Source organism: Crotalus tigris, unplaced genomic scaffold (genome assembly GCF_016545835.1).
Source record: "Crotalus tigris isolate CLP2741 ecotype Arizona unplaced genomic scaffold, ASM1654583v1 scf7180000017567.3851432, whole genome shotgun sequence".
NCBI lineage: Eukaryota > Metazoa > Chordata > Lepidosauria > Squamata > Viperidae > Crotalus > Crotalus tigris.
In genome coordinates, this window is record NW_024096477.1 from 1564923 (window position 1) to 1637011 (window position 72089).

The following is a 72089-nucleotide window of genomic DNA, read 5'->3' on the forward strand; positions in this document are numbered from 1 at the left end:
TTCTCTCCAAGACATTCAACTATTGTTGTGCCAAAATACCAACAGGGCGATAAGACTCTTTAACATTTCAAAATTAGCTAGTGGTTGTTGGTTAGTGTTACACTGGGAGAAAATATTCAGTTTCTATGGGGCTTATTATGGAGCTATTGAATTAATACAGGTAGCAAAACTAAGTGTTGCTTTATACTGCTCCCTTTTTCCTATATGATGACCCACTTCTTAATTTTATTGTCAAGAGAAGTTCCCACTGAAATGTTATTACGCATTTTGAAAGCTTGCTTCACCCTCCCTCTCTTCAATAGGCATCCCTCTTTCTCATATCATTTCATTCCTCGTAATCCTAAGCTACACCTGAACCTTGGGGTGACAGTAGAAAGAATTGAACACAATGACACAAGAATGCCTGACTCTGACTATTTTGCTGTCTGCTTGATGTCTTGTACTAAGACAAGCAACATCATGGCTTGAACTTGGAAATAAACACATAGGCTGGTTTCTTGGGAAGAGGAATAAAACTAGGGTTCCAATGACTTTGTTAATAATTAGTGAAGAAAGACAATATGAAATAGCTCAAAGGTCGATCTTTTACTGTACAGTTAGTCCTCAACTTATGACCACAATTGAGCCCCTAATTTTTGTTGTTAAGTGAAACATTTGTTAGGTGAATTTTGCCCTGATTTATGACTTTTCGTGCCACAGTTGTTAAGTGAATCACTGCAGTTATTAAATTAGTAACACGATTGTTAAATGAATCTGACTTCCCCATTGACTTTGCTTGTAAGAAGGTCGAAAAAGAGGATCACATGACTCCAGGACACTGCAAGCATCAGAAATGTGAGTCAGTTGCCAAGCATCTGAATTTTGATTATGTCACCATGGGGATGCTGCAATGGTTGTAAGTGTGAAAAAACTGTCATAAGCCACTTTTTTTCAGTGCTGTTGCAACTTTGAACGGTCTCTAAATGAACTGTTGTTAAGTCGAGGACTACCTGTATTATGGCAAAAGAGGAAAAAGATTGAAGCTCAGATGCAAACACAGACTTTCAAGAACATATTCATCTTAGATACTTAAATCAGAGAACAGGTAAATACTCCACCATCTCAGGTAGTGGCAGCTGGTTTTTCTGGTTGAGTCTCTTGGCAGAATCTGCTGACCCAACAGATCTTTGTCCTCAGCTGAGAAGTTTTGCTGTTTCATCATCAGTTAACAGCTGCAGTTTCTCCAATGCGGTGTCAGAGTCAGATGTCAAGGGATGAAGCGCTCATTTCAAAGAAGCCGGGCTCTCTTCAGTTGGGGAGAATTTGAGAACGAAGGAGGCTCATTTATGTGGCAGCACAGACTAAAGATATTATGATTGGAGAAGGTATCCAGGCAATAGATGGACTGTCACCTCCCAATCTTCTTGAAGCATTTTGTGTGAAAACTGCCGTGAGGTCTAATTTTCATGAATCAATATCCCTGTCTATCAAGAAAAGAGAAGCACAACCTTGTGAGTGATGTTTCCTGCCACATGACAGCAATTAATGATTCACATTTAATAGTACATTTTTAAAATTTGTTCCTTAATTATGTTTCATTTCATACGTCTCATGGGTACACCTCAGAACCTCCTTTAACAAGATATATGAGCCATGATTTCCATTTCCTTATATATCCTCACCAATCTTGTTTAATGGGTGTAGCTGGCATGGACAAGATGAGGGATGTATAAAATTATTAATGGACTGGAGAAACTGGACAGAAAGCATATATAGATAGTGGTTGACTTACCACCACAGTTAAGCCCAAAATTTCTATTGCTAAGTGAAACATTTGTTAAATGAGTTTTGCCCCATTTTATGACCTTTTGGGCCATAGTTGTTAAGTGAATCACTGCAGCTATTAATTTAGTAACATGATTGTTAAGTGAATCTGGCTTCCCCAATTGACCTTGCTTGTTAGAAATTCACAAAAGATGATCACATGACCCTGGGACATTGCAATTGTCATAAATATGAGTCAGTTGTCAAGTTGTCTGAAGTTTGATTACATAACCAGGAAATGCTGCAATGGTTGTATGTATGAAAAAGAGTCATAAGTCATTTTTTACAGTGCCATTGTAACTTTGAATGGTCACTAAACAAACTGTTGTAAGTCAAGGACTATCTGCATTTTGTTTTTCTTTCACAATTTTAAAAGAGCCTAAATAGGCCGCATTTTGTCGAAAATCCCAAAGGGAAAAAGTGGAAATCATATTTATGTTTTAAAATAATCATTTTTCCTATTCAGTGAAAGGCAATTTGAATGAGTTACAAAAAAGAACATTTGGAGCAAGTAGCTTGAAACCATACAAGGTGGAGACAAAACAGATTCCAGTCTTGCCTGATCAGTACTGATCAGACTATTTGGTTTATGAATAAACAACATAATAATTCCTTTGGGCTGCTCAATAGCTTGTTTACTCAAAATTCCAGAGGAACTGAGGTGTTTAGTTTCATGAAAATATATATATTTAGGGTTTTCCTTCTTGATTATATCTCTAAAAATGAGCAGATCAGAATGCCTGCTCTCAAAACCTCACCTTTAAAAATTAAAAACAGTTCCACCAAAACATTTGCTCACTTGGATGGGATTTTAGCAGGAATCACAGGTACTTTTTTTGTTTTTGAAAAAAACAAAGAGACAAAAGTGGTCAGCATAGATACAGTAAAGCAAGCAATGGGTTTTTTATCAATGACCAATGGTCAGTCTAACAGAAACCCCCTGGAAACAGAAACTGTTTTCCTTTCCTGTCCCAGTACAGCTCTTTGAAGAGTTAATCTGAAAGTCATCTGATATTGCTGAGTTATGGTTGAGTAAAATTTAATTAAAGTCTCCTACAGCCTGTGGAAGGGTGTGCCTCGGTTTCAGTCAGGGCTGGAGCATTATTAAATACTTTGTACCTCAAAGAAAACACCCACTTTTGAAATCAGTGATACCAGTGACATAAGATTTGTACAGCAGGCTGCATTCCTCCAAGGAGGGGGAGAAACGCTCCCTGCCAGCCTGGTGATTAATGCTATTTCAAAACACCCACCAACCAATTACGATGGCTAGCAAGCTCAATTAATAGGGATGTGTAACTGCATCACTGTTATTTGGGTTTAGTATGCCAACCAGGTACAAATGTAGTACTTTTGTCCTGGGAAACAAAGATTAAACATCTCAGATAATAACAAGGAGCCCAGTTTTTTTTTAATGGGATGTGTGTGTTGTCTCATAAATACCAACTTCATTACCGTGGAACTCTTTAATTCACCCTTTCCTTTGCCCATTTTTTTTCCCTTTGAAAAAGCACCATTTGATCTCCAACCAAATGCTCTTTGACAAAACTGCCTGCCTTTTGAGACCAAATGCACTGCCTACGTGGAAAGAGAAAGCAAACTGCCAACATTGTTTTCCCTTGAAGAAAACAAGTGGCTTGTGGGTTTCCAAACATTTCACGCTCCTTGGATGTAGGCTCCTCTACCTTATTCAGAGTGGACATGTTTCTCTGTCATTTGATTACCGAGTGCTTTCTGAGTCACGGCTGAACATGTGCCCTGAGTCAGTTGAAAAGCATTTTATGTTATCAACTGCGATGCTGGAAAAGTGTCCTCTGGGTTTGGAATGAAGCTATTCACTTATGCAAGTCACCACTCACTGATGCATGGATGAAGAGAGAGATGGAGGGTGAACAACTCTGCACATCACACTCAGTCTTAATCAGTGCAGCACCCAGGCTACATAACTGTGCTACAGTCTCCTTTCCATCTTATTTCCTGTCCTGGCAACCCAATTTACATCTGGCTCAGTGAAAGCATTGCTCCTTATAAGTGCATATTGACACAATCAATAGATCCATTCACAGAATTGCCTTTCATCCATCTGGGCATTCCTGACTTGGCATGTAACAGCTAGAAATGTCTGGTTAAGGGACTGTTAATTCATGGGCTTACGACAAGACTTCCCTGCTATGATGTATGGTGTGGCTGCAGTCTTTTGTACAGTGATCCATTAATCTGCTGCACTGCTTGGTGATGCATTGCAGTGGCTGCTGACTGTTGCAATGTATCACGTCTAAGTATAACAGGACTGTTATAAGGGTCTTAAATCTTTATCTGGGTACTGTTTCACTCAAGGGACTGTGAAATGCAAGCAATTATGCCTGCCTGGTAACTTAGGAGCTACTGTGGCTTAGTGGGTATGGTGTAAAATCTGCATCTGGATCTCTCCTTTTCTCTCATGTCTAGGACTTAATTATTTGCTATAGAAAAGGGAAATCTCTTCATTCAAAGTATGGACAATTATCATATAACTTCATATGCTTATATGGAAAGAGAAAGAGATGGGGAGAGGGGGAGGGAGGGGGAGAGGAGAGAAGAGGAGAGGAGAGGAGAGGAAAACCATGGGTGATGAACTGGGAGACTTTGGGCCAGTCACTCACTAATACATGATTAAATAAAAAGTATTTAACATCTATCCTGCCTTTCCTCCATGATCTCAAGGTAGATTGCACGAGAATCCTGTAACAATATCCCTATGAAATACAGTAGCTGGGATGACAGTGGCTCAAATTTTCCCAGTGGGTTTACATTAAGGACAGACTTGAACCTATGTCTCCCTAATCCTAGTTCAATACCTTAAGCACAACATTGTGATCTTAACCACAAGACCTTTTTCACACATACTTCTTACCAACGTCATGAGAAATGTGAAAAATGTCAACCACTGCTGCCACATCTCACTGAAATTCAGCTGTCCCACCTCCAGGCACTGTGCTGATGAAAAGAGTTTGCAATGCTTAATTGCAAAGTACCCAAATGATGTCCAAATGTGTGGGAGCTCATTGGGATATATGTTGGAGTAAATATACTTGCACATGCTTGTGTTTGAACTATAACTTCTGTTCTTCTGTTTTTAGAGACTCTCTGTATTGGAAAGTAATTAGAAAAGAGAGCATTTTAAGCTTACTTGGAAATATTCCAGAGGAAAGCATAAGATAGTAATTTGTGAGTTAAGTCTGCAGCACAATATTTTGTTTCCATAATGAAGCTGCTGGGTACTTGGGATCAAGCAAGTACCTCTTAATTTCACCACTATACCACATCTGTAACAGAAGTATTCTATTAGTCTAATTGACAGGGAAACTGGATTTATTTATTTATTTGTTTGTTTGTTTGTTTTGCCACCCATTTTGTAATAAAACAACTCTGGGAGGATTACTACTAAGATCATATCAGTTTTTGTGTATTTGACAATCTTACCAAACTTAACAATGTGGTATGCAATAGAAACTTTCATATTTTTCTTAATGGGGGTCTGTGTGGAACAGTTAACACAAGGAAAGTAGCTGATTCAAGAATATATTAACATGAAATTAGCATGCATCCCCCAGTGATATTTTCTATTCTGTTCTGAATCACCCTCTTGCTGTTCTTTGGTATTTTAGTTCATTACTACCCATGCCACACTAAAACTGAAGTGCCACAGTTCTTCAAACAGCAGAGCAGATGCAATCAAACTTTCCCTTTGAAAATGCAAGACTAAGTTGGCAGTTTCTGATATCAGAAAGATCCCCGAGGAGGTGTGGTGAGAACAAATCCAGTCCTTAGCTCATTATATTTTAAACCAGCCTTTAAATAAATCAAACTTTCTAAACATCTTTTTGTTTAAAAGAAAAGGAAGAGAAATTCTAAAACACTATATGTCCTATATGTTCATTTTAAAAACTTTTGTCTGATCAAGGATTTCAAATCCTAATGCTGTTCTTTCAGTCGGGGCTGAAGCAACACGTTTAATAAAGGCTGTGATTATTTTCTTAGGAGAAAATGCTGCAGAGTGTTTTTGAGTTAGTCATACAAGATAAAAAGCAATAATCAGTAACCCAGATTACTGAAGTTATTTCTAGTTTTGGTTCAAACACCTGCTAATTCTATCAGTTAACAGCACTTTTCACCCTTCAATGAGCATTCCTCTGGATGAGTGATTTTTTTTATATAGTGGATCAAACTCATTTATCCTATCCAAAAGGAACACTGTCAATCTCAAAGTAAATCAAAAGCAAAAAAAATTACTCCACCTCATTTCAGTTACCTTCTAGCAATGTTAAACATATGCTGTCCACTTTTGATCTAGTAGATTCTGTTTATTATACAAAAGGAGGTGCACTTGGACTAATTGAAATTATCCGCAAGATCCATAATAAATCCATCAGTTGTTAAGTTACTCTATACATGGGGTTTTTTGCTGCAAATATAAGCTGCCTTTTTATTTTGAGCTGGAATGCTTGTTGACCAGTATGAACCACTATTAATTTGATTGATACAAGAACAAACATTGATTTCTGTGACTTGCCAACACTTTCATTCTTATACATTCCATTGCATTGGTTTCTCCCTTGTTAGGCTGTAGGCAGATTAGACTTGGCAGAGAATCAGACCAATTAACCTAATATTTGCGCTGTCAGTTTACAGCTACAATAGCTCTTAGTGGTTGCTTGAAATGATTGTAGGAACTGTGTTTGGATAAAAGATGGTGTTGTAAAACTGGATAAGTCTCAGAATACACATATACATATATACACGCAAGATAGAAAGACCTGCACATGGATTATTAGAGAACAAACAAAAGTATACGATATCATCAAGAGAGTAAAAGAATTGAAATGGAAATGGGCTGGTCACATAGCAACAAGAACTGATGACAGGTGGGCCAAGACAGTCATAGAATGGATCATCCCTCTTGATAAAAAGTGTCCACGAAAGAGACCTAAAAGGTCAACAACATCAGCAAGTACTCCAGGCCCAACTGGCCAAAGAAAGCTCAGGACCGTATGGGTTGGAAACATGCGGAAGAGGCTTCATCCTGCAGTGGTTAGGCAATGGCTAAAATTATGATAATACACAGAGTCACTCAATTTTTTAAAGCATGGTTCTCAAACTGCCGCACAGGAGAAAACAGCAGCTGATCAGCTGTATGTCCAGCAACAATGAGATGGGAAGGATTGTCAAGGCTTTTTTCAGTGCAGCTTCAGGACTGGCTTCATCAGATGCATACCTTTTTGCCTCTGTTGACCTGAGTCAGTACAGAAATGGGAAGTTTCTTGGTTCTCTTATGACACATTTGGATTGGTCCTTATGGAAGGAGAAATAGAAATAAGATGGGAAGAGATACTCCAATGAGATCAAATCAAAGAACCATAACTGGTCAGCAAAATCATATTTTTTTCATCCCATCCTTTCAAATTTTTGACAGAAGCAATAAATCTACCCACTCCTTGGTGAGCATTGCTTCATTCAAGTCAAACATCTGAGACTGAAAAGATGGAGAAGTCAGAATAAAGCTAGCGAAAAGTGGTCCTATTGGGAGTAGGCTGTTGCTCCCAGTAAGTCAGCAATCACAAATCAATCTGGGCAGTCTCAGTTGTCTTTGGGTAAAACCCTTTGCCTCAGTTTATTCAAATGCCGGTATAATATCTATGGATACACCTAGCATTTCAGCTTCCGTTCCGTAGAACATTGTTTTAGTGGTTTGAGAATTTTTCTAAAAGTCTGAGATGATTGGTGAAGATGCTGATGCTGTGGAAATACCCTAGCACTATCTGGCTTAATTTCACTTCTTCAGAATCCTTTGCCATTTAAATTCATTTTACTTCATTAAGCATTCTGAAATTCTTGGAAGTTTGCACATTCTTTTATGGTTGCTCAGCTATGGAATTTGTGTTTGTTTTCCCTATCCCTATGGACCAACACATGGCTACTTTCTGGATTTTCTAACATTTTTGTGAGGATTTAAAAAAATACTTGACAAGGAACACTTGGTGCATTTTTTTCTGTTCATGTAGATAGAGCAATGCTCTATTGAGCAATTGTTTATCCTGTGTTTTAGCAAGAAATACGTTCACAAGTGCTGTCTTCCTTGAGGTGGCAATCCTTATTACCCCTTTAGATTTTAGGGAATTCTCCTTTAAAGAATATTTCTTCATTTAACTTTCACATTGGAAATTAGAAGTAAGAAGTGAAGGACTCTGTTAAGTCTCACTGATGTGCTAGTTTTCTATATACATGAATAGATTTCAAGGGGAAATTGTATTATGTCAGTGATTTTCTGCACTCAAGGGATTTACCAATTATAAAGAAATAACATCAACAGGTCTCTGATGCCCCAAGAGTCTCAAATATAGATAAACTTTGATTAAACTGCATGAGTAGAGCACATTTGCTTCTAAGACTTTCAATCTATAGTATGTTTAATTTTGATCTCTTAATTTATTTAATGAAATGCTGAAGAATATATATTATTTTCCTTGTGCCAGGCAATTATCCCTCATAGTATTTATTCTTGGTGCTAAGTGTTCATGTCATCTACTAGGCATTCATGTTATCTAACAAAAAATAATTTGAAAAAGCAAATGGTACCACCATATGAAGTATAATTCATATTGTATGTGGTAACTGATTTGTGCCCATTGATTGCGTCATTATGAGTTTAGAACAAAGGAAATGCTGTCAGATGATTGCAATGAAGGATAGGGATATTCTCAAAGGCCTTAGATGTCACTCTGTTCATACTACTAGTCTCTAGTGGCTCAAATCAAACAGGAGAAAGAAAAATACAAAAAAAAAAATCAAGCATAAAATTTAACGTTCATAACAAACAATCAACTGCTTAGCAGATCCCAAAGCTGCTGTCTTATACTTCAAAAGCTCACCAGAAGATAATTATATTACTTATTTTCCAGAAAGTTGATAAAGAATCAGTCTAACTATAGGATCAGTTCTACTATAGGATTGATGATTGATTGAAAAGGTCTGCTCCTGTTGGCAGGAGACTTCAGGACACTTTCATGGATTGACTGCACAGTACTGTATAGGCCAGGGGTAGGCAACCTTGACTCTTTTATGACTTGTGGACTTCAACTCCCAGGAATTCTGGGAGTTGAAGTCCACGAGTCATAAAAGAGCCAAGATTGCCTACCTCTAGTATAGGCAAACCTGGAGCAGATAGTTCCATAGATAACAAGGATCCAAACCATAAAGAGTGTTCATCATTTCCACTTTGAGTTGTACTCAGAAATTTAGAGGCAACCAGAAGGAAATGAACAGATGCATTCTGCATCAATTGAAGCTTTTAAATAGTCTTCAGTGACAGCCCCCAAAAGAGTGCATTGCAGCAATCCATATGAGAGATATTGAGGGTATAAGATGTCAAGCTATTTTGCTTCATATTTCACACACCAGCTGAAGCTAGGAAAAGATTTTTCTGGCCATAGTCTGCACAAGCTGCTCTAGAAGAAGCCTCAGATTCATGAGAACCCCCAGATTATGGACCTATTGCTCCAGATGGGTTATACCCCATCAAGATTCCCTCCAAAAAGAGATGATTTCCCTGTTTTTAGAGTACAGGAAAGGGAAGTAATATTTTACAATAATAAGCTCACAGTTACTTATATTGAAAGGAACAGAAGAGGGGTTCAGTTAGTGGTAGACCATGCCATCTGGTGGTACTGGGTTGATTCTCAAAACTTCACATTCAGTTCATTGGTTTACATATATGTACACATAAATGCACATACCCATTTTCCTTCCGTACCTAAATCTGGACTGACATTTCAGTGCTGCAATTTCTTTCTTCAAAAATAAAATATTTCCTCTCAACATGGCTTTCCAGTGCTATTTTACCCCTTTGGCAAAGTTTGCTGTCAAAACGTATTTGCAATTTTTGCTGAGCTGAGCTCAAGTACAGTAATTTAAGCTGAAAGAGGCTGGGACAAATGGAACATTAGTAGAATGTGCAAATGGCAATTCGCACATGCAATGTCTAGTCCTTTGCAGGAAAACAGCCCTCTGAGTCTTCCTGTTCTTTTCCTCATTTGCTATCACTTACTCAGTCTAATTAAACACCTCTTAGAGAATCTTCAATTTTAAAAAAAGGTTTATTCAGTGGTAGGATTCAGCCAGTTCGCACCAGTTCACTAGAACTGGTAGCTAATTTTTTTGTTGCCCAGGCCCAGAATGGACTTCCGGAAGCAGCATCCAAACAGAGAACCGGTTATTCACATATTTGAATCCCTCCTCTGGGTTTACTACTCTGATATTGTATATCATACTTTTGTAACCATGATGATGAGACATGTTGACTTGTTGAAAGGCTTATTTTATATTGTCCTCTAATGCATCAATACAGTACAATACAATACAATACAATACAATACAATACAATAATGTACAATACAATATTCTTCATTGGCCAAGTGTAATTGGACACACAAATTTGTCTCTGGTGCATAAGTGTTCGGTTTACATAAAAAGAACAAACAACAAAATAATGTAATCATAATATACCTTCATTATTGATTTTTTAAAGTCAGTTGAGCATCATTATGCTCAACTGCCTTAAAACAAGAATCTGAACATAGAATTTAAGGATGAACAAGTCAGCCAACCATAAACATTTGAGAGGGTAGAAATTTATGATTCTTGTAATGAACACTACAGTACATATTGACCCATCCATCAAAATTGAAAGATTTATAGTTATCAAGAAGATGATTTGAATTACCATGTGATTTGATTCTTGATATTTTAGCATGTAGCGCTTGCCTTCACAAGATATTGTCAGTTAGCGATCACAACAGTTATAAGTTCAACAAACTTGGAAAGCAAATATTGGAAAAGGCTTGAATTGGATGAGTACAACCATTTTGGGATAACATTCTGCCCACGTCTTAAGAGTAAATAAAACAAGGGCAAAGAAGATGCCCTCACCACAGCTTCAAGGAAGACAAGGCAGAAGATAAATACCTGCATCTCATATCCAATTCCCATAATGGTGGTGTCCCTGTAATTTAAATCCACTCTCCCATCAAAATGTCTGGGTTATTGGCATTTTTCTTTTATTGTCATCTTAGTTAAAGAACAGTTCTGTGTTGGATTGTCCCATTCTGTATATCCAAGATAGGTAAGCAAGACCTAGATGAGGGCAATGATATGTTTCCTGTACTGATACCACATAGTGGAAAGAAAGAATTGGATAAACAATTGAAATTATGATGGTAGAGAATGATAAATTGGTGGAGCCCACCTCTTGGTCTCCCTTTTTATTCTCACCACCATCACATCTGGGCATGTTCAGGTGTGGACATCTGACATCTAAATCTATGACGATTTTTTTCCCCCTGAATAAATATATGCCTTGACTGGAGCCCTGGGTACAGGTCTATTAGGCTTAATAAGGTAAAGTTTCACATTTAACTGTCTTTAAAAAGAGTATGTACACATAGTCAATGAAGCATTATCTTGCAATTCGCTGTAAAAATTCTGTGCATGAAAAAAGATAAAGCCAAATGCTATAATTCGAGAAATTAATCAAGGAATCAAGATACAAACCAACATCTGAAAATATTGGAATAAATAGTTTGCACCCTTCCTTCTTAGATTTAGAGTTGCCTGGAGATGAGTAAATATTGCTGCCTTCATTAACCCTGGATTGTTTGATCAACTAAGTATTTAAGTTACTTTATTTATGGATATGCATATCACCAAATGTCACACACTTCACATAGAACCATTAAATAATGGCTACAGCTCTTTGCAAGAACTGTGTATCAGCAGCTCATTCTGCTCTGGAAAAATCAAGCTTCAGAAAACAGTTCCTGTGCATTATTCACTTCCCAATGTCTCAGAATTACAATTGTTACTGCTGCCTTTACTTTGCTTCTGAACAGTTATAGTGGAACTTGATGTAGGCCTTTGTGCATCGTGTTGATGCATGATAAATACTCATGAAGGAACTGCAAATCCTTCAAAGCTTTTGTCCCTCCTTAAATAGCAACAGATCCACTTATATGTGTGTATATGTACATACATAGGCATATGAAACTATAAAAATAATTCAACTGAATAATTCAACTGCAGGGATGTGCAATGCATGGCAGCTTCTTTGAACTCAATCTATAGTCTTTCTTCTAAGCATCAATTCAATGTAAAAATTAGCATTCATCTGTATCTAATAAATGGGGATGCCATGAAAGATCTCACATAGTTTATTAATTGCCATGTTGACAATTTTATTGTATTTATTTATATCCTGCCTTTTATTATCTTACACATAAGGCAGGGAACCTATCCAACATGCCTTCCTCCTCCTGATTTTCCCACAACAGCAACCCTGCGAGATATGTTGGGCTGAGAGTGAGTAGCTGGCCCAAAATCACTCATCTGGCTTTCATGGCTAAGGGGAGACTTGAACTCAGCATCTCTTACTTTTTAGCCTGATGCCATAACCACTAGACCAAACTGGCTTTCAATGAGACAACCATAGAGTTGTCTCAATATTTAAATAGCCTGCCATATTCTGTGGGACATATTCTAACCTATTTATACTGGATGAGTGACAGGTCTCTTTATTTCTTTTGTCACAGGAAGATCTTTTCCTTATGAAATGAAAAAGGGCAAAGATTTCTCTGTTCCAAAAGAACGATCAACTTAACAAAATCCATCTCGATGTGGAATTCAAGGGACCTCTGGTATTCTGGGAAATTTTCTGGTTGACATAGTTAACATTACCGATGGTGAGATGCAAAGGCCTGTTGTTCCCATCATAACATCTTCTAGATTGTACAACTGGGCTTGCACACTAGAATGGTTGTCAGAAACTATATGAAATTAAACTTATTGTGCCTGTGGTTAGCATCAAATAAGAGCATATTTCCTGCCCACATTTTGAGACAAAGAACAGCAGAATGCTTTCAGTTTTCTACTAGCATTACTTCTTCAGGTAGCAACCAAGTAGAGTTGTAACTAACCAATCTGCAGAGCAGCAGAGGGTAATGGATCATAAAACTCTTGGAGACCTCTGGCAAGAATTATTTTGAGAATAATCATGCTGAATTGATCTAAATATTATAAATAATACAACTTTGGAATGGGGTTCTGTTTTGTTTCCACTGATGCAAAGGACAGGTATGAATAATTCCCCCCCAAGATAATCAAATCAGCCTTTTTGTTCCCCTTGCTCATCTTGTCATCTTGCATTAGGCTGACCTACTTGGTGGGTTTTGCCTTTTTCCTCTGTTAAACTGGAGGAAGAAGAGCAACTATTATTCTAATATATTAATAACAGAATGGGAAATGAGATGAGAACTAAGGTAATAACCATAGTACACATAAAAGCAGAGGTTGCATAGAAATATATGATTTAAAAAACCCAAAACAAACATTGGAGCAAGTTGTTTGAGAATATTGTATACTGCTTGACTATTCTGTTGAAAAGAACCATAGAAAGGGAATAATTCTAGAGACAATATGATGAAACCAGCTGCCAAAGAAAGCAGTGCTTTTTGTTTAACATTGCCCTCTCTTGAACTGGTGTCAGAGATGAGAAAATATGTTCACCATGTCATTCTAGGGAGAGGCATTTAGGCAATATTTGAAAAAAAATATCAAGGTTAGGGAAATTTAGCCTCTCCCTATATATTATATAATACTTTGTCCTCTTTTAAAACCCCTGGAAAGTCCAGGGTGCTATTTGCAATTTGGAAAAAAAGTACTACAGTTTGAAAAAAAAATATCTCTGTTTTGGTGCTTCCTTAGAGATTTATTTATTTAGCGTATGGCATATAAACTCTGGGAAATCTACAAATGCTAGACACAATGCAGTGCTGACAGCCTAGATCAGGGGTAGGCAACCTTGGCTCTTTTATGACTCGTGGACTTCAACTCCCAGAATTCCTGAGCCAGCCATGCTGGTTCAGGAATTCTGGGAGTTGAAGTCCATGAGTCATAAAAGAGCCAAGGTTGCCTACCCCTGGCCTAGATTGTTAGTTCGGTCTGTTTGGCACTTGTACACCTATGCTTGGTGCACATTGGAGTTGTGTGTGTGTGTGAACTAGCCTTACATCACTACAATGGCTCTTGGGTTGCTGGCTGTTCCATATTTCTCTGCCGATCTCACCTCACCTTACTATCAATACTTAGAGATTGTTTTTCCTTGATGCATTCTTCTGCCAAAAAAATTAACCTTTATTTTTCGGTAAGATGAACTAGCTGGAAAAAGAAGACCAGAAAGCTGGGTTATGAATGGACTTCTTGGGGTCAATCTGATTCAGATACTATAATAGCTTTTTGTGTATCTGGCTTACTTACATTTTCTTCATCTGTGAAGTAGGATAGCCTTATTGGCATTTCTCTCAAACTTCTCATTTATCAGATAGTTGGATTCAGCTTGCACAGGAGCTTACATCAGCTCTTTAAAATTATTACAACTATTATGACTTAGATTTAATATAGCCACCCACTGCAGTGTATTCTGGGCATTTTACAAAATAAAATTAATAATTAAAACAGTTAAGAACATAACATTAAACAAGATAGCCTGGACTAAAAGCAACATTAATCCCAAGCAAGGCAGCCCTGCCAACACATTAATCCCAGGACTGGGCCTAAAGCCAGGTTCTAAAGCAGTATTTCTCAACTTTGACAATTTTAAGGCATGTGGACTTCAACTCCCAGAATTCCACAGCCAGCATTGCTGGCTGTGGAATTCTGGGAGTTGAAGTCCACATGCCTTAAAATTGTCAAGGTTGAGAAACACTGTTCTAAAGGCTTGTTGGGATCCCAGGAAAGAGGGTGCCATCCATATTTCTGGTGTGTGTGTGTGTGTGTGTGTGTGATATTCCAGAGGTTGGGTGCAGCAATAGAGAAGGCAGGCTTTCTAGGTCCCTCAAGGTGACAACATGTCATAGAAGGGACCTTCAGCATACCCACCCTGACTGAATGAATAAACCTGCTAATTTTCTCAGCTCTGCTTGATAGTTTTTAATAATCCTGAGTTCTGTTCAAATACCAGGGAGTCAGAGCAGAGCCAAGAAAGCGTGATCCTAGAAGTTCATTTACTAAAACCCAACCAAGGCCTCAAATGAATCTCCACAAGCTGGTTACACTTGCCAATTCCAACAACTGGACACAGCAAGAAGATAATAAACAGTGCACTTGTTTGGTTTCACTGAAATGAAACCCACCTTTTTTTAAAAGTGCTTTTTCCAATTGATTTTTGAATAATAAATGAATCACTAATTCTGTAAATGTTTCCACTTGATCAAACAACTCACAGTAATGCATAATTACCTTCTACTTTTAATTGCACTAAGATCATGGTTAAATTAGGACCTTTGTAACACTTTCCTTCAATGTCCCCCATGTTCTAACATGTAGACTTGCAACCAGAATGATTACCATGCTAACTGGGCATTCTGGAATTGAAATCCATTAGAGGTGCAGAAGGAAGCTGCTATAAATCAATAATACTAAAATGCTATTAAATGTTTAGGACACACACAACATTATGGATATCATGTAGCAGTTTCTGCAGCACATGGAGTTTATTTGGGGCCAGATTATCCTACTTACACAGATTGATTCGGATGTGGGGGCTCAGCATGTTGAATATAAAATCTCTCAATCCATAGTGAAGATTATGGCTATTTTTTTTTTATGCAAAGCAGTTGACTCCCCCATGTTGCCACAGTAGCAAAGGGGTCCTTGTTAAAAGTGACATAGTACTGGCAAAGCCTTAATTGCCAAATGCTTTAATCTGGAGGATTGCCAAAAGAAGAATGATTGGCAGCTGGGAGAGCCTGCTGTAATAAAGCAATAATCGCACATCTATTTAGCATCCAGCAACAGCTGCATCTCCAGTGATCAGCCACTTTGTCAAAAGCTTCTGTAAATGAAGATGACCTTCTTCAGAGTTTAATGTGACATTATAAATGCAGTATATGTGATAGTCAAGTGGCCTGTTCCAGCCAGAGTGGGAGGCAGTAATAAACAGCAGTTACTTTGGCAGCAACAGTAAATTAGGGCTTGGCCTACTGAAATCCATTGTTTTTGCATTTGATTTGCCATATGCATGAAATACTAAACTCCCAAACATGTAAGCATCAAAGGAGCAAATCTGGAAATTTTAGCAGTAGGGAATTCAGCCTTTCAACATGATAATGCAAATCATCAAAAGCTTCTCATTGACTTAATTTATACAACTCTGGCTACTCATATGTACATTCAAACAGCTAAGGAGTTGGCTGTTTAGCCTTAAATGTGACATTTAACTCCCGTCAGGCATCCCTCGCACATGTTGGGGCTCCTTTGCTCTTTATCATTAGTTTCCATTATCTCTGTGATACCAGAGATAGTAAGGAGCTTCCAGGTGGCTCTATCAAGAGGCATTATAAAGTTATAAATCTCTTCCCTTCTTAACAAACATTTCCTTGTAAGACCAACAACAATAACCAGGATGAAAGAAATGGTGGGGAAAGACAAAGGTCATCTACGGAAGAAAACATCATTTCTAACATTCTGTAAATGAAGTGAAGAGGCAGCACAATAAAACCTTTTTCAGAAATACCTTACAAACTACAATAACTCCATCAGGATTTAAATACAGCAACCATTATTGGTTCCCTCCTCTACCGTCCCCATCTTGTTTCATCTGCTTTGCCAATTTTCTGGGTGCTTGCAATGAGTGTGGCATTTTGGGTGAATGTACAATGAGATCCTTGGTTTTCAACATGTTGCCCCATCACAACTTCTTCTTTCAGCTGCTTTGCTACCATTTTCAAGTGGCCTTAAATATTTTATGATTCCCTACCCTAAAGGCCAATGTTTCATTAGTTCCTTTGTATCTCATGTTTCTGTCCTTTTTTCCCCCAGACCTTTCATGCAGTCCCTACTGTTCCTTTCTCTAGTTGCCTCTTCTCTGTACTTTACTATTCCTATGTTCAGGGGACATTTTTCAGTTCTTAGTTTACCCAACAAGACCTTTCCTCTCTACATCTGTGTGGTATCTGAATATTTTCCTCTGTGTGGATTGTAAAAATTCTAGTAGCTTCTTTGGTTAGAATCTTTCAGTTAGGTACATTCCATACCAGCAATCAAAAGAGGGAAGTGTGATTTCAATATGAAAACATGATATCTGAGAAAAATGTTCAGGTCCTCATAATTTCTCAGCAGTAATCAGTCTTCCTTCTCTTCTCCTAATCTCAATATTGTTGGTTGTCATCAATAGTTCCATTACTATCACAGTTATAACATTTCCATTGTTATAGTTTCTTGCTTAAATTATGCCCTCTTCTTGTTGTTTTGCATTTCTTCTAGTATTTTGCACAATATTCCTAGAACCTATCATATTCTCATTTGTGAAGTGATTTCATTTTGATTGCTGTTCTTCAAAACTAGTTAAATAGCAGGTTTGCAACATGAATTCAAAATTCTCCAGCAGAGAAACAGATTTGCAAACATAAATGGGCATGCCACCTGAATCATTTTAAAAACTGTAGCAGATAAGTATTCCAGTCTGATGTATAATGTAGTAAAATTGAAGATACAAAACATTGTACAATACAAAGTCTGCTTTAGGAGGTGTTTACCATAGCTACTACTGAATTCTAAAAATAATTCATTGAATAATTCAGCCCTAAATATTAAACTGACTAGGAATAAATAATACTGTTATCAACCTAACAGTACAATTGAAGCTAACAGTGACAACTGCATAGAGCACCACAACCTCACCTCTTGCCAATCATAGCCTGGCTGCAGAGATTCCTGAAATACTTTTAAGGAGCAGAGCATTCTATAACCAATAATGTCAAAAGCAATCATCTCAGATGTACCTGAAGGTGTTCATGGAGACTATAAAATGGTAGTACGATTACAAGCAAATGGATTCAAAGTATGAGGTATGTACTTCAAGTCCCACCTGTTTCTTCTTTCACTTTCCTTGCTTCTTCCTAGTTCCATATATTGGCTTTTCTCTAACAACAGATTAACTCATAGTTTCCACAACTATAGTTTACTGAATAAGCCATCATGGCTTTACAGTATACATCCATAAAGCACAATTTACAAATTACCCTGGTTGGATTCAAACAACATACTAAATTATCAGAAAGCCTACCATTTGGTTAAAGTTTAGAGAGGTTATCACTGGTAGATCCTATTATGATATGGAAGATGGTGGTAAGATTATGGGGTGATGGGCAGGAAAATACAAAATGAAAGACATCACAGACAGCAAGTGGGCTCTCCTGGGGAAAGGGTTGTTTTCAATGTGCTGCCCATTGCAACTTTTAGTTGAGTGACTTCACTCCCATGCTGGGTGCCTGGATTTTTGGAAGTCTTTACTCCTATAGTAATTTCCAAGTCGATAGGGTTTTTTGTAATGTCACCCATCCTTTGAAAGGGGAGATCTGGATGGGGTCTTTGCAGGAAGTCTTCAAAGCAGAACTTTTCAGAAGAACATTTTCAAGATGGATATTTAGTCATTGGATTCCTATTTATCACAGTTTTAATTTCATTATCAATATTTGATTTTATTGGTTATTTGATGAGATCGATTTGCTGAATTGTTAAGTGTTCTGATTTTAACTGGGCTGACCTGAATCCTTGGGAAATGTAGTTATATTAGAAGTATAATAAATAAGAAAATAAATAAATGTATGAATCCAAGCATATCTCTCAGCATAGTTTGGCTCAATAGAATTCTGCTGCTAAGGCATCACAAATAAATGGTGCATTCAGCTGCTGAGTTTTAGAAAACAGGCCAGGAAACTTTTCCATTTTGATTATCAATTAACTCTGATTGCACTGTCAGACTTCTTGCTGACGATACCTGGAGTTCACATCAGGGAACTCAACTGGCAGTTTTTGATGGAGGTGGCAGCTGCAGGTTTCCATTTTCATCAGTTTCCCTCTTCTGAGTGTTTTCCTGTCACATTCCTCTATGACCTTTGTCACCTTAATTACAAGTTTCTGAGACAGTAGTCCAAGGCTTTTGGTAAGGCTGATCTTGTCTATGCTCAGCTAATCTACCGCTTTGTGGTGATCATTTTCAGTCTCTCATTACTGCACTGGGTTGCTCCAAAGAATGGGGCTCATCTGCAAAGCATTGTCTAGTTTTGGGAGATACATTAGCTCATTCTCGAGCAGCCAGTGCCCACTTCTAATTTTACCGCTTATTTTCTCCTACTTTGTGATCATTTCCAACATATTAAAAAAATGAAAAATAGGTCAGTTACAGAAGTTATCTTATGTTTAGGAACATGTTATGGTACCTCTTATCTTTCCTTCCTTCTGTCCTCCATTTTCTATTCAGGCCTGGACAGATATAAAACCATTATTATGCATAATTTTAAAACCCTAATCATCTCAAGCCAAAGTGCCTTTTCTTCCAAATATTCCATGCCTATCGATGGGATATTTATAAATGCCTCATTTTCCTTTGGAACCAATTGTTTTCAGTACGGGTGGTCACCGCAATGGAATTTCAGTGCCATTGGCTGTCTTTTGTGATGAGACTAGTACTTCTGCATCTGTTTGCCATCTTCGGTTTAAAAAGCTCTTGGTTCTGTCAAAAAGATAAGGCTTTTGACATTCTATTCATTACAGCATAGCAGATGGCTATTTTCAGCTATCACAGAACAAAAATAGGCAGATAGCTGACTCTGAAGGAGGTTGATCTGATTGATTGGTTGTCTGTCTGTCTTACTCTCACTGGCCATTACTGGATTTCTTCTGTTTAGCATGAAGTTTTCCTGGAAAACTCTTGAGTTGAAGTCAAAACTCAATCCAAAATCTCATTATTGTAATTATTATTATAGTTGGTGCATAGTCAAACAGATGTTTAGGCTGGGTTTGATATTTTGGCCTACCCATTGTGTCCTTCTCAAAAGACAGCGATGGTTCCTATACACAGAAGAGTAATTTCTCTGCTTCATAGATATATAAACTCCTGGATAAGGAAGAGACATAACGGGTCCCCAAGAACCTGCAGAACTCTGAATGCTATCAATTCTAAATTTCACTGTCAGGGGTTTGATCCTGACCAGTTCAAAGTTGACTCAGCCTTCCACCCTTCCAAGGTCAGTAAAATGAGAACCCAGATTGTTGGGGTCAATAGGCTGACTCTGAAACTGTTTAGAGAGGCCTGTAAAGTACTATGGGTATATAAGTCTAAATGCTAGTGCTAAGTGCTGTTGCTATATAGTAAAGCAATATACTGTCAAACTACCTAGTAGGGCTGTCCCTCTCATCTTTCCTATTACCTATTTTCTTATGTTCTTATGACTATAACTTTGTTGCTTATATCTTATGATTTATATTGATTGTTTTATTTAGTATCCTAGTATGATTTATGTTGATTGCTTATTTAGTATCCTATAATTATCACTGAGTATTGTATCTTATGATGATTGTATTTTATGATTATCATCATGATTTATCACTTGTTGCTTGTATGTACACTGAGAGCTTATGCACCAGAGACAAATTCCTTGTGTGTCCACTCACACTTGGCCAATAAAGAATTGTATTGTATTGTATTGTATTGTATTGTATTGTATTGTATTGTATTGTATTGTATTGTACTCCATTCCATTCCATTCCACTCCATTCCATTCCATTCGAAGTTTAGTTGACATTTGCAAATGAGCATGTGTTGGTTGGTAGGAGGAGCATCTTGCATTATTCCATTCCTGACTATATATATCTGCTTCAATGTAATCATTTAGTTCACAACACTGGCATCATAACATAAATAGTAGTTGTGGCATTGGGGTAAATTGACCTTCCATTTTAGCTACTACAATAGTCACCTAGCCACCCTACTTTAGAGTTACTCTCCCATAAAGCTACATTTCCCAGACCAAGGAAGTAGTTTTTATTTTTGGATTGGAAGCAAATGTTCCACCGTGGATATACATATTTCTTAGAGTAAATGCTGCTTTCAGCTCTTGGAGGAAGAGCAAGTTGAAAATGCAGTAAATGAATATATTAGATCATCTGTTCAGTTTCTTTGATTCCTTGCAAATAATTCTCGTTGTATTAATTGCTCTGGAGAGGAAATAATAAGTGTCAGGATCTTGTCACCCACCCATCCTTCAGCAGCTATCAAAACTATATGTATTTGTTCTCTTCCTAAAGCACCATATGGAACAGACATATGCTGAGGCAATACCTTGCTCATTTCAGCTGAACACATTGACTTCCTTTTCTGACAGCATCTGGATACCCACCCAGTTTTTTTGAATTTAAAGTATTTGGTTTGGGCGTATGCATCACTAGTGAATAATTATTGCATGACTCATTTTTAACCAGGATGCAGTCTGAAAACAGCCACTTTCTTTTATACAATTAAGTTTTTTTGGGGGGGGGGAAGAGACACATACTTTTTTTCTTAGGTAATAAGCCCAAGAGCTCTAAAAAAACAAAACTGATTTCCCCTCCCCCCCCAATCTCTCCCAATCTACTGGCTTTTCAAAAAACCATTTCCTATTTGTTGACATCAGAGGATTTTACTTTTGTCCCTCTGTTTGAGAATAGTGCAGACTATTTGAACTGATCCCAAGCTGATAGCTCAGTTATGTGCCGTCATGTTAGTCAACAAAGAAACACACCAAAGCAATATTTCAAAGGCCCATTCAGTTTTTCTACAGTTTAAGACATACGTCCAATGAATTACTGCCAAGGATTGCCTATCACTTCCCTGTCCTTTGCAATCTTATTGTGAGATTAATGCTTTTGAAGAACCATTGTTTGGAAACACAAAAGAATTCTAATTGTATTCATGCTGCTTCCTGGTTTCATCATATCAAGCTGCTGTAATGTTAAATTCATTTCAGATGGTGAGGTTTGTGCAAAGGGAATGTTGACCTCACCAATTTTGGGCCCGTCTTTGAAACATCAGCCATCTTAAAGCCAGGCATGTTTCAGTAAGAATATATTTCATCAAGAATCTTGTATAAAGTAATTGTGAGATTAAAAGGGCACACAGATTGTCCTTGACTTACAGTCACAATTGAGTCCAAAATTTCCATTGCTAAGCAAGGCAGTTATTAAATGAGTTTTACCCTATTTTATGACCTGTTTTGCCACAACTGTTAAGCAAATCAGCGCAGCTGTAAAGTGAATCACATGGTCATTAAGAGAATCTAGGCTACCCTCCTTGACTTTGCCTGTTGGAAGCCAGATGAAAAGGTTACAAATGGTGATCACATGACCCTGAGACAGTGTAACTGTCATAAATACAGGCCAGTTGCCAAGTGTCTGAATTTTGATCATGTGACCATGGGGATGTGCAACGGTCATAAGTGTGAAAACCATTCATAGTCACTTTTTCAGTGCCATTGTAAATTCAAACAGTCACTAAATGAATGGTTGTAAGTCAAGGACTACCCGTAGTTAGTATAGTAATTGATTAAGCATTATGTTTACAAAAAGGGGAAGAGAACTTGGGGAAAATAATGTGAAAGAGTATTTTTAACCTTGTATAAAAATAATTATAGGTTGGAAGCTTATAGATCCAGATTTCCAACTCTCTGCAGATTCACAGAAATCCTAAAAGAGGAGGCACACAGTGTGCTGAATTCCAAGATTATTGTCACTGGAAATCTATTGGCATCCATGTTCCAGATATGGGCTCTGTTGCGTCCTTGGCGGGAAAACAGACACGAGAAGCAGCTGGAGTTCTCAGTTTCTTTTATTCAGCGTTCAGCTTACAGGAAGATGGCTTCAGCCTCGCCCAAACGCCTCGCAGCCTCTTATATAGGCAACTCCCGGGGAAATGGGTTACTTTTCCCGGGCCAGCACCCGCGCATGCGCACGGCGCTGGCGACAGCCTGTCTGGTCCCGGGCAGCTTTGCACCTGCCCGGGACTGCCTCAAGACGCCTAGCCGTTTGCAAAGGCTCGGGACATAACAACCCCTTTCCCCCGGGCTACAACCTACTAACTACCACATACAACATTTATTTTATATGACATTTTGCTCCCCAGTGCTCCCACTGTTTACTGGCCTTTGCCTTGCCATCAATGTTATGTAGTCTTCTAGGTACTTGGGAGATTTCTTTGCTCTCTGTGACCTTCTTAGCTCTGGGTTACTGGCATAAGTCCCCTGACTGGAGGGAGGCGTGCGCCTGTTCTCTCTATTGTGTCCTGGTGTCTTCCAAGGACTGTGCCCCGATGCCTGGCCTGCTTGCTTGCCCACCGGGCTCGTCAGGCCAGGGCTTCTGTTGCTTTGTGACCTGTTGACCTGCCTGCGGTAACCCTCAGTCCAGCGATCAGCATCGCCTCCTGCAAGCCTGCTCGCTAGTAACGCCCCTGAAGTGATAGCCGCTGCTGGGCGTCTCTGTAGAACCTCCTAGGTCAGTCCAAGACCTGTCAGGAGGCTGTCCATTCCCTGAACCCCATTCTGTGTTCGGGCTCGTGTGGGTTTCTGTACTTTCCCAAAACTCAGGTGTTCCATGATTTGTGCTAGGGTTGTTGTAGTCGGGACTTGGTTCCTCGACTAGCTCTGTGTATGTTTGACCCCCTGTAGGATTTGGGGTAAGGTCAGGCCAACCTTGGGAATTGTGTGCCAGCTCTCTTGCGGGGAATTATTTGTTGGGATGCCCCCGGGTATCCTCCGTTGCTGGAGTGCTGTGTGATGTGTGTGGAAAGTGAGTATGCCCCCGGGGTGACTCCCTGGCTGGAGTAGGCGTGGATGCCTGTTGTGTGTGTAAGCTCCATGACTTCCTTTTCGGAGCAATTGCAGAATCTTGGGACGGGCCGTCTGTGGCTCCCTCAGTGGAGATGGGCAGTAACTCTTGCCCTTCCCTGTGCTCCACAGGGTCCCCCTCCCCCCCTGGAAAAGACCCAGGAGTTTCAGCAGAAAAGTCCCGCCTAGAGCGGAGTTGGTCGATGTGCCGACGCAGGACACGACCGTTGTCCAGGGCAACCTCGTAGGAGAGAGGACCTGTGATCCTGGACACAGAAGTGGGGACCCATGTATGACCAGGCCCGTAATTGCGAGCCCAAACCGGGGCACCCACAAGTAGGTGTCTAGGTGCCCTAGGATGTGAGGTAGATGAAGGCAGTCTGTCCGGATGCAACCGGTCAAGTCTAGTAGTAAGTTGGCGCCCCCACCGAAGTTCAGCTGGACTTCTCCCTGTAGAAGTGGACGGTGTGGTGGTGCGATAAGAAAGGAAGAAAAGTCAGCCAACCCTGTGATGATCAGATCCCCGTAGGTGAAGGTCGTCTTCAAGGCCGCTTCCTTTGCGCATGCGCACCCTGCGTTCAGCCATTACTAGGTTGGGGAAGGGTGACAAGGGCGCAGATTGTTCCCTATATGGCATGACGAATCATGGTTGCCTGTGAAGAAAGCTTGGAATTCGTTGAGGAATGTGAAGTGAGGGCGTTGCGGTCAGACACAATGAAATCTGGACAGCCCTGTGTGCAAGCAAAAAATCCCCCTCAGTACCTGAATAGTCCTTTGCGTGGTGGTGGTCACCCGAGACAGGCACAACCTCAAGCCATTTTGAATGGCTGTCAACAAGGACCAAGAAGAACTGGCCCTGAAAGGGCCCAGCGTAGTCAATGTGCACCTAGACCATGGGGACTGTGTTTCCTCCCATCTATGCACAGGAGCTTGGGGCATATCTGGGCGAGATCGTTGGCACAGGTGGCATGCGTGTACCTTAGCCTCAATATCTTTATCTAAAGCAGGCCACCACAAGTGGCTGCGTGCAAGAGCCTTCATACGAACAATGCCAGGATGACCCTCGTGGAGGGATTCTAAGACCATAGTCCTCATTGAGGTGGGAATGACAACTCTGTTTCCCCAAAGCAGACAACCCTGAGAAAGGGACAGTTCGTTTCTTTTGGACCAGAAACTCTGAAACTCAGGACTAGGGCAGTGCTCAGGCCACCAGGACAGGACCCAGGAGCGGACACGTGAAAGTGTGTGATCTGTACCCGTTTCAGCGGTAACATCCCTGGCACTAAGAGGGAGCTCGGGCAAGGCTTGGATTGATAGAATGTTGACAGCTGGCGCGGGGTCAGCTTCTACTACTGGCAGAGGCAACCTAATGAGGCCATCAGCATGGCCCATTTCTTTCCCAGGCTTGTGGAGTAATGAAAAATCATATGCAGACAAAAAAATAGACAACCTAAGAATTCTAGGGGAAATGATGTGGGGAGTCTGCTTACGTGTGGTAAACAGTCCCAGCAGAGGCTTATGGTCAGTGAAGACCGTGCAAATGCCTGCCATATAGAAAATCGTAGGAATTTTTAAATTCCTAGCAACAACAGCAAGAGCCCTCATGTAATCTGAGCGTAGTTGCGATCGGCAGAAGCAATTGTTATGGAGTAGACTGCAATAGGAACCTGAGTTCCATCCGAACTGAGGTGACTGCAGGGACCGCTCCCAACCCCGTAGGGGGATTGCATCACAAGCGATGCACACAGGAAGAGGACTCGTTTTTTTGATTGAATGATGCTTTAAGAGAACACGTTTAGAAGTGAGCAAGGCCTTGACGTCTTTAAAGCAAGCCTCATGCGCTTGTGACCACAGCCACACAGCCTGTTTGTCTAGTAGCCTGTGAAGAGGCTCAGCTACACTAGCTTTATGTGGAAGAAAAGAATTGTAGAAATTCAGGAGGCCTAGAAGGCCTGAAGTTCGGCCTTAGACTTTGGCCTGGGTGCTTCTAAAATAGCAGTTAGTTTGGATTCAGCAGGATGAATCCCAGCAGCATCAATTTTGAATCCCAGAAATTCAGTAGAAGGCACCCCAATCTTGCATTTGTCTTTTCTGAGCTTAAGGCCTGATTTCCTGAATCTTAACAGGACAGACCTAAGCCTTTCAGCTAGAATGTGTGTGGAGTCTCCTGCAATCAAGACATCGTCAAAGTAGGGGCAGCAGGACACCCCTGGTATTACCTCGTAGTGGTTTCCCTTACGCTTTGAAAATCCAGGAGCGACCATTCCTCCAAAACACCACTGCAGCATTTGTACCTTTTAAAGGCTTCCCCTGTGGGTCACAATGGTCTGAGCTATGGCAGCATCATCATCAACAGGCAGCTGTTGATATGCTGGAGCTAGGTCAAGCTTTGCAAAAACACGCCCCCCTTGAGAGAGGCCAGGATGTGACTGACCACAGGAACAGGATAGGCATGTTGCTGCAATGCCTTATTGAGTGTGCATTTGTAATCAGCACAAATGCGAATGTCCCCATTTGCCTTTAGAGGCGTGACAATGGGGGTCTCCCACGGGCTGGAATCAACCGGTTCTAGGATTCCCTGTTGGATTAGTTTGTCTAGTTCAGTGTCAATCTTACTTTTTAAAGCAAAAGGGACCCTTCTTGCTTTAATCCTACTGGGAGTGACAGTGGGTCTAGCTTTAAGGACACAGGTGGTCCTTTGAATGTGCCCAGCTGGGGGCTGAAAACATCTGCAAATTCTTTGCAGACTTCCTGTAGGTCGAGTGTTTGTAAGCTATTGAGTCCTGTGACGTGTATCCCCAGGGCCTCAAACCAATCGAGTCCTATGAGACTCGTTCTTTCACCCCCTACTACTAACAAGTCTAGTGGACCTTCAAAACTCTTGTATTGCACGTTAAGGGTGGCCTCCCCCTTAACACACAATCTTGAGTTCTGAAAATCAGTTAATACAATATCAGAAGGCCTTAACTTGGCCTTAGTCCCACTACTGGAACAAATCTTCCTAAATGTATGCAATGAAATGATGGAAAGGGCAGACCCTGTGTCTAGTTCCATAGATAATGGAACACCTTGTAGCTTCACGTTGAGTGACAGCTTTTTCTTCATGGGCTTGTGTGTGCCTGTTCTACAGATGCTTCTTCGCGAAGCGCAAAAACCTACCCTATTCTGGCTGGGGAATCTGGTACCTTTCAGGCGCAGTTCTTCCTGAGGTTGTACCTTTCGTCGGCCCAGACACACAGCTGCAATGTGACCTTGTTTGCCGCATGCCCGGCAGGTAGCGGAGCGGAACTTGCAGTCGGTTCTCCTGTGGCGACCTCCACAGCTGATGCACTTGAGCGGAGCTTAAGAGCTTCCCTTCTGTTTTTCTTCCTTCGTGGGGTGGAGACGGTCGACTTCCTCGTCCGGATCCTCCTCGGAGTTCTCTCGGAGTTTCGTCGGACGTCTTCCTGGTGCACGGACGCACCCTCTGCACTGTTTCTGATCGGCCGCATGTTTTTGACGGCGCCGCCTGCTGCTTCTTCTGCTGTGACTTCCCTTAAGGCGTCTTGGAAGGATAATTCTTCCTTTGCGAAAAGTCTCTGTTGTAGCTCGCGATGCCTTAACCCACACACGAATCGGTCCCTCAGTCGGTTCCTCGAGGTCCTTGAACTCGCAGGGCTTGGCGGCCTTCCGTAACTCGGCGATGTATTCCTTGGCTGACTCACCGGACCGTTGATCCCTCTGTTCGAAGATGTGGCGCCATGAGATAACGGACACCTTGGGGTTGAAGTGCTCCTTCAGCAGCTTCTTCAGGTCTGCGTAGCTTACAGACTCTACTGGGACATGGTGCTGCAATGTTTTCTGCGATTTCGAAGGCGTCTTGGCCGCAAACGCAAAGCAGGGTGGCCGCCTTCAAGCTATCTTCCCTCACTTGGTTGCCTTGAAGTAGTTCTCCATTCTGGATACGTAGGACTCCCACCGCTCTGGATGTGAGACGTCGAATTCCGAAAGCCTTCCGATTTTCGCCATCTTCGGATCTTCAGGAGACGGGTCTATCAGCCAGCCTACCCACAATGCGCACCGGATTGGCGGGCAGCTGCCGAGTCGACGCCGTTCCTCTTCCGCCGCTCAGGACTCCTTGGGTAAGCTTACACTTCTTCCTTTCCAGGTAGTGCAAGGCATCCCACCTCGTCACCAGTGTTGCGTCCTGGCGGGAAAACAGACACGAGAAGCAGCTGGAGTTCTCAGTTTCTTTTATTCAGCGTTCAGCTTACAGGAAGATGGCTTCAGCCTCGCCCAAACGCCTCGCAGCCTCTTATATAGGCAACTCCCGGGTAAATGGGTTACTTTTCCCGCGCCAGCACCCGCGCATGCGCACGGCGCTGGCGACAGCCTGTCTGGTCCCGGGCAGCTTTGCACCTGCCCGGGACTGCCTGCAAACGCCCGAGCCGTTTGCAAAGGCTCGGGACATAACAGGCAGGACAAGAAGCAATGGATGGAAACTAATCAAGGAGAGAAGCAACCTAGAACTAAGGAGAAATTTCCTGACAGTTAGAACAATTACCCAATGGAACAACCTGCCTCCAGAAGCGGTGAATGCTCCAACACTGGAAGTTTTTAAGAAAAGACTGGACAGCCACTTGTCTGAAATGGTGTAGGGTTTCCTTCCTGAGCAGTGGGTTGGATTCGATGACCTCCAAGGTCCCTTCCAACTTTATTATTATTATTATAAGAATCAAAGTCCTGGCTGTTATCAGAATTAGCCTGCAATACTGCATTCTAACCACTGTGCTACCACGACTCTTAAGATCAATTGCAGAAGCAGCAGGGATTCTAGGAATGCTGTTTATTATTGTAGAATGAAGTGTGTCAGAGTTCCTCTTTGCTCCATCTTATACCAAACAAACTCAAGGTGAGGTGAGTTTCTTGTCATACTTTCTACCTTTTCTGGACTCAGTTGTCATTTTCCCTCCCTTAACAGCTTATTACTGTCTCCTCAAGGCCAGTCCTACATTCTTTCACAACTTTCCTCTTTTATTTTGCTGTGTAAATTCTCACCTGTTATTGCTCTCCTTTTGGGAAAAAGCTAGTTTCTAATTTATTTATTTACCACACATACATGCTGTTCAGCTTGTTGAAGTGACTCTAGGTGGCTTACAAGCATTTAATTAAAATGCACAATAAAACATTAAAATCATAAATAGGGATTGCCAAGGTCCTATTCAACTCTGTGATTATATAATTATGTGAGTTAAGCGTGTGGCCTAAGAAAAGAACATTACTCACAGCTGTATGCTTGCCAGCATGTTGGTTTGTTTTAATCACAATGGATGGGTGGGCTTCGTGTGCATTGTGCTTGCTTGATTTTGATTTTGCAGACATAAACAGATATATCAGAGAAATATTTAGGGCAAAGATAGACACTCCCAAGTTCCAGAGTTATTGGTGGCCTACAAACACTTCTTTAGTGACCCTAGGAGGATGCTTCTTCCAGAATTGTTCAAAATCATGGCTTGGATTCCTGCCATATTTAGTTGAGAAACATACAACATTGTAAAGCCCCAAATCCTTGCTTGTAGTTGAATTAAAAAGAGGGGGAAGCTTTAAACTCAGAAGAAACAAACTCAAGAAGAAACAAACAAACAAAACCGTAGCTTTGTCCATTGTGCCTTCTTTTTCTGGTACTTGCAGCTTTCCAGAAAAGAAAACATGCAAAGTGGCTACCAGAACTAATTTTGATTTAAACAATAGCTCATCCTGTCCATTTTATGAGAAGGTAGACAACCTATGACCGATTGTGTCATGCTTTCAGAGAGTGAAAAAAAAATAAACAAAATGTTTCCAGGCAGGCAAAAAAGCAGTGGGTATGGAAGCAATTTCTGACTTCCTGAAGGCTTCCCCATTGACTTTGCTTGTGGAAAATTGGCAGGGACCATCAGAAATCACAATCATATGACTGCAGCTGATAGTGGTGGTGCAGCATTGTTGTGGCTACAATTTTGCCAACACAACTTATCTGGAGAGCCTTAAAATTTCAAACCCATCGGAGTAATGAGTCCTGGATTTTGGATGCATTCTTTAACTTAACCCATTTCAGGTACCTTAATTCAAAAATGGTTGCCCAATGATGTACCAGTTTGCTCAACTAAAGATTACAGATAGGAGAATTTTAGTAGTATATAGATAATTGCTTATTGTATGACCCTTTCATTCATATGACAAATAATCCATATTTTGTTCCCCAAAACTGTAAGCGAGATTCAGGTGTTGGTTTTATAGTCCAACCTTCTTTAGGTATTTGTATAGAATGATTTCTTAGAAACATTAATCTTAGTTGGCAGAGGTGCACTAGTGGCATTAAATGTAAAGACAATTGTACAACAGCTGTGGCTTGTTAGGTGGAAGGCAGTTATATCCTGTTGCATAAACTTGGCTCATAGGTTGATTCTATAAGTTTTTGATGAGCAGATATTGTACGTTGCTTGCTGTTAATCCACCGTGCAGGGTCTTGTTACAGAAAAGTGCCATCTGAGCAGATCTGTGACAGCAATAATAAGATTATTATAATAATAATAAGTACAATGACTTTTGCTGAAAAAATTAAAAGGATTTTTCCTCCTTTCGGCAAGCTTCTTATTCAATTTTGTAACATTAGGAAGACCCAGTGAAAGTCAATGACAACTGTATTGCAGAAGCTGCCAAAGGCTCCTCTTATTGGCAAATTTCCATCAGTCCTGTTACTACATGTTCCATCCTGAGCAGCAACATTGGCAAACATCGACATTTGCACAAAGTTCAGATTAGTTCATTGCAGCACAAGTTGGCTCTCCTATTTCTCCAACTTACTTGAGATGAGTTTTTCAACTACACATCTAACTGTTAGAAAAAGATACAATAATCAAGGTTCATTTCCTACTGAACTCAGAAAACAACTGTGGCAAATTTGGGGAAATATTCCCAGAAAAAAAAATACAGGTAATCCTCAACTTGCAACAGTTTGATGTTACAATGGCACTAAAAAAGTGACTTATGATCATTTTTCACATTTATGACTCTTGCAGCATCCCCATGGTCACATGATCCAAATTCATGCACTTGGCAACCGGCTCACGTTTATGACCGTTGCAGTGTCCCAGGGTCATGTGATCTCCTTCTGCAACAATGTCACTAACTTAACCACTACAGTTATTCACTTAAGAACTGTGGCAACAAAGGTCATAAAATGGGACAAAATTCACTTAACAAATGTTTCGCTTAGCAACATAAATCTTGGGCTCAGTTGTGATTGTAAGTAGAAGACTACCTGTATCCTGGAAACAGATTTACTGAATATTGCCTCTCTCACTAACGTGCCTCAAGATTCACCCACCCATCCCCAAATTCTTCTTTCTGTGCAAAGTTTAAAAGAGTAAATTGACATTCATCTGGGGTTGATGGCAGCTACTTTCTCTCCCCCCCCCCTTTTTTTTTTCCTGGCAAATCCCATTGGAAAGTTGATTTAATAGGGATCCTGCAAATGTGGCTGGAATGCCAATAAATAAGAAAATGGACTAATTTTATGAGGCAGGAAGCTCTTCATGCAGGGTGCTGACATAGGATATTCTTCACACTTTGTATTAACTAAGCATCAGAAAGCATGGTGGGAACAGGAAAGTCATGGTGTTGTTCTTAAAGCTGGCAAAAAGAAACAGAATTGATCAAACTGAGGGCTGCAGACAGTGGTGGGATTCAAATATGTGAACAACTGCTTCTCTGTGTGGATGCCACTTCCGGAAGTCCATTCTGGGACTGGGCAACAAAAAATTAGCTACCGGTTCTGCCTAAGTGATGCGAACTGGCACTGCCACTGCCTTAGGGGTATTCATAAAGAAGGGGAGAGTTGTTCTAAATTCCAAATAAAATAGCTTGGGGTATATCATGAGGTATCTCAAAAATATGTGGTGTTTAATTCCAATCTCAGAATATTTAAAAGGACTTGTTCTGAGTAGATAGATAGATAGATAGATAGATAGATAGATAGATAGATAGATAGATAGATAGGTAGGTAGGTAGGTAGGTAGGTAGGTAGGTAGGTAGGTAGGTAGGTAGGTAGGTAGTTAGATAGATAGATAGATAGATAGATAGATAGATAGATAGATAGATAGATAGATAGATAGATAGATAGATAGATAGATAGATAGATAGATAGATAGAAGGTAACAAGGAAAACAGGTCATGAAGAGGATATGTGGTGTCCCAGACAATCTTGCAGACCCTGCTCAAGCAACGCTTATATGCTGTGTCCTGGATGGAAGGGAGGGAACTGCCATTAATCTTTTCAACCATCATCAGCCACTCTCTGCACTGCCTTCCTGTCCGAAGCAATGATGCTTCCAAATCAGACTGTGACACCATATGACAGGATGTTCTTGATTGTCTCTCTGTAGAAAGTGTTAAGGACAGGGGAAGGAAAGTCCCCACCCGGTTAAATTCGTGCAGTCCCTTGCCCCCACTTTTTTCAAATAATTGTAAATAATTAAAATTCAGCTTGCTCACCAGATTATTGGCCTTGTTGCAAAAGGTACCTTGTGGGAAAGAAAGAGAATCCCTTTGGCTATGAAGATCGTGAGCGGATATAAAGAGCTTTTTAATTCTTGCTCAAAATGGTTTTCAATCATTTTTGATCCTGAATTCATCCCGGTATCATTTTGTCTGAAGCATTCAGAAAAACTAATCTATGCATGTTCAGTCAGGATTTACTTTGAAGCCTATGTGCACTGGTTTGTAGTTTCAGTATTATGTGTAGTATATTAGAAAAATGAAATACATTATTTTACATTTTCCTAGACCTACAGTATAGCCACCAGTTGTAAAAACTTAAATTTACCCCACGTTTACATCCCATGTTGTCCCAAGCAATTTGCTCATCCAAATATGTGAGAGGATGGGGGAGGATTGAAAACCAACGCAATTTCTTTTCTTTTCTTTTTGCTTTCTGTACAATTCATTTCCATTTCTTTTTAGCAAAAAGGATTATCAGCCATGTTTAAACTTAATCAAATTGTTGCATTTTAGTTCAACATTCTGCAATGAAGAGAAAGCATGAAGAGAAATTTAAATATGTAACTGGTGGAAAGAAGGGAGCCATCTTCCTACTCTTTGTCCACATGGTATTACCATAAATGAAGAAAATGCATTCAGTTTTGTATCTAAGTAATCAAACTCTTCCCACCATTTTTATATAGAAATAAATCCTGATTCCTAAAAAAAAAACAAAAAAAAAACAACTCTGTCATTTGTCCCTTAGGCTTGGTACTATTAATCAGCCTATGGAAACTCTTTCCTCTCTTTTCATTAAAAAATACCAACTACATTTTTTTCTCAGTACATTGATTTGCTTAAAATTTATGAGGGGAAGCAAACATTCTTTTAATTTTTTGTTTTTGAGACCAGGGGATGGGGAGACTGATTCTGAAGGAGTTACTGATCCAAAATTCCCAGCATGCCTCCTAAATAGTCATGATAGGGGAATTCTGGGAATTGTAAATCAGTAAGATCCAAGGATCTATAGGCTCCTTATTCTGTTTTTTTAATTTCTTTTTTTTTTAATTAGCATCTACTAATTCTTCACTGAGGGTACAAAGCAGGTCAAGATCAGGAAAAGAGACTCAATCTTTCATTTCCCTGCTATGAAAAAATAGTCATAAATTATTTCTGTATTGTTGATAGGATAATATAGTCAAGTGTTCTTTTTTCCAGCCAAAAGTGGAAAGGTTTGACACTATCCACAACAGAAGAATGGTTGATGAAGACAATAAAATTTGCAAAGGTGGCTAAATTACTTTCTTTGATCACATAAAAAATCAGTATCTAAATTTACAGCTGACTGGAAACCTCTGATAGACTTTTTGCATGAAATGGAAAAAAACTGCACTCATGATCTGTGGGTTTAATTAGGAAAGAAACCTCTGAATGATAGAAAAAAAATGAGATTTTTTTTCATAATCATAGAATAAGCAATAACTTTGTAATTGTATTCATTTGTGCTGCAAAGGAAATCGGAAGTCCCTTCAACTTCTTTCATTATTCTCTCCAAATTTTTGCTTTTTTTCTTTCTTTGCTTCCTGTACTCTTTATTAGTTTCTGATTTTTTTATTAATTTATGTAATTAATAATTGTAGAATTATTAATAAAATGTGTTGAAAAAAAATAGAAAATCCTTTCACGGGTTCCATTTGCACTCTGCTACAAACCTAGCCATGGAAGCAAAGGAATGAAGGTGCCTTCTAGAATTTTCTTGTAGAAGCAGTTAAGGGGTTGTCTCTGGAGCTGTTTCTTGCCCCCCACCCCATGTACTTTGAATTTATATTTATCTGTCTGTCTGTCTGTCTGTCTATCTATCTATCTATCTATCTATCTATCTTCACATCATTTATAGAGCATCCATCTCACCTAAATGACTCTGGGCAGTTTACAATAAATACTCAATATTTCTGTCTGAGGATAAAAAAAGGAGAAATATAATGGAACAAATTAAAAAGCACTGGTTTCTGTGTAAGTATGTGTGTCCCACTACCTCACTATGGAGAAAACTGTCTCTCCCTAAGATAAATTCTTAGCAGAAAGCAATAAGTATAACAAAATAAAGCAGGTGAATATATTACACACTGCTTTTACATTTCCTTGAGAAAATGTTAATAAAAAATAATTTAAGCAGCTTAAAATCAGACTCAGCTGTGCAGTCAGGCAATTCATTCATGGTTAGTTTGGTGTGAGAGGAAATTATTTAAGGAAACCCAACGGAAAACAAGTGTGAGGCATAATGTGAGTGTGACAACCAGCAACTGCCTCTCCTGCAACTATGAGAGAGAGAGAGAGAGAGAGAGAGAGGCACTAAAAGAAATGTAAATGGTTTTTAATGCTCTGGTATTTTCACTCTGGTATCTATGCTTTAAGTGATTGAGGCCCCTTGAAACAAGATAAAATATTGCCCATAAACTGAGTCTATGTTGGTTGCCCTCTGAACTCCCTGTCCCTCAGTATACAAAACCTGACTGAACAAAATCCTTTCACACGATTGCTATTTTAGAACTGCATGGGAGACTGTTTATACAGAATAGTAATTACTGTCATGGGCCAGAAATTTATTCTTTTAGGTATTAGCTTAGCTCACTTTTGCTTCTTCTTGTCATAGAATAAAAGCCACAAAATAATTTCTCTTTCCCCTTATTTATAAGGCTGACCTTCTAGTTATTATGAAAACATTTTCACTGGATTCATATTAAGTATTTTCTTATAGGTCACAATTCTTCATTTTAATCCATTCTTCCCTTTACATTAAACTAGAAGTGTAGTTTACTTTACACCCACCCACCCCCAGCAATCTTGAATGTAGCCCAATTTTTCTCCAGATATCACTGTCTGAACAGGAGAATATCATATCAATAGAAGAAAATCACATTAATTACATTTAGGTGACTGAAATTATTTGATTCACACTTACATTAAACGAAATCAAATGTAGGTTTTTGTCTGCTTGAAAATCAAGTCTAATTCACAGTATGAAACTGATGACTTAAGTGCAGGAGCAATAAGGCAGAAACTAAATCAGTTGCCTTAGATACAGAATAGTTTAGCTCTTCCTGGCACTATAGCTTCTTCTAATGATTATTATATGGAAGTAAATTTCACTTGGATAGATGCAAAGGCATTTTATAAGCAAAGCTTACAATTCAACTCAATTTTTAAACAAGCCCTGGGTACTTATAAAAAAAAGATCTCATGAAATTAAGCTTGATTTATTCACATTTTATCTAGTTGAAAATCCAAACTATATATATTTCATTAGTAATCCTACCATGTTTTTTACACTTTTTTTTCTATCTTTTTGCTCATCCACATGATATAGATTTAGGAAATTTCTTTTTTAAAAAAAGAAAAACTCTATCCTAAGAACTCCCAATATTTTTAATTAGTTGCATGAAGAACTGTCTGCCAGTAGCACAACACATATAAAAAGATGAAGAAGTCCTGGAGTATGAATAGTGGAGAACAGGTCAAAGCGAGTGCAAAACAGTTGGGAACATCTCAGAAATTAGATATTGGAAGTCAAATTTTATTTTATTTTTATTTATTTATATCCTACCTTTATTTTAAGTGTTATATTCTATGTTATAAATTACTCAAGGCCGCAAACACACATGAGGTGGGTGCAGTTTCCTCGTGATGCATCCGGCCCGCAGGTTGGCAGTTTGATACCCCTGCTCTAGTCCAAGTAGCAGTGTGTTTCAGGAACATCTCCAATTCATTGGGGATCACCAGTCACTGCCTTTCAATGCCATGTTTTTTTAACAGGTTACCAATGAAATAATGGAAAGGTTAGATTTTTTTTATGTTTAACATGTTTAACGTGTTCACTGATACAACAGTGAAAAGATAAACCTCTGCTTAAAAAAACAGTGAAGTTAACAGAGATTCTGTTATTTTTTTTTCCTTTTAATCAAAGTGGCAGAAAGAATTACTGTAAAACTGTTGTTTCTTTTCTTTTTTTCCTTTGACACTACTGTGAAACATTTGTTTCTGTTTTGACAGGTAAAACAGACAAAAGTCATTTCTCCCTTTCTGGCTCAAGTGGCTGAACCAATGGTAAAATTGTAGCTCTTCCTTTTCCTTCTGATTATTCTGATAACAGAATAAGAGAATAACAGAGTTGGAAGAGACCTTGTAGGTCATCTAGTCCAGCCTCCTGCCCAAGCAGGAGACCCTACACCATTTCTGACAGTTGGCAGTCCAGTCTCTTCTTGAAAGCTTCCAGTGATGAAACTCCCACAACTTCTGAGGGCAATCTGTTTCATTGTTTGATTGTTCTCACTGTCCGAAAATTTCTCCTTATTTCTAGGTTGAATGTCTCCTTGATCAGTTTCCATCCATCATTCCTTGTCTGGCCTTCAGGTACTTTGAAAAATAGGTTGATCCCCCTCCTCTCTCTGATGGTCCCTTCACTATTGGAACACTGCTATCATGTCTCCCCTGGTCCTTCTCTTCACTAGATTAGACATGCCCAGTTCTTGCAACCGTTCTTCATATGTTTTAGCTTCCAGTCCCCTAATCATCTTTGTTGCCCTTCTCTGCACTGTTTCTAGAGTCTCAACATCTTTTTTATAGTATGGTGACCAAATCTGGTTGCAGTATTCTAGGTGTGGTCTTACTAAGGCTTTATAGAGAGGTATTAGTACCTCACATGATCTTGATTGAATCCCTCTATTAATGCAATTTAGGAGTGCATTGGCTTTTTTGGCTGCCGCCACACACTGTGGGCTCATATTTAATTGATTGTCCAACTAAGACTCCAAGGTCTCTTTCAGTTACTGCAATTAAGTCTGGTTTCGCCCAATCTATATGTGTACTTTTGGTTTTCTTGCCTAAGTGTGAGACTTTACTTTTCTCCACACTGAGTTTCATTTTGTTCAATAGGGCCCAGTGTTCAAGTCTGTCGAGTTCCATCTGTATCTTGAGCCTATCATCCAGGGTGTTGGCGATTCCTTCCAGCTTAGTATCATCTGCAAATTTGATAAGTTCCCCTTTTAGTCCCCCATCTAATTTATTTATGATAAAACTCTACTTTCTTTTTCACCCAACCACCAGTGGATTTACCAGATTATAAGATGTTGAGTATGAAGGACAGTCTAAGTGGAGAGACTTCATATGAAAGGTTTATCAATGAAAACCACATGTCCATAAAGTCCTGCCTACAAAAGGAACACCTACTTGATGCTTGGCTATCCAGCATGGGCAGGAAAAATAAAAAGTTCACAAATTAAAGTCCTGGTAAATGTGGTCCAGACAGAACATCAGGTCATCACTGTAATCAAAATGGTGGAAGAGATTTAGGTTTAGAAAGGGATATCTTAATTTGGCTTGTCCCAAAGGTGCTTTTTCAAAAGGCAACTGGACTTCATTTTTCCTTGAAGAGGCTGGAGAAAGTTCTTGAAAAAGCACCTTTGGGACAAAAATGATCTGGATGACTGAGAATATCCACAGACACTTAATTTGGCTTAATTTGTAGTCAGTTTGTGAACAGGAATCAAGTAGTTTAAGGAGGTGATGTAGGAGAGTTGTACCCCTCCAGGATCAGATTGATTACACCTGAGCTTGTGGATGGTATCATGGAGCTGAGCCCTTTCTCTGATTCTTGAGAAATTGTGGAGAATAGGCATAATGCCAAAGGAACAGAGGGACAGACTTTATCCAAATTACAAAAAGGGATAGAAGAGTATCTAGGGAGCTGTAGATTAATGTGGTTGACTCAGTACTGAGTAAAACTCTGGAAAATATTATTAAGCATTTGGTTTGTGAACATTGCATTCATGGAAAAGAATGCATTGCTTAGCAAGAGTCGGCAAGTTATCAAGGACAACATACGACAAACTAACCCAATTTCCTTTTGAAATAGTGTGACCAGTTCAGTTGCTTACAGAATGAAAGGAACACATTGTACCTTAACCTCAGCAAAGCATCTAATAGTCTCCCATGAAACTCTGTACAAAAGATGGCAAAATCTGAACTGTATTATCCTACCAATGAGAGAGTTAGGCCAGTGGTTGAACAATCATACTAGACAAATACACGTCAAAGATCTGAGATCAAGCCGGAAGGAAATATGAGTGGCATACCACAAGACTCCATCCTAAGTGTTTAAACAGAGGCTGGATAGACATCTGACAGGGATACTGTTGTTACAAATCCCTGCACTGCATGTGGAGATGGATGCAATTATATCTTTTTCCTCTTTTTATAAATCTCAATACATTGTTATTTCAGTACAGTGATATTTACATGATATAGTTGCAAATTCTTCACATTGTTATTGGATGCATTGGGAGGAAAGAAAAGGAGATGCATAAATCAATAGTAGCTACAGTTCAGGATATTGATGTTACAAGCATTACAATTATTTGGCTTTTTCATTGAAAGTATAACATGGAAAGAAAAAATAAAGAACCCACTGTGACTTGCTTCAAGATAATGGTTACTATAAGCTTTGGTCTTAAGTATTAGTTATTTCCTGACTTTATTTTTATAAATAACTCAAGGCAGCAAACATACCTAACATCCCTTCCTCCCCATATTTTCCCCATAACAACAGCCTTTTGAGTTGAGTTTGACTGAGAGAGGATTGGCCTAAAGCCTCCCAGCTGGCTTTCATCACTGGAAATGATATCCAAGGTGCCTTGTCATCAATAATTCAATGAGAGAAGGGAAGAGAAGGGAAGAGAGATGGAGACAATAGCAAAGTGTCTGTAGGCAGTTTGGTGCTCAAGAGAATCATATTGTCTAGCCCTATTCAGAGAAAAAACAATGAATTATAATGACATGAATTTTCAGGGCTTTTTCTTTTAACATAATGAAATTGGGTCAAATTTAAACCTTATCAAATGTAACTGAAATCTTCACTACACTTAAATTTCTGCTACAATTGAATAGGATATTTTGTTTGTTTGTTTGTTTGTTTAAACCTGTAAATATTGCCAGACTTTATATTTCATGAAATTTATCATGTCTGCATCTGGTAGCAGTGTTGAACAGAAAAGACAGTAAAAATGATGGGAGCAGAGCAGAAAGGGAGCATATATCAAGTGGGACTGACCCTTGCTTCAAAAATATAGCTTTGCTTTAATCTGCGACAGTGTCCATACTTCAGAAATCAAAGCCAGAGTTACTTCAGCTGTCAACCTAACATCCGGGAGACCCAGAATCTAGTTCAGCCTCAGCCTAACTACTGGACAGGGATGCTGTGTAATAAAACTAAAGAAGAAAAGGCTATGTAGGACATTACCAGCTCCAAGAACAAAACCAGGATATAAAGCTAAACTGTCACCGTCAATCATTCAGTAAATCGATCACTATTTGCAAATTATTTAAAATTATTTAGCTGAAGGGAGGACTCTGCATAAATGCCAATGGCCTTACTTCACGTTGTCCTTAGAACAAGAGGAATTGCAAACTACAGGACTTTGAAATGTGTAGTCTTTGATTTACAACTGTAATTGAGGCTGAAATTACAATTGTAAGTTGTTGCTGTTGTACATTGAGGCATCATGTGACCTGACCCATTTTTTTCAGCATTTTTTTCAGCAGTTGTTAAGTCAGGGATGTCAAACACGCAATGTCACATGACATGTCGCGGCGTATCGTGACTTTTTCCCCATTGCCGGCAATGGGGTGGGCGCAGTTTCGCCATGATGCATCCGGCCCGCAGGTCAGCAGTTTGACACCCCTGTATTAAGTGAATGCTGCAGTTGTTAAGTGAATTCATTTTACCCAAAGGATGCCCCCCCTTAACTAAGCAACTGCTCATAAGTCAAGGAGGGATTCCCTGGCTTTCCACTGTGAACAAATTCTGTGTTGCTTAGAGGTCTGAAGAGAGCCTGGGCTGGGGGTGAAGATAGGCTCCAGCACAGGTCTGACAGCTCAGAAGACTAAACCTCTGATCCCAGTGACCAACCCAAACTGGATCTAGGGGGAATGTATCATGCTTCATAGAGGCACTGTTTGCAGGGGGAAAGTATTCCAATTCAATTTTGTCTTATACAGTATCAGAAAAATCAAATTTTTGGTTAGCATGTAAAAGCTTTTTGAAAGATTTCACTCCATTATCTAAGTGAATACAAAATGTTAAATTGCTGGCCTTACATGTCGCTCATCAGTTATGCAGAATTGGAGGAAGAAGAAAAGAGAAAATTAGAGGACTAGTCATTTGTGGTTAGAACAATCAAGCTCAAATGGTGATTTGTCCCATTTTAAACCTCAACTATATGTTATTCTAACAGTTACAACTTTGCCAAGCCAATTTTCTTGTGAACCAGTAATCAGCATGCTATTTTCGCTGCTATCAGGTTTTTGGAAAATGACAAGACGGCTAAGATCTTCAACATGTGTGATACAAATTGGTACATCCTCCAAACCATCACTTAATTTGAGAAGGGCCTGCTGCTTTGCAACAAAAGCAGAACAAAGGAACCGCTCGGTGAATCAAACAATTATCTGTCCTTGTGGTCCACAACACAATCACATGTGCACCACATTCAAAAATAGGACGCACTCTTGTGCTGTTAAATTACAACCTTTAAGGTTTGAGTTATTAGACTTCTTTGGGCCATGAAATCTCAACTACAAAAATCCAAACAACCACTAGATGGCAACAAACGGTTAGGGTTTCCTGTATTCCTTTGCTGTTGGACTTTTATAGAATTTGGTAGTATATAGTTGACCTTAATCTCTGAACACCAAATGTGCTAATTGGAATTACAGGTCGGGGGAAAATTCTGCCCAGTTCATACAGTTCAATCATGTTAAATGATTGTGCACGGTGAGAAGAAGCAAATGTGCCACCAAAATTTTGGGATATATGCATATTGAGATAAGTTGTGATTAGCGTATGATTGTAATGTTTGATGTAAACTAGAAACTGGGAGGCCAGGAGTTCTAGTCTTGCCTTAGGCACAAAGCTAGTTACTCTGTTTCTCAGCCCTAGGAAGCAGTCAAGGGCAACCCACTTCCAAAATCTTGCCTGGAAAACTGCAGGGACTTGTCCAGGAAATCACCAGGAGTCAAAACAAAAACAAAAACAACCTGTCTTGAAGAAACCACCCCCAAAAACACAACTAAAATATAGGTAGTCCTTGACTTACGTCTACAATAGAGCCCAAAGTTTCCGTTGCTAAGCGAAACATTTGTTAAGTGAGTTTTGCCCCATTTTACAACCTTTCTTGCCGCAGTTGTTAAGTGAATCAGTGCAGTTGTTAAACTGGTAACACGGTTGTTAAGTGAATCTGGCTTCCCTGTTGACTTGGCTTGTCAGAAGGAGAAGGCCGCAAAATGTGATCACGTGACTCCAGTCATGAATATGAATCACTTGCCAAGGGTCTGAATTTTGATCACATGACCATGGGGATGCTGCAATGGTTGTAAATGTGAAAAACGGTCATAAGTCACTTTTTTTTTCAATCCTGTGGTGATTTTGAACAGTCACTAAATGAAACATTGTAAGTGGAGGACTACTGGTAGATGTGAGCAACCTATTGCCTAGGTGTTCTATGAACCTCTAAATATTCATTCGTTCATTTATTCAACTCTGGGCAGTTAAAACATTTGAAAATATATCAACCATTAAAAAGTGACATCCAATGACATATAACACTGGGAGCAAGAAACTCTGTCATATGCTAATGGCTGACGTAGCAGCCTGGCCCAGTGTTTGAGGAATGAACCAGGTCTTCAGAGCCTTTCTAAAGAGTTGGGGCTATCTTAACCTTGAGAGTGAAAAGTGATCTACAGAGCAAATGCAATGAAAGAAAAGACGTAGTTCCTGGGTTTGTTAAGATGGCGCAGCTCTTACTATTTCTAATGCCCACTCTGATGACATCATGGTTTACAACGAACTAATTGCTTCAGAAAAACCTGTCACTGATTCTCACCATTTTGAACTAGGAAATACACAGGAAAGATTGTTTAAAATGGTGTTTTATTTTCAATAAAATTGTTTAAAAAAACAACAATGGAGAAAACCTTACATTTTCCTTCCTGAAATGGAAAAAGAAAATTCTAGACAACTCTGCCTACTTCACAGACCATGCAATTAAAATTTTCAAATGGTTACATGTAGGACATATATATGGAACCAAGGAAATTTCTATAACTAGGTGAATTTTGCCACAACTATCGAGCAAAATGGGGTGACTGAAATATGCACAGTCCATTGCAGAAGTATAAGTATGAATATGCCATCCATCTTGCCCGCTGCCAGCCCATATGAACTAATCCTAGGAATGAGTAAAAAGATGAATCTGAGTTAGGACTGTTATTGTTGTAAAGTGGAAAAACCTGGCCTTGTCACTTTACAACTACCTTAAACTAGAGGAGTTGGACTACACCTTGACTCTTGATATCTGTCTCTTCATTCTCTCACCATTCCATATAGAACCTGCCTGAAGTTACAATCTGACATATCTCAGAATTTGCTTCTTCCTATTAACTAATCAGCAGGCCCAATAAATTAAGCAGTAGGGTTCTTGGGTTCCTGAACACCTGGGTGATGATAAGGAAAGGCTGTCCTAGAGTCAATTGCAATTGAGAAGGAACTGAAGCATCCACGAACATTTCTAGAGAAAGATTCCCCTTTCTCTTTCTCCTTTTGTTTGTGAGGATTTAAACATTTTGGAGGGAGCCTTCAGTTTAGTTTTCTTCCTTTGTAGTTTGTTCAGTAGAAAATAGTTGCGGTTTGTTTTTCTCTTGTTTTACTAAGGGCATAGTTGCTTTTAGGATCATTTTCCTTTAACTTTATTGCAAATTATTTAGGGCTTAAGAGATCAACAAATGTGGTAAGTAAATAAATGGGAGCCATCTGCAGGAGACGTTAAATTTGTGGTTTGAATGTCTTGCTTTAGTAAGGACATGGCTGTTTCTAAGATTATTTTCCAAGATTTTCAACTATTCATAGATTCACAATGGGCTGCCAACAGCTTTTGCACACCGAACAATGAACACATTTAAGGCCCTCTCAGTACAGTCTTTGTGTACAATGCCCTGGCACAGTCAAAATTCTCGTATGAGGAATAACATATTGAAGGGCTAACTTGTTCCTTTGGCTTGGGGTATGAATTTTATTTGTAATTTGATGCATGCAAAATGCAGCAAAACTGCAAGGAAATGCACATTAGTTCTCTATTTCTGTGATAGGACAGAGTTCATCCTCATGAAATAGTTTCCTTGTTTTTCTCTTATCTCCAAAGTTTCCTAGCTATCCCCTCCCCTCAAAAAACATTTTTGTGGACTGGGAAAAAATTAGGAAAGATGGAAAGATTGGTCACATTATATTACTGTAGAGAAGATGGCAGGTCCTCACTGAGTTCAATACAGACGACTGTAGCAGTAATTGGATCCTTACTTCATCTTATTTAAGGGCAGATATTCTAAATCAGGGGTGGGCAACTATGGTACCTCAACAACCTGTGGATTTCAACTCCCAGAATTCCTGACTTAGCCATACTGAGCCATGCAGGCTCAGGAATTCTGTGAGTTGAAGTCCATAGTTGCCCACCCCTGATCTAAATACAGCTCTGTCCTCCACTGGCAAAGAAGTTTCTGCTGCCTCCTTGAGAGTCCTCTTCATCTGTCACCAGTGGTGGGATTCAGCCGGTTCGCACCACTTTGGCAGAACCAGTAGCTAATTTTTTGTTGTCCGGGCCCAGAATGGACTTCCAGAAGTGGCATCCACACAGAGAACCAGTTGTTCACATATTTGAATCCCACCACTGTCTGTTACTGATGATTCTGCCTTTCTTTGTCTAATGAAAGGGCCATTCCAGAAAACTTTGTGATATGGTAGACAGGGTTTCTAAACAGAAAGGAAATGACAAAGTTTTCTGAAACAGCCTCTTCGTTAGGCAAAGAAAGGCAGAATAATCAGTGATAGATGAAAAGGACTCTCAAGGAGGAGGGGCAGCAGGAACTTCTTTCTGACTGAATGGAAAAGGACCCTTGGTTCTATCCCTTGCAATCTGCTGCATCAGCAGGTCCTAAAAGATGGCTCAAAAGTACAAAGCTATGGGTGAGTACTTCAGAAAATGGCTTGGAACGCACATCCTTGAATTCAAATAGAAATGTATAAGAGGTTTTAATGCAGTGGTTCTCAACCTGTGGGTCGGGACCCCATTTGGGGTCAAACGACCATTTCACGGGGGTCGCCAAACAACGCAGTCTGCCATTTTTTTCTCCTTTTCCTTAGCTGTGCTACTCCCTTTTATTCTATTGGCTTTGAAAGCCAATAGAATAAACTCTCTTGAATAGAGTCTAATTCTATTGGCTTTCAAAAGCCAATAGGAATTGTCCAGGCTGTCTCTGCCCTGCTGAGCCCGCCAAAAGTCCCATTCTGCAAACGGTGCTGCACCAGTTGAGTAGTCCTCGATTTACGACCGGTTGAGTAGTCCTCGACTTATGACCGGTTGGGGTCGCAGCATTAAAAAGGTTGAGAACCACTGTTTTAATGTATCAGGAACAAAATACAGTCAAATTAAAATGTGATGATTTGAGTTTTCTTCAGCTCCAAAGTGTTCTGGTCAATACCATTACAGTCTGTGGAGATTCTCGGTCATCCAGGTCATAGTTGTCTCAAAGTTGCTTTTTCAAAAGGCAACTAGAATGTTTTTTTTTTCTTTGAGGAAGATATTTCACTTCTCATCCAAGAAGCTTTGTGGGTTCTAGCAAGATGGTGGGAGCAGATCTGACCTCAGAACTAATCCTTTCATCAAAGAAAAACCAGTCCAGTTCCCTTTTGAAAAAGTACCTTTGAGAATACCATCACAGTCAAGATTCAGGGATACTCAGATTTAGACAACCAAAATTAAAGGACAAGCTAGGAAAGAGCATGGTATAAATGAGGTGTCAGTGGTGCAAATTGATTGATGGCATACCATCAAGTTTCTAATTCCTAGTGACCACATAGATTTTCTCCATGATAATTTATCATTAACTTTTTCTTTCAAGTTCCTCAATGGTGCACTCATTGCTACCACAACTTGCTACTTGTCGTCCTCTTCCCTTCCCTTCCACCTTTCCCAGCATCACGGCCTTTTCCAGAGAGCTGGTTTTTCATACAATATGTTGAGAGTAGGATCATTTGAGCCTGGCTATTTGTACCTCAAATCAGAACTCTGCGTTGGTTAGGTTTGTTCAATGATCTATCATTTTGTTTTCTTGCTGTCTAAAGGAGTCTTCTCCAATACCAAAGTTCAAAGGCATGAACACTCTTCATATCCAACCTGCAATGTGCTCAACATGGAGCTTCCCTTGAAGACCAGGAAGTTCAACTATTCCAGAATGCATCAGCACACACAATAATGGGGCCCTTAGGTGTTGTTCCTCTAACACCTTTGTTGCATGAGCTGCCCTGGTTTTGAGTTTCTTTCCAAGTGCAGTTCAAAATATAGGTTATCATCTTTAAAGCTTTATATGGCACAGGGTCAGGATGTCTGCAGACCTCCTTTCCCTAAACACATCTACCCATCCTATTAAATCATACAGGGTGGACATGATCCTAGTTCCTTCCCTTAAATATTGCCATCTGATGGGAGCTAGGAAGCCTGTCTTTTCTATTCTTTTACTGTTGAGGATTGATCCTAAAAGGCAGAAGATAACCACCACTGCAATATCTTCATTGTCAGCTTTAAGTATGGTTGTTCTGTCCATCATCATTAGTTAGTCTTTTAACTCAATTTTTTTGCACCCATTAAAATTGGTTGATTTATCAAGTCAGCTGAATAACTTGAACAGTCAATTGAATTGTTTGGCTAATTATCTTAGTCATTGTATACTTGTTGGTTAGCAATTTGACCCCCTTGGGTTTGAAGAATCTTGAGGAAAGATTTACATTTGAATTGAAAAACTGTTGGTGAAAAGTTCCAGCTTGAATCTTGGGAGGCTGTGAAGGTATCTCCCAAAAGCACCATTTTCCTCAGAGGTTTCCTAGCAGTTATGCTACATGATGATCTACACAATGAAGTTTTTCCCCCCATGTTTCCTGGGAATCTGTGGGAGAAAATGGTACTTTAAGCAATGTTTTCGCAACTAAAAGGGCATTCCTACCCATTCAAAATTGTACAACCTTAACCTATTAGTCACCTGTAAATTTGGCAGAGCAATGGAGGAAGGCACATTTTAGTCTCTGTGCTAGACAGCATACTACAATGTCCTGCTACTCCCTAATGTCCAGATGCAGTCCTAAATTGGATCTGTTACAATATATATTTTTCCCAGCTAGAAGCAGCAATAAATTGGTTATGCTATAATATAGATGCCAACTAGAACATCAGAAAAGGGTCCTGTAGTTTGGTTTCTGCAATATAATACTTGCAGTGACTTCTATGGCTGTTCACCATTTCAAATAAGCAGCAGGGGAATCGCTTAGCTTTTACAGTCTTGCAGCAACAAGATGTTGCAATCACCAATCAGCTCCATTGATGCATAAAAAAAGGTGGAATCTATGTAATGATAATGATGCAGAAGACTATTTCCCAGTCTTGGCTTCTATCCTTGACAATGCATGCATCTCTCAAGTACACTTCCTGAATGAAGCAGGAAACAAGGATACCCTCAAAAGTATCCATTCCAACATTTAAACATTTTTTAAAATTAAAATTTATTTTATTCTTCTAAAAACATTGGAGTAAAACATGCCTTTTGTTCTCACACATCATGCATAAAATTGCTTCATAGTGAGGAATTAACAGGATAGCAGAGGTGGAAGGGACCTTAGAGGTCTTCTTGTCCAGCCCTCTGCTCAAGCAGGAGACCATTTCAGACAAGTGGTTGCCCAATCTCTTCTTAAAAATCTCCAGTGATGGAGCACCCACAACTTTGAGAGGCGAGCTATTCCACTGACTAATTGTTCTAGCTGCCAGGAAATTTCTCCTTATTTCTAGGTTGATTCTCTCCTTGATTAATTTCCAATTGAAGATCTTTTTATCACAAGAATGCAACCTCTGCCTCTACCCTTGGCAGCCTCTGCCCTTGCACAGATACTGTATGTTTTTATGCATAATATGAGATGGTTCAAAAAGGCTCAGTCCTTACTCATTCAGGCGAAGGTCTTCCAGCCATGGACATCTGTAGAAAGGGGACATATGAAGAAACATACGTTGGTATGGTTGTGATATGACTCCACCCCTTTTGTATTTCCACCATGACATCGCAAGGGCAAAGCTGGTTTTATGGCAATACAATGCGTGCTTCATCACTTCAGCCAACACAGTGCTAGGCGGCATTAATAGAGGGATAGAATCAAGATCATGTAAAGTGTTAATATCACATTACAATGCCTTGGTAAGGCCACATTTTGAATACTGCATCCAGTTTTGGTCACCACAATGTAAAAAAGATGTTTGAAACTCTAGAAAGAGTACAGGGAAGAGCAACAAAGATGATTAGGGGACTGGAGGCTAAAACATCTAAAGAACGGTTGCTGGAATTGGAAATGTCTAGTTTAATGAAGAGAAGGACGAGGGGGGACATGATAGCAGTGTTTCAATATCTCAGGGGCTGCCACAAAGAAGAGGGAGTCAAGCTATTCTCCAAAGCACCTGAAGGCAGGACAAGAAGCAATGGGTGGAAACTAAGCAAGGAGAGAAGCAACCTAGAACTAAGGAGAAACTTCCTGACAGTTAGAACAACTAATCAGTGGAACAACCTACCTCCAGAAGCAGTAAATGCTCCAACACTGGAAGTTTTTAAGAAGAAACTGGACAATCATCTATCTGAAATAGTATAGGGTTCCTGCCTGAGCAGGGGGTTGGACTAGAAGACCCACAAGGTCCTTTCCAACTTTATTAGTATTAGTATTAGTATCAATATTAGTATTAGTATTATTTAGACAAGTGCTTTTATTCAATACCCAAAACTGCTTATCAGGAAATCTTACTGAACTGCAAGAAGTGATTGTAAGTCCTTCAGCACTAGTGTATCTTTGAATGGTGACTGAACAAGTGGTAATAACTTGAGAACTATCTATATTATAAAAAACAGTGTCACAGAATGATCTTTATGTCATTTCAAAAAATATCATTGGTAATTTCATTTGTTTTCCTCTCAATAAGAATATTTTGTGAGATTTATAAATTTTAGTATACATGGCAATCTTTAAGACACTTTAAATGTACCTCTTGCAATGGGTAATGAGTTTATGTGTTGTTACTCAAAGAAAAATAAGTTTTACTGAATGTTGGGTGATTTATCCAATTTTTGGAAGAGCTGACGTAGACAAAGCAGGCACCTATGCTTGCAAAGACTCTGTCAGAACTGTGGAGCACTTTAGGGGTCAATGAGTGAATTTTTATCTCCTCTCTTGATTTACTAACTTACTGAAACCTGCTTTGAAATTTCTTGAAGATCTTTCTTTTCAAAAGAGGCTTCTGTGTTTTTGTTTCACTTCAGAGTGGGAGGTAATTTCTTCTGAATTTCCATTGGCAGTTTTGTTTATTGAAGCGAGTGATAGAAGATTCTCTCTTGGTAGTGTTATTTCGTGCTTCAGCTCCTTCTATCTCTTCTACCCTTCTTCAGCTTCCTTGGTGGCTCACACTTCCCAAGTTAAGGAAGTCCAAGAGAAAGTCTTTTTTTTTTTTTATGAATTCTTCCCTTAGGATTGAAATGAAGCATTGGAAAGTAAGGGGACTGTGGAGATAACCACACAGTGAAAACCTGAACATTCACCTGCACCCTTAGGCAGCTTTGTAATTTGCAATTTAAGTGCAAGAACATCAAACACCACCCACGTGAATTTCATCACGATTCTCTCCTTCTTTGAAATTTTGAAGGAAAATTATTTTTGATCAAACTGAATGAGTTGGAGAATTTATCTTTATTGCATTGACAGTATCATTTGCAATCTATCTGCCATTGATAAACCATGTATCTAACTTGAATTTCACTCTTTTTTTCTCTCTCTCTCTCTTTCACACACACACACACACAATTTAAGTATTTCTCAAGGTTGATGTAAAACTAAGGATCCTTTCTTCACTTAAGCCTAACACACACACACACACACACACACACACACACTTGATAGGTCATTACAGCTAATCCAGTAATGTGCTGCCTTACCCAACTGCAGTCAGGGACAACCTCTGTTAAGCTTTGCCACTATTACCTTGGACAGAATTTAGCTGAAGGAGAACAGTGGCAATTAAGGCAGGACAGAAATTGGCAATTAGGGAAATGAATTTCATGCCAGTGTGATTTTCTTCTAACTCAAGGACAAGTAGAGAATAACTCATCCATGGAGGAAGGCCCTAGAAGGTCTCCTTTTCTAGTAGAAGGGTACAAATGTAACACATAAAATGGATTGGTGGATTATGATAGCGCTCATATAGAGTGCTATCTCCATCTATCCCAGCCTGTTTTATGTGTTACACTAAGGCCTTTCTCCATGGAAAGGTTCTCCTCTCTTGTTAATAATTGCCTATAATATTGCTGTACTGCAACAGCTGTAATGAATTCATAGTTAACAGCTTACACATGTAGCAAGGCTATCAAACTTTGTAAGGTGTTATTTCACCACATCAAGCACTACTCTGTCAATAGCTAACTGGAGAAGTAAGTGAAAAGTGCAGGCATTCAAATGGTAAACCTGGATCCTTCTCTCTGCATAAGAGGTGATCACTACTCAGTAGAGCCTTGTATAATTAGCCTCATGAGGTAAGAATATCAGGACTGATTCCTGTAAAACTATTTGGATCTAGTGGTCAGAATATTGAATTTGGTGATCTTTAAAGCCCAGCTGCAATGGGATTTCATGAATATTTTCATGCACCTTAAATAACCTCTCAACTGAAGAAAACAATAAGCCCATAGATTCAAATGTAAAATGGTGAAGGCCAAATATGGACTCACTGTGACTCATAGTCAGAGCAACTCCACATCAGTGGACGAAGGCAATTAACAAGGGGAACATTTAATGATAAATATGATAAACTAGCAGCAGAAAATGTTAACCCAAAAGAATGGATTACCACATAGCCCCTGATTTGTTGATCTGCTATGAATGAGTTATAAAATTCCATTGATTCAGTCCCATTAAAACAGGCATGACAAACTCGTGATGTCACGTGACATTGTGCAACGTATCGGGCCGATTTTGCCATTGCCGGCAATGGAGTGGGTGCGGCTTCCATGTGATGCGTCCGGCCTGCAGGCCGGCAGTTTGACACCACTGCATTAAAATATATAGTGCATCTAGTAATTTAAATCAGGGGTCCTCAACCCCCAGTTTGTGGACTGGTACTGGGCCGCAGCATGCCAGCAATTGGTCCGCACAAACAAGCAAAGCCCCATCTGTGGGATGCAAGCAGCACACAAAACCATGCACTCCCCAGTCCATGAAAAAACCTTTCTCCACGGAACTGGTCCCTGGTGCCCAAAAGGTTGGGGACCTATGACTTATTAGAAAGGAGATTCTGAATATTAAGAAGCATTTTTGGTATTTATTTATTTATTTATTTATTTATTTATTTATTTATTTATTCATCCGTTCATTTGTTTGTTCGTTCGTTCATTCGTTCGTTCATTCATTCATTCATTTAGCATATGGGCATACAGTGTCAGGGAAATCTACACATGCTAGACAGAATGCAGTCCTGACAATCTAAATTACTAATTCATTCTGTTTGGCATTTGCATGCTTATCCTTGGTGCACCGGGGGGGGGGGGGCGAACTAGCTTTACACTAATTAACTAGTGGTGCTTGGATTGCTGGCTCTTCTGGATTCCTCTACCAGTCTCATGTCACCTCGCTTCATGTTGCAATCAATGCCTTGCACACAGCGACGTCCAGCACCAGCTTTCACTTTCCACACACGAGTGCTTTTTTTCCCAACAGAAGTGATACCCATTTATCTACTCACAATATTGCATGCTTTCAAACATGGGGGGGGCAGGAGCTAGGGATTGGGTGGCGGGAGCTCACTCTGTCTCACAGAGCCAGACTCAAACCCTTGGAGTACAGACCATTTCTGGCTGGCAGTTCCAGTGTCACTAAGCCTCTGCACCAATGCACTCTCAATTTGACAAATAAGAACTGTTAAGTAGGACAGCACTTTGGATAGAATAGAATAGAATAGAATAGAATAGAATAGAATAGAATAGAATAGAATAGAATAGAATAGAATAGAATAGAATAGAATAAGAGATGGAAAGGACCCTGGAGGCCTTCTAGTCCAGTCCGTTGCTCAAGCAGGAAAACCTATACCATCTCAGACAAGTGACTGTCTAGACACTTTTTAAAAATCTCCAGTGACGGAGCACCCACGGTTTCTAGGGGCAAGCTATTACGCTGGTTAATTGTCCTCACTGTTAGGAACTTTCTCCTTAATTACAGGTTGCTTCTCTCTTTGAATGATTTCCAACCATTGTTTCTTGTCCTGCCCTCTGGTGCTTTGGTGAATAATGTGACCCCCACTTCTTTGTGGCAGTCCCTCAAATACTGGAACACTGCTATCATGTCTCTACTATTTCTTCTTTTCTTTAGACTAGCCAAACCCAAGTCCTGCAGCTGTTCTTCATATGTTTTAGTCTCCAGGCCTTTGATCATCTTAGTTGCTCTTCTCTGAATTTTTTCCAAACTCTCAACATCTTTTTTGTGATATGTTGGCCTAAATTGGCTGCAGTATTCCAGGCGTGATCTTACTAGGGTTTTATAAAGAGGTACTAATACCTCGTGTGATCTTGATTCTATGCCTCTGTTTATACAACCCAGGATTGTATTACCTTTTTTGTTTGCTGCTGCACACTGCTGGCTCATAGTCAAGTGATCGTCCACTAGGACTCCAAGGTCCCTCTCACAGTTACTGTTTTTAAGCCAGGTCTCAACCAATCTGTATTTGTACCTTTGATTTTTCTTGCCTAAATGTAAAACTTTGCTTTTCTCCACAATGAAACTCATTTTGTTGCATAGGGCCATTGTTCAAGTTTCTCAAGATCTTTTTCTCAAGTTTTCTAAAGATCTGAGTTCTGGGGTGTTGGCTACTCCTGCCAGTTTGGTATCATCTGCAAATTTGATGAGTTCCCCTCCAATTCCCTCATCTAAGTCATTGATGAAGATATTGAAGAGTACTAGACCTAAGATGGAACCTCTTGGTACCTCACTGCTTATTTCTCTCTGTGTGGATGTAGTGCCATTGAGGACTACTCATTGAGTACAGTTTGCCAGCCAGCTACAGATCCATCTGGTGGTGATGTTGTCTATTCCACCTTTTTCTAGCTTACCAAGGAGTAGATTGTGGTCTACTTTATCAAATGCCTCACTGAAGTTTAAGTATACTGTGTTCACAGTATTTCGCTGGTCTATTAGTTTGGTTAGTTTGTCGAAGAATGAAATAAGATTGGTTTGGCTTGATCTGTTTTTAACAAACCTGTGCTAGCTACTGGTTATGTTTGCTTCTAGATATGTTTTTTTATTATTTTTTCTAGAATCTTCCCAGTATTGATGTTAAACTGATTGGTCTGTAGTTTCCTGGTCCGTTTTCTTTCCTTCTTGAAGATAGGAACCACATCAGCCCTTTTCCAATGCTCAGGTACTTCCCCAGTGCTCCAGGATTTATGAAAGATGTGGTGCAATGGTTCTGAAATAACATCTGCCAGCTCCTTCAGAACTCTGGAATGTAATCTGTCAGGCCCCAGTGATTTATATTTGTTAAGGTTGGATAGGTGTTCTCTTACCATTTTTTTTTTTTTTTGCTTATTTTAATTTTTGTTTCTAATTTGTCTTTTGCAGTGGGTTTTTTTTTTTTTTTTGGTGTGTTGGGCTATAATTTCTTTTTGTGTGAAGACTGATTTAAGACTGAATTAAGCAGCTCTGCTTTCTCTCTGTTGCCTGTAATTTCCTTGCCATCCTCTCTCTTTAGTGGACCTACATTTTCCTTGACTTTTTTCTTGTTAATATGTTACAAGAAACTTTTTTTTATTATCCATGATTTCTGTTGCAAGTCTTTGTTTGTTCTGAGCCTTTGCTTTCCTGACTTCTTCTTTGCATGTTCTGGCTGTCTGCTGATAAACAGCCTTAGTTATGTGCCTCTCTTTCCACTTTTTGTATTTGTATAGAACCATGGTGAATTCCCTTTTCTAAAGATGATCAGATCAGGACTGATGAAAATGCCACCTCATGGTGAAGATGAAGATGATTTAGTAGATTCCTGAATTGAGCAGGGGATTTGGATTAGATAATCTTTAATATCCCTTCTAGCTCCTACAGCAAAGCCTCAATTTAAGGCAATAAAGCACTTCACTCTTTTGGATGTCCATTATGTGGTGGATAAAGGTTTGGATAAAGTTCATACATTAGGTACATTTTTACATATTACATTCATTCAGTCCCCATTTAATGGTTAGTCAGCTTTAATCAGCTCCTTCCATCCTATGTTGTTGTTAGTTGAAAAGTCATGTCCGACCTATCGCAACCCCATGGACAACGTTCCTCCAGGCCTTCCTGTCCTCTACCATCTTCTGGAGTCCCTTTAAGCTCACGCCTATTGCTTCAGTGACTCCATCCAGCCACCTCATTCTCTGTCATCCCCTTTTTCTACTGCCCTCAATCTTTCCCAGCATTAGGCCCTTCTCCAGTGAGTCCTTCCTTCTCATTAGGTGGCCAAAGTACTTGAGTTTCAACTTCAGGATCTGGCCTTCTAAAGAGCAATCGGGGTTGATCTCCTCTAGGACTGACCGGTTTGATCGCCTTGCAGTCCAGGGGACTCGCAGGAGTCTTCTCCAGTTCCATAGTTCAAAGGCCTCAATTCTTTTGCGCTTAGCCTTTCTTACAGTCCAACTTTCACAGCCATACATTGCAACTGGGAAAACCATGGCCTTGACTATCTGTACTTTTGTTGGCAGGGTGAAAGCAGAGACATCACCTTCCATCCTATTTATCCACTTAATCAAGCATTTGCTGGAATTTTCTTTTAATGATTCTATTATTTCCCAGCTATTTAGGGACGTAATCCAAGAGATGCCTGCAAAGGTTGAGATTGTGCCCGGAATGTACCTACACCCTGCTTGGAAGGAGACATAGAGAAACTGGATGCAAAAATCAGTACTGCCCAGTCTTAATGAATATCCTACCCCTTCATTCAAGAGTATTCAAAGATAGAAGCAATCTTTTGGAACAGATACAACAGCATCACCCTAGCTGTGAAAATGCTTTTAGTGGAAAGCAGTTCAGTTCACCACACCCTTTAATTAAATGTTCAGTACCAGTGGGAGTAGTGAATATTTTATTGAGGATTTCCAACACTTTCCATGTCCAGTAAAAAAGCAATGCCAGAAAAGTACCTTTCTGGTTGTAATCTCAGGCACTAAATAATAGAAATTGGCCCTTATTTATGATGAATCCTTTGTATGCTGTGACTGTCTTTCTCAGTGATTCCAGATGCTTTGTGTGACTTGTATCTGGTTTCAGGCTGTGTTTAAATGAGTTTAATGAGAAATTGCTCTATCAGCTTGTTCTCTCTTCTCTGAATAGACCTTCTAATCAGACAGCCAGAGATAAACTAAATAGATTGAGTTTCTAAAGGTTCTGGTAGTTTCTTCCGGAGTCTGAAATATTTCTGCTTTGCTTAACTGCTTTGCTGGAACCTTTCCAGATTGTTGATTTTCAGACATCTTATTTGAAAGCACTGGTTGAGTTTGGATTCAGTCCTCCAGAAGGCAGCTCTCATTAAAGCCATATATACAAAGAAAATATCAGGATCCCTTTTGCTAGAGAGAAGATGTCTCTAGATATGATTGAGGTTAAGGAATATTTTAAGTTGTACCTGAATGTGTAGACCTTCTAATATGTGTGCAATAGTTTACTGAGCGGTTCCCCCCCCCCCTTCCTTATGAGTCCTTCATGGAAGTTTGAGAGACCTTGCTGTTAGTCTTAGAAAAAGAAATTGGTAGAAAAATGAAGATAAATTCAAGCAACCTTTTCTTATTAAATTTCTATCCCTGTGGGTTGCCTTGGGGCAATCCCTCTTAAGACTTGACAAAAATGGTTGATAGCTTTTCATATTCAGGTGAGGTGTTTTGACAGAAATTAAGGAAGCATCACTGAAGGATGGGAAAAGATCACTCATCCTTATTTTCTTCATCTGCTAGGTGGCTACATAAAAGAGAAGAAATGGGCTGGATTGCAAGCTATATTAGAAAAAAAAATCAAGATATAATCAGAGAATTGAACTCTGGATACAAAATGACTCCTCAATAGTCTGATGTTTAGGGATGGGAGGTATCAAAGAATTTTGGGACTAAGTTGGAATTTCTCAGTTTATGCTTCCATCTATCTTTAACTTGTATACTTGTACAAAAATGTACCTTATTACAAAGAATTAATAAGCATTTGGTGGCCTCATTTCAAAGCTCATTAAGGTACAATACCTCTGAAACTTCTCATGGTTTGAAGAAATGAAGCACAGTATATAGCATGACCAAGATGCAATCTTACGCCTTCTTATTTGGGAGCAGACTACCAAATGAAATGCAATATTTTAGGAAAGCCGTTTTAGGATCAAGATATAAAGGGATATTTCTTCCTTTTGAATATGTATAATAAGCTAGTGGAACTTTAAAAGTTGTCTAGGTCTTTTTTAGACAGCAAAAGTTTGTCAGGTTAACATGGTTAACATAAGAAATATGAAAAACGGTTTGATCTAGTGGTGAAGATGCCAGACTAGAAACCAGGAAACTGTGAGTTCTAGTCCCACTTTAGGCATGCGGGACTTTGGGCCAGTCACTCTAATCCAGTATTTCTCAACCTTGATCATTTTAAGGCATGTGGACTTCAACTCCCAGAATTCCACAGCCAGCAATGCTGGCTGTGGAATTCTGGGAGTTGAAGTCCACATGCCTTAAAATGGTCAAGGTTGAGAAACACTGCTCTAATCCAAGAGTCTTCAAACTTGGCAACTTTAAGACTTGTGGATTTCAACTCTCAGAATTCCTCAGCCAGCCATGCCAGCTGACCTCATGCCTAGAGTCATGAGTTATATATCCCTGTTTAACACCAAGAATTCCAACAAAAAGTGCTCTCCTTAAGTGCTCTCAGAGCTGGCTGGGAATTGAAGTCCACAAGTCTTAAAGTTGCCAAGTTTGAAGACTCCTGCTCTAATTGGACAACCCACTTCACAGGGTTGCTCTTGTGGTGAAAATAGGAGAAAGAAGGAATATTATGTATATTTGCCACCTTGCGTTATTTATAAAATAATAAAAAACGGGGGATGATAGATAGATAGATAGATAGATAGATAGATAGATAGATAGATAGATAGATAGATAGATAGATAAGGCTGAATGAAATCATATTATCACTTTCCTTATAGTTTCCTAGTAGTCAAGAAGATGGTGATGGGAAGCCTAGGTGATGCAAACCACATTAACCTCTTGCACATGTTCTCTAGCTACTTGTATACAGAGGTTGCTCTCCACTGATATTGGAAGTAACATACATGTCATATTAGCCTCCACTGAGGGTTTTAGTTCTATGGATAATTTGGGTTTAGTTCAAGAAAACTGGCTTTAGAAACTGTTTTTTTTTCCCCATTCCCCAATAGCAACAGAACTAAATATTCAACCAGTTAACCCAAAACTGACCCCATCCTGGTTAAAAACAAAAACAGCAAGATAAAGGGAGATGTTCTCAGGAGTCAGACTTAAAAGTGGTCAGATAAGTGGTGTTTGAAATAAAATCGGCTATGACAGCAACATGCTGACGTTTTGGTTAAGTGGTGAGTGAAACAGATGTGGAAAAGTATAGTTGGTAAAAGAGGCACAAGGGGAATTCACCCAAACTCCATATCTGTTGGTGACTTGAATTGGACAGAGAACACTCTTGCTCAGCCTTTCACAAAACCTGGATAGTATAGAAAATTGTGTTTGCTTGTTTTTCTTATATCCCTTGTCTGCAGGCTTTTCCATTATCTATTCAACAATATGCAACAGCAACAATGAAAAGAAGGACTGGGAGGGACATCATGGCAGTATTCCAATATTTGAGGGGCTGCCACAAAGAAGAAGGGGTCAACCTAGTCTCCAAAGTACCTGAAGACAGGACAAAAACCAAGGGATGGAAACTAATCAAGGAGAGAAGCAACCTAGAACTAAGGAGAAATTTGCTGACAGGACAATTAACCAGTGGAACAACCTGCCTCCAGAAGTTGTGAGTATTCAATCACAGGAGGCCTTTAGTCTGAAATGGTGTAGGGTTTCCTGCCTGAGCATGGTGTTGGACTAGAAGACCTCCAAGGTCTCTTCCGTTACTCTGTTAATATGTTTGTGAGTCTAAAGGCAAGACTTACTGCTATCTCATAAATAATAATAAGAATAGTATAGCTGTGCAAGAGCAAAGAACAGTGGACTGCTTTAGTCAGTTCCTTAACTACATTCATCTCAGTTTTGTGAACCGTAACTGCAGAGGTAATTCTATCCCGTTTATGAAAACATTTGTGAATTTTATTAAGTGCTCCTAAAGTGGATTCTTCAATCAGTGTTCTGCCAAAAAGGTATTCTACACTCTGAATTGTTCTTTCCTACCTTTCCCCTCCTCCCCAAAGGAGAAACAAACTTTGGTAAACTTTTTATAGGTGAGGGATGGGGCTTGCTACGCCAAAACTCATTATTAAAGGAGTGTACACATATTCTATTTTCCCTCATTTTTCCAGCACTTTGAAATTTGGGGTGTACAAATAACATAAACTGTTCTGCCAAAAGTGATCCACTGGAATGTTGTAAATTGCCTGCTTCTGACAGAACAAAGCTTTAAACAATTTGATATTCTGGCTACGGGAAGCTAAGGAAACATGTAAAAAATGTTGCTGTCTTCTTTTCATTCAAGGACCAACAAAAGAAAGTAGGTTGACAGATCACATGGATTGTTACTTGCTATCTAACCTAAGAAAAAAATTGGCCAAAAGATTTAGAAAAATATGAGAAAGTTTAACAGCTGAAGAAAACTTAGGAACCAGGATGCTAGACCTTCACCCAACGTAACTTCAGGCACAAAATGGGGTGGGAATGATGAGAAGCATGTGGCTTGCAGTAAATGATGTCACCACTTGTAACACAAACAAAGCTACATTTCAGAGCATATTTCCAATTCTAAGGACATGATTAGCTGCAGATACAATTGCATTTCTATGACAATAAAATATTGCAGTATGTGCTTGAAAAGTGATAGCCCAAAACATCAGCACTTTGTTGTGGGTGAAAACATCTGGATCTCATGCTACGATGGCCACAGATTTTTCAGGCTATAAACTATTTCTGGAGTCCAAATGATAATGCCAACAGCCCATTATTTTAGGATGTAAGTGTGTCCATGACATAAAGAGGCTTTCAAGTGAAGAAATGCAAGATATTCTGCAGCATAATTCTTAAGATACTGTTCATATCTTTCTTAAATCCAGTTGGAAGGAGGCCACATTTATTTTAACTGGATTTACCTTCAAGTAAATTCTGTTAAAATTAGCCACAAGTGATGCTGAAGATCTTGTAGCTCTTCCAAAGTGGGTCTGGTCTTATTTCCTTTACTTCTGTTTTTACTTATCCATTGTGTCATGCTAATAGCTGTCTTATCATGCTTCGCTTTCCTTTCTGGCGTATGTCACAGGGCAGACTTCTCCAAGACCATGCTTCAGTTGATGCTAGCTCAACTTAAGCAACAAAAGAGTAGTTCTAATTCTTACAGAACAAATAGATAATGTCTATAGAGAAGATTCACTGAGGATGTTTTTGAACTTGTGTATCTCAAGGAATTGGACAGAGTCTTCTGTGATGTGAGCTCTGCACTTGTGAACTTGACCCCATCTTTCCTGGTTAGTTAAAGCATGGAGAGAACAGGGATCCCTTCTAGCAAAATGAATTGGTCTGCTTCCTCCTCGGGGTGGGGGGAGAGGGTGACAGCCTCTGGCCATTGGATTTGAACATTTACCACATCTCCCATTCTCCCATTCAAGATGGAGATAGGTAGCTGGATGTCATCAGCATGTTGATGATAGCTGAACTCTTTTGACAAATGAGCTCTCCCATTTATAAACTTTAAACAAGATATGGATAAACCACAGTCTGGACCATACCACATTACAATGATCCCTGCAACCACCAGTTGGACCCACACACTTAGGAAAGAGTAAAACCACCATAAAATGAAGTCTCCTACTCTCCCCTTTGCCAATTACTATGAAGTATGCCATATTATAACCTTACTTAGAGGCCTAGCAGGATAAGTAAGCACAAGCCATCAGTAAGAAAGATAATTAAGGTTTAATCCCATATAAAGTAATAGCCCGAATCCTTACATTAATCTGCTTCCTGTAGATCTTTTGGTAGTTACTGCCTCTCTCCTTTCTCTACAACCTCTTTCAAGAAGGGGAGATTTAAAATAAGATTATTTAAAATAAGATAATTTTCTTTCCATTAGACCCAGAATAGGAGCCCTGAGCAGGAAGCAGATCAATGCCTTATTAAGGCCCTTGGGATCTCTCCATTGTATAAGAAGGGATCGACTTCCAGTTCTCTCCTGGTTGCTTTAACTAACCAAGAATGATGGGATCAAGTTCACAAGTGCAGAGCTCATATCACAGAGAACTATCTCCAATTCCTTGAGATCCAGAAGCTCAAAAACATCAAGTGAATCTACTCCATAGACATTTTGTAAGTCTTCTGTAAATTCCTCTTTTGTTACTTGAACTGAGGTAGTATCATACCTTGGTGTAATACGAAAGCACACTTTGCCTTGGACAAGTCTACCCTTTCACATGTGCCAAGAAAGGAGATTCAGTAGTGAGAGACCTAAGTAATATTGAAAGGCTTGCAAATACACATGCACAACACATGTAAAAGGAATTTAATTACAGATAATTATATAATGTTTATTTTCAGCTCTAAAAGTGCTTTGTGACAGGCTGTTTGAAAACTCTCTGGCTGTTGTTCCTCCTCATGATAAACATAGAGGCTATGATTAAGAAATTATACATCAGACTATTTTTTGTTGATGTTCATTTCCTTTGGGATTATTCTTAAGACTTTCTATTTCATTTTAATATCAGTCTTTTAAAAAATAAAATGTGTGCGATTTAAGTACATGTTTCAAACATATTTGTTTATAAAGTACATTTCTAAACATTTTAAGAAGAGCACTTTTTTGTTGGAATTCTTGGTGTTAGGCGGGAATATACAACTCATGGCTCTAGGCCTGAGGAATTCTGGGAGTTGAAGTCCACAAGTCTTAAAGTTGCCAAGTTTGGAGACCCCTGCTCTAGGCCATATCACATGTGACTCACAGTCCTTCTGAAAGTGAAAGCTATAATTTTTAAGGATTTTAAGAATTAAACACCGGGGAGGAATTGTATAAACTATATTTAATTTAATTTAAAAATATAGCTCAGCTTTGCCCTTTGTCCATTTTTACACCCAGCACTTCATACCAAGATCATGTGCCATCTGCAACCTACTTAACAATGCCACACTCTTGACATGCAGTCAATTTTTTTGGATGGTTGTTGAAAAACTGAAAATGTTATGATCACTGGAGGATGCCATCAGTGTGGGCATACTCTTAGCTTGCAATGGGTGCCGAATTTCAGCTTTTTTTTTTTTTTTTTTGGCCTCCCAACTACCTACAGGATATTTGATACAAAAGTAACTAATCTTGCCTTTTATATGTAGAGATTTTATGTTTTAGCTAAAGCTAAATGCAAATAAATAATAAAACAGCGTCCCTGCATTCTATCTTAGAAATGAATGGATGAGTAATTCCTTTCCCCCTCCTCAATTCCTAACTCTTTATACTAAACTGAACTGTTGACCTATCTATCTAATTTCCACATTTTCCACTAATACTATTTAAAATGATATCTGGTGCTGTGAATTCTCACCATTTGATGAAACGAGAACTGAATTTTTTTTAAAAAGCATTTTGCTTTTTTGGCTTTAGTGCCTCATTAGGAAGATTTATGATCAGAAGCTGAGCAGAAAAACTTCCTTAAATTATGCTAAAGTACTAATGATAAAACCTCTGGGAGGTCATGAACATGAAGCTTTAATGCTCTTTCAGAACCATCTGGTGTTAGATTACATGCAAGAAAAGAAACACTCTGGCAGGAATATTAATCTCCATTAACCTAAAATGCAGGCCAATATAATTATGGTGAAGAAAAGACTCCTATTAGATTTGAGCTAAATTGTTTTATAAAACTGCAGACATTCTATAATGGAGTTGACAACAAAAAATATCTATTTGTTGTATTTTTATTTGCCAAAATAATTTATGTTGTTTGCAAAGCTGGATTGAAACACGATCAACTTTTGTTAAAAATGTAATCTTAGGAAATATACCTTTCCTCTAACAAATGTCCAAGATGTTTGAATAGAATGAAATGCAAATGCATTTCATTAATCTGGTTCAAAGATACAGCCAATGAGCAGACTTCCAGAGACGAAATGACAGACTGACATGAGTATACCTAAAGAACAAGGAGCTTCTCAGCCGATTGGCTCCTTCAACCTTCTCTGGAGAAAGAGAGGACTTGAGATTACCCACTTTGTGCTCCATACAATTTTTCCTCACATGGAGACTGCAAGAGAATTTGCCATTCTTGCTCCAGCTGCAGCCAGGGCCTTTGAAAGGACACTAAATTTGCACTTCCCTCACTAACCAACTTCAAAATTGCTTATTAATTAATTACTGCATCAGACAGGAAGGCAATACAGAGAGTGGTGAAGATGGCAGAAAAGATTATTGGCAGTTCACTCCCTTCTATCCAGGACATAGCATATAAGCATTGCTTGAGCAGGGTCCGCAAGATTGTCTGGGACACTACACATCCTCTTCACCTGTTTTTCTTGTTACCTTCTGGAAGGAGGCTCTGTGGTATCTGAAGCAGAACATCCAGATTCAGTCACAGTTTTGTTCCATACAGTATTAATCTTGTGAACTCTCAAGCTTCCTCTTTCCGCTATGTATTCAAGATGGACAGTGAATAATATTTATATGTTACTTATATGTAAGGGTGTAGGTATATACATATGTATGTATATAGCATGTTTATATGTGTGTTATGTATGTGTACAATTTGAGAACAGGCAACAGAATTTCATTTTTAATGTGTGCCATTGTGGCCACAGTAAAAAATAACAATAAAGGTTATCTCTCTAATTACTTTAAAGAAGCTATATACTTTCAAAATCTTAAGACTGGAAACACTGGATGCTTGCTTTAGAGAGGGAAATGAAACTGTAAAGAAACTATAAATGAAACTGCATCATCATAAGCTTTAAGAATTCAAAATAAACAGCAAAAAGCAATACAAGGTTTTGGCTATAGAAAGTTTTGAAGAGACGAAGTGTTCAGAAAAAGTTTGAGTATGAATATTAAGACTTTAAAATTCATTTTTAAAAATTCATTTTCATGGGAAATGAAAATTATTTTCAATATTGGAGACATGATAAGGTAAAGGAACTTACAGTATAATAACTTTCAGAGATATAGTTGAGGAATGGCAACAGGACTTTGAATCAACAATGTCAGCTATTTTGTGTGTGTTTTTATGAATACCCTATTCCCAGAAGAAGCTGTTAAACCAGAAGATGCTGTTAAAGAAAAAGATTTGGAACAAAATTGATCTGACATGATTGTGGAGAACAGTGTGCACAAGAATGTGTTACTAAATATTTTAAAAAGTAAGATGAGACTCTAAAATTCAAGAAGAAAATAAAACTGCAAATTCAAGAGGATAATTGAAATAATTTCTTCCTGCTGGACTTACAAAAGAGACCTGTTAAGGATTTAAAGGTATTTAAGACAAGAGATAAAGAGCATTTGAATGAATTAAAGGTCAACATTTTATGTAAATAGAAGGAATATAAAGTTGATTTATTTGATCAAGGTTAAAAGGAATATGTTATTTGAAGGGGGGTCATTTCTGGGATTTTGACATCTGGACTGGAAAAGATATGTATTGAAAGAGTTGAAATATGGAATGTTAAGCTTTATATTTATTAATGAAGAGGAGGTAAAGAGTTAATGAAATTATATTTAACAGAAAAGTCAATAACAGAATAACAGAATTGTAAGGGATCTTGGAGGTCTTCTAGTTCCAACCCCCTGCACAAGCAGGAGACCCTATTTGTCTAATCTCTTCTTAAAAGTGTTGGAGCACCCACAACTTCTGGAGACAAGTTGTTCCACCGGTTAACTGTTCTCATTGTCAGGAAATTTCTCCTTAGTTCTGGGTTGCTTCTCTCCTTGATTAATTTCCATCCATTAGTGTTGTATATCAGTGATTGCATGACCTCTGTAGATGCCACACGCTCAATAAATAAAATGTGGAAAAAAGGACTTTCTTCTCAACACTGAAACAATATTGCTACTTTATTAATTAAATTGGCTAGTTTATTAATTAAACAGCAGAGGTACAAGAATATATCTCCTTGTGATACTCCACGTAACTAGGAAAGTGTCTGATTATAGACCATTTCTTGAAAAGTCTCTTCAGAATTTGAATGTGATAGTTTTATCAAAATCAAAAAGCACCAATCAATATTGAAATTAGCTATTTTAGTCCAAAATCTATTTCTTACGATGCAGTCAAATGCAGCATGAAAGTAAATAATAATAATAATAATAATAATAATAATAATAATAATAATAATAATGTAACTCACAGTTTTGATTTATTTTGCACTGCACACTCATTTATCAAGTGGACCAATACCTAAAACTATTATTTAAGGTTGAATGCCCAGCTCTAAAACTAGCTTGTTCTTTCAAAATATTGGAAGAACCCAATTCTCTCCCAATTATGCAATAATTTTCTACAAATAATTTTGCAAAAGCATTTATAATCCTGACTAGTCTGTAATTAGATGGAAAATTACAAACTCACTTCTGAAAAAAAGAAAATATTTGGATTCTACTTTGCAGGAAATTCAGCCTATAAATAGTTATTATAGTTAAGCAACTTAACAGGTTTGGACAATTTATCATTACCTTTAAATCTTCCCAGTAATGAAGAATTCTCCTGGACTTTGCAGCAAGGCAAGGGATTAATCAAAGTTTTCACCTCTTTGTATGAGACAGCAGGCCAAGGATCAGTGGCTCCAAGATTTATATCAGATTGAAAACAATCCTAGATCATTTATGTAAAATAAAATTAGTAAAATGTTACTCCCAATTAGACAGGAGAGGACTTGTGATTAAAAATATCTCTACAAAAAACTCATTTCCATGTCTCTCTCTTTGAAATTTTTATTAATTTATCAGAATAAAAAATATAAAGAAAATAAAAATAATGGGAAACAGGAAGGGAAAAGGAAAGACTGTTGGGTTCACCACACTCCTTCCAAAAAGCTTGTTTCCATGTCTGACATTATACATGCATTCTTCAAATATATAAAATAGTGTCTTTGAATATTCTATATTTCAAATATCAGAAAAAAAATTGTTCATTCAGATAAAAAAAAATATTTTATCTTGGCTCTTCTTGTTTCTGCCCTGAACCATGAGTAATTTACAGCATTTTCAAAAGTATGAATTAATGATTCAGTCAAATCAATCAATCCATATGTCAAGCATGTATCATAATTAATCTGGGCTCTGAGTTCACCAAATTCTAATAGGTATTGGCTTTACCCGTAGATGTAATATTGTTCATAATGTTCTATATGGTGGTCCATTGATTTAGATAATAACTGTATGTATGATCAGATTAATTATTGGCTTAGGCTACAATTCATCCAGGAAACATTTTCCAAAACTGGTAGTTAGTAGCTAATATGCTGTTGAAATGTTCTTTCACTTCCAACTTGTTCAATGTTAATCCCATGGGTCAGAGCTCTCTGTCTAAATGCCATTCTTTCAGTGTTCAGTGAATTAGTGAATATAGAAGCAGGTGAAAGGAGTTGAACTATTGATAGAACTCCTGCATACATATGCTTTGAACTTGTCTTTTTGCACTACATGTGTTCATCTTCATGCAGCATTACAGTAAATGGCTTTGCATGTTTAAATCTTCCTTGGGACACTTGCAATGAATGATGGAAAACCAGAGAAAAGAGGTCCAGTGTAGCTCTTTGCTTAGAATCAGATGATCATATGGATTAAGGTATTTTGAGCTGCAGAGGTTGGGGACTGCTGGACTAGAAGACCTCCAAGGTCCTTCCAAGTCTGTTATTCTATTTTTCTGATTCTCCACTGCTTGGATTCTTCCACTGAAGAAGGAAAGCACTTATGATTTTAACTGGAATCTTTGTCGCCTAAGGCATGTTTGCAAAACAGGAAGATTGAATTAAATTTTATTCTTGTGGGTTTTGAAACTTAGATGAGACAGGCATCCTGAGAAATTGGCTCTACATGCAATCTTTGAGCCTATATACTTGGGGACATTCTGATCACAGTTAAATGGACAGTTGATATCCTGTGTTTCAAGCCTTAAGTGAAGAGTGCATTCCTACTAAGTTCAGTTCTATGGGCTGACATCTCTTTTAACTCACAGTGAAACTCTTTGTCCTTCAAACTCCTGTTGTATAAGATGTGACCCAAACTCACATGGCCTTAGTGATCTGGAGGGCTGCTAGCAGATATTGTTAAGAATATTCTGGTTTTTCTTCCTTTCCCATTATTAGTACATGTAAATATGTATACTAGATGGCTCCCAGCTCCACTAGCAGTGAAACATTAATTCTGGTTGATTTATCTTTACAGTTAGAACCAGGACAGCCTGCTCCCTAATGCTTTTATTCTAAATATGCACACCTCACCCTTTTTATCTGGCTCTTTTCATGCATATACACAGAGAGATTTTTTTTTAATTATCTTTTCTCTAAAGGAATCTTGAAAGAGAGAGAAGTGGAGGCCAGCAACAAAAGGAAGTGCATTAACAGGCACAAGAATGAAAGAGGGCAAAGGGCAGGAAGTTGCTAAGAGACCATGTCAACTCAGAGCAGGGAATTAATGTTAAATATCAAAGTAACTACTGGGAATGGCATGTTTTCTTAGAAGGTTTTTAGATACTAAAATGAGAATCTGCAGAGCAAAATGGTGCTTTCTAATGTTTAGAATAGTTGGCTCTACAGCATACTTTTTTTTTAACAATGACCTTATGGAAACATGCACAGAAGCAGCTACTCTTGATACAATCCATTTGTGCTGGGAAGTAACATAGCTAGAGAGTAGAATGAATATGTAAATAAAGACAAACTTATAATAAAGAAAGAAATGGGCACAGGAACATAGGGAAAATTATATTGTTTTGATCCATCTTAGTCCAGTTTATCTTCTTTCTTTTGTTTACTTCCAATAATGATGGAGGAGAAGCAGAATGAGGAAATATCTCTGAGTGACTTCTGGAGCCATATACTTGTTCTAGCACTTAATTTGGAAGACGGAAAAGCAAAACTCCTTGCCTCAAACCACATCCTTCACAGTTAGAAACTTAATGAAAAGATTCTCAATACAAGTTTGTGAGGAAAAAAAATCCATATTGAAGGAATCTCCAGCTGGATCTTTCAAAATCTTCACTTTGTAGGGGTAATAAGGTAATCCATTCACATTTGTATTAATGTGTTCCTTTTTGAAGGCATATAAGGATCACTTAAAACATTTAACTTCCGAAACCAAGCAAAATCTGTTCATACATTTTCTCTGCAATGGTGAGTACACTATGGGTGTTCATTGCCATTTTCTGTGAAAACTTGTTCACAGGCAATGTAACTCTCTAGTGAGTGACACAAGGCATGGTAAATGTGGGGTTATATTTGATGTCACCAATTTGATGTGGTGTTTGATGTCACCAATTTCTCTGCTTCTATGAAAATTTGTTCACCCTATTTTGTTTGCTTCTTTGATCTGCCCACCCACTAATAAAATATTCAAGTGGTTTAGCCCATTGGCTAACATTGGCAGGTATCTGTTGTAACAACTAACCATATAAATAATCATAGCTGTGACACATTTTGTGAACTTTGAGCGCACAACTATTTGAATTTTCTTTGAATGCTTGTATAGTCCTTATGCATTAGTAGTGTGAGTGTTGTGTCATGGTTGGTTGCCAATCACTTAACACTGAGTTGAGGTTCTGCAGATGCAGCTTATCATTTTCAACAATGTCACCTAAATAAATTTGAACGCCTAAACATCCTTGCAATAATTGGTCCATGGCTCTTCGCCAAAACTTCTGGTCCAGATGCCTCACCAAAACAAGTCTTTTATACTGATATAACCCTTTCTGTGTATTTATGGCAGAAAACATCCTGCAGTCTCCTGCAGTTTCCAGCTGAGAATAAGTCTCTGGCAAGTCCCTTTGGCTGAAATATCCCCAGCACTGTTAGCAAAAAATGCCCTCCGTTATAGAGAAAGTATATTGTCCATCCTGGGATAGCAAATTAATAGTAATTTTAAAATTACCACAGGTTCTGACAAGTTCCATTCTTGAGGAACCTCAGATGTAGTTTGAGCTCCAGTCAACTTTGAGGAATTCCTTCAGCAGCCATCTAATTCAGTTTAGTTCCTACTTTTTTTTTGCATATGGTATATGAAGTGAGCATATGTTACAAAATTTGGATATGGAATTCTCCTGGGTCACAGTTATACATTTGAAGGAGTTCAGTGTGCCAGGGCATACACACATTATTCAATAATTTTTCAGCTTGCACTTGATGGTCTCTACAGTAATCTCAGTCTGTTGACGGAACTCTAATCCAGCAACAACTTCCTCTGACAAATATAATCCCAGAGTCCCTTCCATCTGTTTTTATAACATATAATATTGCTTACTTCTTGTGAAAGTTCATCTTTTATGTTATAGATTTCCAGATTAGCTAACATCAATAACTGGGAAGATCCTGGAAAAGATAATCAAAAAACACATCTGCAAACAACTAGAAGCAAGCAAAGTTATAACTAGTAGCCAACACAAGTTTGCTAAAAACAGATCATGCCAAACCGATCTTATTTCATTCTTTGATAATGTGACTAAATTAGTAGACCAGCAAAACACTGTGGACATAGTATACTTAGAGCTCACTAAGGCATTTGACAAAGTAGACCACAACCTGCTGCTTAGTGGGATAGACAACATCATCACCAGTTGGATCTGTAGCTGACTGACAAACCATACTCAGTGAGTAGTGCTCAATGATACTACATCCACATGGAATGAAGTAAGCAGTGGGGTACCACAAGGCTCCGTCTTAGGCCCAGTATTCTTTAATATCTTCATAAATGACTTAGATGAGGGAATTGAAGGGAACACATCAAATTTGCAGATGACACTAAACTGGCAGGAATTGCCAATACCCTAGAAGACAAGCTCAGATCCAAAAAGAGTTTGACAAACTCAAACAATGGGCCCTATCTAACCAAATGAATTTTAACATGGAGAAAAGCAAAGTTTTACATTTAGGCAGGAAAAATCAAAGGTACAAGTACAGATTAGGCAAGACCTGGTTCAAAAACAGCAACCGTGAGAGGGACCTTGGAGTCCTAGTGGACAATCACTTGACTATGAGCCAGCAATGTGTATCAGCAGCCAAAAAAGCTAATAAAATCCTCGGTTGTATAAACAGAGGCATAGAATCAAAATCACGTGAAGTATTAGTATTGCTTTATAAAACCCTAGTAAGCCTCAACTTACAAAAGATGTTGAGACATTGGAAAAAGTTCAGAGAAGAGCAACTAAAATGATCAAAGGCCTGGAGACTAAAATATATGAAGAACGGCTGCAGGACTTGGGCTTGGCTAGTCTAAAGAAAAGAAGAAACAGAGGCAACATGATAGCAATATTCCAGTATTTGAGGGGCTGCCACAAAGAAGACGGGGGGAGGGGGGCAGGACAAGAAACAATGGTTGGAAACCATTCAAAGAGAGAAGCAACCTGTAATTAAGGAAAAACTTCCTGACAGTGAGGGCAATTAACCAGTGGAATAGCTTGCCTCCAGAAATCTTGGGTGTTCCATCACTGGAGATTTTTAAGAAGAGGCTAGCCCAGGGGTAGTCAACCTTGGCTCTTTTATGACTCGTGGACTTCAACTCCCAAAATTCCTGAGCCAGCTTAGTTTGACTACCCCCGGGCTAGACAATCACTTGTCTGAGATGGTATAGGTTCTCCTGCTTGAGCAAGGGGCTGGACTAGAAGGCCTCCAAGGTCCCTTCCAGCTTCTCTTCTCTTCTCTTCTCTTCTCTTCTCTTTTCTTCTATTCCTGTTTCACTTTCCTTCTCCAATTCATTTACCTAATGCAAAAAAAAAAAATCCTTTTTGTTCATTGTTTATCTTTAGCAGATTGTTTGCTTTTCCTTGATCTGCAGGCTCTCTAAATGCAGCCTACTTTCTAGCATTTTCTAAAGTTTCTGCTTTAAATTTTCACTAAACTGATATCTGTGAACCTCTGCCACAATGATAGCACAGTTCATTTTCACCTATTGCTCTCCCTATTGTAAACTTATTCACATTTGCGTTTTATTGCTAATGCAGCTCTATTGATTCTCCAGCAACAGTTTCCATGAAGATAGCAATGTCAATTACTTTCTTAAATCTACCTCTGTTAAGAGTCAATTTTTTAAACACTTTCTCTGAAAATTCCACGATTCTCTCAATGAATTTTTTAGCCTGTGAAATGTTCAGATGTTTTTTTAAGTTCGGATAGATATGTCACAATGGATTCTTCTCCTTCTCCATGCAGTAACTGGAAATGCTCTACAACCAGGAATTACTTTGGAACCAAATGTCCTGCATTAGTTTCACCACTTCTGCAAAGTTGAATTTTGAGGGGATTTGCAAAGCAATTAAATTTATCTGCCATTTATAGACCTTGTTCTCATAATATTCTCATAACAAGCTGCCCATCCAAAGAAAGGGAAGGGGGCTGGGTGGGGAATTCTGGGAGCTGAAATCCACAGGCCTTAAAGTTTGAGAAAACTCGGATTTGGAAGCAAAAAAAGGGGCATATGGATTGCAACGAATATTTTGTATCCAGTTCTAGAATGCCGTCATGTGACAAGATTATGGGATCGCATCTCCGGCAGCTCATTTACAATCCAGAATTATGGGATGGCATCCCCCGCAGTCCTCCATTTACGATCCAGAATTTCTGTTGCTGGGCAAGACAGTTGTTAAATAAATTGTGCCATGATTGCTAAGCGAATCATCAAAGCCACAGAGCAGAGGAGGGTGTCCACCTGTTCTCCCGGGCCCCTGAAGGCTGGACAAGAAGCAACAGATGGAGGCTGATTGAGGAGAGAGGCAGCCTGGAACTAAGGAGAAACTTCCTGACAGAACAATTAACCAGTGGAACAACCTGCCTCCAGAAGCTGTGAATGCTCCAACACTGGAAATTTTTAAGAAGAAACTGGACCGCCATTTGTCTGAAATGGTATAGGGTTTCCTGCCTGAGCAGGGGGTTGGACCAGATGACCTCCAAGGACCCTTCCAACTTTATTATTATTATTATTACTATGATGATGATCATCATCATCATCATCATCATCATCGCACAGTCAGCCAGATATTCAGACTGGATTTGGCATTTTTGTCTACCTAGCGAGTCCTTACCAAGGACTTGGGATAGGCAGATGTGGATGTTTGATGGTATTACAGATATTGTCGCAGGATGGAAGCAGTTCCTAGTAAGGCCACCTTTTGCAATTGACTAATGGCGAATTTGTCAATGCCAATGGTGTTCAAGTGGTGTTCCAATTGTTGTTGTTGTTATTATTATTATTACATTCAGTAAAGAGGCACCTTTTATTTCAGCAAAATTTTTCATTTAAAAAAAGTGGCTCAACTCTGTTTATAATGCCTACTCATCTGTGATACTATCAACCACAGTATTTTTCCCAATAAAGCCAGCTGTCCTGCGGTGCCCTTTTTCTCCTTGTCTTTACTCACTACAAATATTATTGCTCTTTCTTCTTCCTCTCTGGAGATAAAGCAAAGTTTGAGATGTGCTGCTTCCCCCCCCCCCCAATGACTTTCATCACTACTGTTCTCCAGCATGATTGGATGGAGAACCCACGGATGGGTTGTCTTAATCTATCTGCTCCAATTAGACTAAGTCTGAAATTTAGTACCGCCCCCTCTGTGCCAACTGCACCCCAGTTTTAGACTTAGTCTCTTTGCCCCAAGACGCGTTTTGTCTTCGCTCCTGGAGCAGAAGACTGTTTAATTCTATTTAATTACTTAGCTCAGGCTATTATTATTATTTGTTATTTTATTATTGATTCAGAATCGATTATATCTAGAAGAAAGATCAATTATCCCAGTCTGAAGCCTATTCAGGCTGACAGACTCACAATCCTCTCCCTCTGGGGGGGGGGGAACTTTTCCCTTCTTTGTTTTCCCTCAGTTAGGGACAGCAAGATCAAACCTTTGATTTAGGTCGTTTTCAGAGCCTCATCAAGCCTGGAGGGAGCCTTCCCAGGTCCTCGGCCCCAGCAGAGAGCAGCAGGTGAGAATTTGGGCGCGGCCCAATTTTCGGAGCCGGGAGGGCCTGTCAGGCCTTGGACGACAGCCTTTCCAGCAGGCCTAATCACATGCCACCAGCTGCTTTAGGAGCCCAGGCGATTCACCCGAACGAGGGCTCGTTGCAGCTTAGACCCTAGGCCTCAAGGCCTTCTTCCAACGGCCGTTTTTTAGGGCGCGAAATTGGCGGCCGCCATTTTGAATTGCCTCCCAGTGGCCATTTTGGGTGTGGCTGAAGCCCCTGGTGGCCATTTTGTATGTGGTTGAGGCCCTCGGCGGCCATTTTGTGAGTGGCGGAAGTCACTGGCGGCCATTTTGTGGGTGGCTGAAGTCACCGGTGGCCATTTTGTGTGGGGCTGAAGCCTCGGCGGCCATTTTGAGTGTGCCTGAAGTCATCGGCGGCCATTTTGTGTGTGACTGAAGCCCTCGGAGGCCCTTTTGTGCGTGGCAAAAGCCCTTGGCGGCCATTTTGTGTGTGGCTGAGGCCCAGACTGCCTGGAACTTTCTTCTGAAGGCAGTATTACATCATCGGTGGCAGGATCGTCGAGAGAGCAGGTTCGACCGGGGAGGGCCTGATCGA